The sequence below is a fragment of the Nuphar pumila genome, chromosome 11 (assembly GCF_984573655.1).
Source record: "Nuphar pumila chromosome 11, dmNupPumi1.hap1.1, whole genome shotgun sequence".
Taxonomy (NCBI): Eukaryota; Viridiplantae; Streptophyta; class Magnoliopsida; order Nymphaeales; family Nymphaeaceae; genus Nuphar; species Nuphar pumila.
In genome coordinates this window covers 32,203,222-32,275,310 of record NC_143259.1, presented here as the reverse complement: position 1 = coordinate 32,275,310, position 72,089 = coordinate 32,203,222, and the positions used below count along the sequence as shown (strand labels likewise).

Sequence of the window (72,089 nt, the reverse complement as noted above, 5' to 3'; positions counted from 1 at the left end):
AATTACAACAAAGAATTATCGATTTACAACAAAGAATTATACAATTACAACAAAGAATTATCGATTTACAACAAAGAATTATAGAACTACAACAAATAATTATAGAATGCTAAACATTACAATGATTTGTAAGATATGAAAGTTAAATGCTACAACTATTTTGTAGTTGAAGAATCCACACTCGATTCTTGTGTTGCGTTGCTCACTTTTGAATTGAACAGCGTCTGTCATGAAACAGAATAATATCAGACACTACATTAAGTTTAACAAGAAATGCAAACATCCTCCCAAAATTGTTACATACCAAAACACTTGTCAAACTCATGTCATCATTTCACTCAAACAGGTCGGGTGGATTATAGGTTCCAACATTGTACTGCATATTTGTATGGTGTTGCTGCATGTTGGAAATTACACAAGTTAGATATTGATAGGTTGCACGTAATACAATTTGCATGAGAAGCAATATACTGTATTATATATTTGTTCATGCTTAGGGGTTGGTTGCTTAGGGGTTGGTTGTTTCTTAGACATTTTCTTGTCAATCAATTTCAGTGCACTCATTGTTCTCTGACGACTATGATCAGAGGCAGGTTTTCTTTTGATACCCTTTCGCTAGGTGAATATTTTCATCATAATCTATAACGTTTACTCCTGACTTATCGAAGATGATGTTTACGCTTTGACGCAACTTTTCACAAGGGTCAGGAGAAGCATGATTTTCACTTACGTTGTTCGATCCTGTTTTCTTAGATTGGTCTTCACGAGCTGCAACAGACTTATGGTAAATTAACTGTACTTTTTCAAGTAATTCCCTTGACACTTTTCTCATACATACATAGGATTCTTCGCTTTTCGATGTCAAATCTGCAACATGCATAAGTGACCTACATAGTTATTGGTAATGGGAGGCTATCTGACACTTCTCATCAACACTAGATGGACTGACATTATTTGTATCTAGCAGTTTCATCTTTGCTTCTCGTCCATCTTTGCATTATATATGACTCATGTATTTCTTGTATCTTCTCTTGATTAAGTGTCTTTAATGCATGACAACATAAAATACTTTTGAATTCAAACATTTTGCACGTACATTCAACTATTTCATTGTCAACATTATACGTAACATGTGCTTCTTGCCTTTTTGGATGCTCTTTGCTCTCCCATACAATATGATATTTGTGCATATTCTCATATTGCATATGTCCTTCTATGTTGCAATTCATGACCTGTATAACTTCCTTCTTAGTCCATTCAAATACAGTATGTGTATACTGATCTGCAGGTCGCGTCAATATTTTCATGCCCAAAGTTACAGGGTGGGTGTTGAAGCATTGCACATCTTGTTCAAGCTCATTCTGTCTAAGACCGTCTACAAATAATTCATATTATTCCATGAAACGAAACATTGTTAAACATGAATACAAGTTTTTTTTCAGTATGGCATGTATAGATTCAGCTCTTTGTGTGCTTATCATACCTGCACAAAAGTATTGTCTTTTATATGCTAATGCCCACTTCTCTTTGTTTGCATATAAATATTGTAACCACACACAGTCTTCAAGGTCGTACATCTGGATCATTTGCTCCCAATCAGAAATAAAGGTGACCTTGTCTATGCTCTCAAGTACACACTGTCTAAACTTTTTATCAAACCTTGTCTTCTAATTTAAAATGTGTCTTATGTTTTTTGCTGCATTTTGAAAGATATGCCACAAACATAGGCGTTGATGTGCATATGACCATACATGAGACACTGCAATTGCATGATCACCATCTGTAAGTACAACTCCAGGGTGCTTCTCATTCATTGCTTATGTAAATACTCTAAACAACTACTCAAAGGTTTTCTTGGTCTGGTCATATAAAAAAGTGTCGCCTAATATGTAACTCCGTGAGTGATGGTTCACTTCTACAAACTGCGCAAATGACCATTGTTCTGTATTAATCTTCACTGTCATATAAAAAACAAGCACATCATTGAAGCATTCATAATTCACTCTTGACTTTGAATCTACCCAAAACATATTCACATCATACTCATCTTCATCCATTTGCATTGCATTAAAGAAACCAGGGTCAAAGTTTGATTTTTTCTGTAGGTAATCAACCAAAGAACATATTCTTTCATTCTTCATATTTTCTGACCACTTCCTTCTTAAGTGGTTTCTTAGATCCATAGGTGTGAATGGTACATTCTTGCGACCATCATCTACGTGTGTGCATAAATTGCATGTCTTCCTTGGTGTAATGTCGACGCTATCAGCTATTTCAGCAATTGCAGCATGCGCTTCAGTTACTTTACGATGTGACATTAACATAGGAGTCATAAATGAAGCGGCTAATTCATGGTTATGATTATTCATTAAAGTACGAACTACATATTTCTCATTCGGAAGTCTTCTTAACACAATTCTCGTTGGACAGCTGCATCTTGAATCTAGCTTGCTCCTTATTAGATTTTCACTTGACTTCTTTCAACCTTTCTTAGAACAAACATATGCCTTTCTTACCATGACACCCTGCGCATTTTTTGACCTTCTAACACTGAAGCCAAGTTTTAAGGCATAATCATTGTAAAATTTGTATGCAGCTTCCTCATTATTAAATTGCATTCCCTATACGGAAACATAGTCAAGTGTACTATCATGTAGACTTGAGGTGCCTGCACCTTTGTCAAGTACATTGTCATGATCGTCTACCTCATTATCGAATTGCATTTCATCTGCTGGAATATTCAAGTCAAGAGTGAATCCAATGCCTGCACCCTTCTTATCATGTGCATCATTAGTGCACATATTCAATTCTTCAGGTGCGTCGATAGTACGGATGCTCGTTGCTCCATGACTTCTCAATGATTGAGATACATCATCTTCACTGCAACTAGTTGATATGCTCAACACTGTCATGAGCAAAATATTAATTTGTGTTAGCCAGCGCATACGTTTACTACGATTTATTCAAGCTGCATATAACAACGGCTACCGATTAGTTAAGAATAATAACTTACAAATCGATATTAACAAACAAAACCATATCTCACAAATCGATGATTGAAAATACATAATATCTTATAAATTGATATACGATAATTCAACATAATATATTACAAATCGGTATACGACAATTCAGCATAATATCCTATAAATCAATATATGGCAATTCAGCAAAATATATTATAAATCGATAGTAATAAACAAAACAATATCTCCCAAATCGATAATAGAAAACACAAAATATTTTACAAATCGATATACGACAATTCAACATAATATATTATAAATCGATATTAACAAACAAAACAATATCTCACAAATTGACAATAGAAAACACATAATATCTTACAAATCGATATACGACAATTCTGCAAAATATATTACAAATTGATAGTAACAAACAAAACAATATCTCATAAATCGACAGTAAAAAATATATAATATCTTACAAATTAATATACGATAATTCAGCATAATATATTACAAATCGATATTAACAAACAAAACAATATCTCACAAATCAACAATAGAAAACACATATCTTACAAATCGATATACGGCAATTCAACATAATATATTACAAATCGATATTAACAAACAAAACAATATCTCACAAATCGTCACTTGAAAACACATAATAGCTTACAAATCGATATACAACAATTCAGCATAATATATTATAAATCGATATCAACAAACAAAACAATATCTCACAAATCGACACTAAAAAACACATAATATCTTACAAATCGATATACGGCAATTCAGCATAATATATTACAAATCGATATTAACAAACAAAACAATATCTCATAAATCGATATACATATTACTACAACTGCGATTTGATTATATTGCATATACTGAGTGAATGGACGATACCGGATGGGGTAGAGGCTCTTGCTGGCATCTGTAACCAAGCATTCTTGTCAAGAGATCTCACCGCCTTATAAATATCTTCAAGTTTCTAAGCGTTGAAATGATATAATCTATCTGCAATAACAAAACAACGCCTTAATGACACTCATGATGAAATATGTTCTTCAACAATAACATGATGACATGAAAAGGTACTCGCAATGCTTTAATGGCACTTATTGAAATGTTTTTACGTCATTGCTTTTTTCCATACTGCCAAACAAAAACGAAGAAGAAGAGAAGACTGTAAAAAGAGATGGCCGACAAATCCCCCTTTGACGCCCACCAATGATCATACCAGTCGTTCGATTTATAGTTATCTCCACGAGGTAGGAATGAACCAGGAAAATTTTTCTATCTAGCACAAGCTAAAAACAAAGGCAGAACGTGCAAATCTATATACAGGGAGTGGGAGGACATTTTTGTCCAACGCATATTTATCTTACGAAAGGACATTTTCGTCAAAAGCATATCTACCTTTTTTATATGTTATTTTATTATAAAGTCATCGTGGGCAATATTGGCATATGAATTATCGCGGGTCCCAAGATATTCCTTCGTACACACCGGAGCGCACGAATTTGTGTTCCGGGGAGAACACACAACACCCTCCCGTCAATCAGGTACCCTGCTCAAGTTGGGTTCGGGTCCGCACTTTTAAACCTATATACCTGTTGACATGAACCTTGTTGGCAGCATCTATCGATGTAAAACCCAGGTCCTCTTTGCCCATCAAGCAGTGCACTCAGCTTTAGCCTTCCGGCAAGGTAAACAAGTTGAACATGAAAAGGGAATGCGTGGCTCAGTTAAGTTACGGTAGGTTCGCCTAATCCCGAAAAAAATGTGACTACTCCAAATGCAAGTCATTTTGATGTGTTTAACATCATGGTCGATATAGTGTGAAAGGACCCTTGGAGGGTCAATCTATTTAATACACTTGATTGTATCAACAATCTAATTGGAATCTCACGATGCATGTCATATTGACTCTTGGATTATGTTTTTTTATGAAAAACTCTTTTTAATTAAAAAAAACAGTGTATTTACAACCATCAATATTTCCATCATTAGAAAAACTATTACACAGGTCAGATTCCAGCTATCCAAAATCCAGTTCCTACTAAAAAACATGTTGATCTCATCTACAAGATAATATTTAACAAAAAGAAAATGGTTTTTTTCTAGGTTGATTTTTTAAGTATAATTGTTTGTAGCAAACTTTAATGACTTGTTCACCGGCCCAGCCAGCCATGGGCCGGGCTTGGGCCTTTAAATTTGGCTCTGGCTCACCCTAACCAGGCCAACATGGGCTGGGCTACAAGCCAAAGGCCAACCTGAATATATATATATATATATATATATATATATATATATATATATATATATATATATATATATATATATATATATATATATATATATATATATATATATATATATATATATATATATATATATATATATGAGAATTGAACATATTAAACCCATTTCTCGTTCTGATCTATAGGTTTTAAGTGTTTTATGATAGATCTGAACCGTTAGATGTGTTTAGCATGATCAATTTAGTGAGAATTGACTCTCGTATTATGTTTTTTTGACAAAAAAACATATTTATATGAGACGATAAAAACTGGTACCTTCATAGCCATTGATTTTGGATCACCAAAATAACCTATACACAGGTCAGATTCAGGCGATCCAAAAGCTGGTTCCCACTAAACTAAACCTATAAATCACATCTACAGTGTTAGACATGAGAAAAATACTTAAAACTACAATTTTTAAAGGGGCCTAACAAGAATGCATTACTATATATATATATATATATATATATATATATATATATATATATATATATATATATGTATATATATATATATATATGTATATATACACACAAAAATTGGTAGCTACTCACTCGTTAGGTGCTCAAATGAAGGTTACTCACATTGAGTGTCCATCGTGCAGCGTGATGGATGCTCAGTGTGAGTTTTGTGCAAAAAGACTTTTACTGGCACTAAAATAAAGCCAGTAAAAGTCTAAATAGACACTTTTAGACTTTTATTGATGCTATTTTAGCACCAGTAAAAGTTTTTTGGCGCAAAACTCATGCTGATTGTCCATCATGCCCTGAGATGGATGCTTAGCATGACCTTCAATTTGAGCACCTAATGAGTGAGCAACTCTCTCTCTCTCTCTCTCTCTCTCTCTCTCTCTATATATATATATATATATATATATATATATATATATATATATATATATATATATATATATATATATATATATATATAATCACTAGAACATGAGAACTAATGTGTGAACCGTAATGTTTTATTCTTTTCTCTTAAATCTGACCGTACATATGTGATGTGATCAGCATGCTTGGTTTTATAAGAACCCACTCTTGAATCATCCTCGAGATTTTTTTAAGGCTTTAAAATCAATGGCTCATAATCTTCATAAATATTCAATCATTCAAAAATCACATTTTTTATTGAGAATACACAATCCAATGGTTGATTCCAAGGAAATTCACCATGCTCATCTCATCCACATGGTTGAATTTGCAAAAGAAGTAATGAAAATGCCCACTTTTTTAGTTCTCATATTTCAGTTCTCATATTATAGTGACCATATATGTGTGTGTATGGTCCAGCCTAGCCCGTGAGTATAACAGGCGGGCTGTAAGCCAAAGATTTTTCAATGGGCTGGCCGGTCAATTGACGGGGCTGGGCATTGACCCGGCTAGCCTGATACCCACCACCCCTCCTTTTATCAGCTTTATCGTTGTTTAGCACAACAAAAGATTGTGCAAGTCTATCTCAAAATACAAACACATACTATTTTCCAATGATCCAGTTCGGCTAAGCCGGTGCTTATAGCTAATCGGTTCAGACTTTGTGTGCTTGGGGTCATATTAAGCAAACAAGGCAAGTTTGACCAGTGCACAACTCAACTCTTTCCAGCGTGTTGAGCTGAACCATAATCGCAAATTAGGATATGTTTGGGAGCCCTGCGTTGGGATGAAATCAGTGTTGCCAAAATATGGGTTTGCCAATGTATGAAGTTGAGGGATGGAGTTGTCAAAAACATGGGTATGCCAACACCAGTACTTGTTTCAGCAACACCATCTCTCCCAAACAGCCACAGTATGAGAGCAGAGGAATCTACAACACAACCTCCCCTTCAAGGCTGCCAAACATAGCATTAATTTTCTTCTCAAGAAAAGTTTGGCAAGGAAAAACTTCACCATTGCTAGTTTCAAACAGCCAGAGAGCATGAGAGCTCGAATTTTTTGTCTTTTCAAGGTAGGATCTCATTGACTTGCATGCGTGTATAGCACCAAGGGTGCATATGCATGTCGGATTAATTTTTTATATTTGTATATTAGATTATATTAGTTCTAAACACGAGTTTAGACTAATATCCCATGATTTCGGAATGCTATGGGCTTCTAGATGGATTTTTACCAAAAATGATTTTTGGAAAACCTTGATTCTTGATCGTATTTCATAAAAGACATTATTTATATTTTCAGATTTTGTTGGATGTGTAATTATTGTGCATGTAAAATTATATTGAAATTGATATTTCAAGTGTTTAATCAAATAAAATCTGAAAAAAAAATAAAACCTTAAATATCGAATATCAATTTTGGGGATTTTGGGTTTCTTGTTGGAAAATTAGGTTTAAATATTATTTATTGTTATGATTCATGTTGATATGCATGTATCGAAACTATATTCATGTGTGATTCATGATTTTATGGTGGCTAAAATTAAATATTATAAATAAAATTATAAAAGTCATACCAATTAGGGTTTATGAGTCTTTTTCAAAAAAATACGAGTTATGTGATTTTATTGATGATATGTATTTGGTTATATATGATGCTTATGTTTTGTCCATTATATTAGATGTGATATACATATACATGATTCATATTTGATTCACAATTTATTTCTATTTTTCTTATATTTATTTCAGTGTACAAAAGCTTGTTTTAGAAATAAACGGTTTCTTGTGTGTTTTGGATTTGATTTCATGCATTAGATTAATTTGTTTACAATATAAAATTATGATAATACATGTGTAAGTTGTTATTGATGGTATTATGATGAATCAAATTATAGAAATCATGTTTATATAGTTTATTTTATGAAAAATATGAAATATACATGATTTTTTATGAAAATGCACACTATCTTGATTTTCATGAACTCGGACACTTTTTAAGAACTTTATCGTACGGTCAAACGGCTTAGGCAAAAAAACTTAAATTTTATAGAAATGTTTTAAACTCATAGAGAAAGTCCCAGAAGAAATTTTGGCTCTGTTTGAGTTTTGGATGAGAAGTTATGGTCTCCAGAAATCGAAACAGAATTTTTGTCTTGATAGACATCCTGTATCTTTATTGTATTGTGTTGCCTATTTTATTTCTCTTAATCTGTACCAGAATTAGGGTTAAAAAATTTGTGAATGTTAGTGTACATATTGAAGAATCTCAAATAAAAATTTGATGCACAAATTCATTATGGTTTATGAGTTAAAAATCACAAAATTTGGCTTAGGAATCTAAAAATTTCTAAAGCATAACTTGTCCAAGAACCTGAATAGGATCCGAATTGTGAATTTTAATTCACAGCTGTCATGAAGTTTTGACCTGATATCTATTGAAGATTGTTTTAAACATATTTTTCTATCTACAATAATTTTTACAGAATTTTTCTTATTCTGTAAGTTTACTTATTAGAGGTTTCTTTAGAGGGACTGAACTGACATTTCAGGAGAAGAAAAACCAGTTTCAAAAAAATAATTATTTATCTTTGCTCCAAACTCCAACTAAAACAAGGTTTGTATCTATGTTTAGCTAACACATTCATTATTATTAATTTCTTAGATTTTTCTTCATTATAATGTGATCGATACAGAATTTATACCGATTGATAAAATTTAGTCCCTGTAGTTTCGAACTAAAACACTTATAGTACTTCTATCCGAGTTTCAAAAAGGACCTGTTGGAAAAGTACTAGTTTCAGAGTTTAACCAGATGGACACACTCATGCATAGAAATTTGTATATTTTAAATTATGTTTATGTTATGATTATGCATATGCTGAATGATATTTGCGTAGTTACATGAATGCATGATCTGTTTATGTGCTTACATGAGTATGATATGTAACATATGTTATGATATGGTTTATGTGCATGCATCATAATTATTAATTGGTATTATGACATGAATTAGATGATATATGATTGGTTGCTCTAGTGTGAGTATGGTTCAAAGAACTGATCAATGCTTAAGAGTTTGAATTGATGTGTTGTATATGCTCATGTGGATGTGTCTTGTTTGTTTATTGTTGTGGAGATGTTGGCAAATGATATTCTTATGTTGTAAGGCATGTGTATGTGACATGCAAACCCATGGGACCACTCAATTGTGAGTGAATGGGTTGTGTGAACCCATGGGGTGTTGATTGTTCACCAATTTATGAGAACATGTCATTGATGTATAACCTTAATAAAGATAATCTCACACTAGACGATTTCTAGTACTTTGACAGCATTACTATTTTTTTTTTTTTGGCAGGTCTCACTTGGTCTCCCAGTCACAGGAGTTAGGGGACTGACTACCTATTTATCCTAGGTGGTAGTTTCTTTGACCTGTAGAGTTTTTTTTATCGAATTAATCATTTTGTTGTTGCCTTCAGAAGATTTTTCTCTCGGTTGTTGAAAGTTTTCCTCTTGGATCTATTCAGTTAGTCATTCGGGTTATAATAAAAAATATAGCATAAAAATATTGCAGTTATGTTTATTTATTGTAAGCATGCTTATGTTGATATAATATTTAATGATGACATTTTATGATAATTTATTTTCTGAAATTAACCGTCGTTGAGATTCAGTTGAATGCCTTTTATCTTGTGTGATGCTATGAATACATGCTCATGTATGTTTAGTGTTTTGTATGCATGCAACGTTAATGTGTGTCATATTCAAACCTAGTTGGGTGTCTAACCTCTTACTTTTATAATTTTTAGATAAAGAATAAGTTGAAGAGCGATTGCGGGATGCTACGAGTTTGCCATGTCAACCAGTTGTTTTATTTTATTTAGATTTTGTAGATTACACTTGACTATGAAAATTGTTTACTTAATTGAACCTTATTATGAACCATTTGATTATTAAATGTGTAACGCCCCAAAATCTTAACCCAAATTTTGAGGATTTTTTTTTTCAATACAACGGAAACCACTCATACCATAGGGCTAAGCATTCCAGAACATTACAGGTAGAGTAAGACCAAAACATTCTTTTCATTTCAATATCAATGAAAATTAAGATCAGAGTCCTCACACTATTCTTGGAACAGTAAATCCAAAATCCCGATCGAAGCCTCATCCCGCAACCGCTCCTAACTCCAATTCCTCACCTGAAAATTTATAGGAATTAGACTACAACTGACTAAGTAGGAAATCTGTAACTTTTAATGTGGTATATCATGAATCCAGTATGTGATATGGGTGTCATGTATGATTTTTCAGCACATACAAGGATAAGTAAAGATATATGCTACGACCGTCAATAATTTATCAGAAGTTAACTGGTAGGTAACATTAATAGCAACATTTATATATCCCACAACCACAATATGAATCCACACAATTATTCAGAGAAATGCAATTATGACAATTCATAATTTAGGTACGCATTCATACTACAAGGTACATCCATTATGCATAAAGAAACATTAAATCATACCATGATGCACAATTTTAGTACAACAAGACATTTAGCATATATTGAAAGTTAAACATCACGCATCCACCAAACCTATAACAATTAAGGAAACAGATAACATATGTGTGTTTTAATGCATAACAGAAAAATGTATGACTTATGTGTAATGCATGAATCCTTTTGTTATCTTTCATTTAAGTTTTCCTTTCCATATGCATGCCCTATTAAATGCATACAATTTAAGTTCCTCTTTTTAATTATTGTTGCCCACGGATACACCAAACGGGTACAAACCCCGAGGTCAAGTAGGTTATCAGGGTAGCTTAACACACAATTTGTATTTTATTACTGGGTTTCAACATAGCCCTCGACTGAACCACCTTCGGAATATTAGACCTCCACATCTAATTTTGGGGACACAAGGGACACCCCACGCCCACCAGTACCACTTCCTTGGTACCAAACAAACTCACAGTTGTGACCAACACACCACCCCCAGGTAAAGTGGCGGACTCTCCTTAAAACCGTGGCAAGGAGAAGGAACCTCAATATCGGGTTCAGGGGATAAAATTACAGCACACAAAGTTTTTGTATCCTCACAGTCTCCCCAAGACCGAAACTCTAAGATTCCTATTCTCCAGATGGGAGATCCTAGAAAGTATATTACAATGTTCTTAATTATTGTCCTTTTATTTAAAAGTCAATTCTTTATGTTTTGCAACACTATATGCAAAAGTAAGGGTAAAGGCTCGCATCCACCCTTGCGAGAACCATCAAGGGACTCCCGCCCGTGGAAACACATACAACAGTGCAATAAAGATAAAATATGATTTTTGCAATGCATTTAAACAATTGAAGAAAGAGCAACCCAAAGCCCAAGGCTCTTCAGGCCCAGCGATGATTCATTTAGATCATCGATGCATCATATGCAAAAATCATAACAATATACAATTTATGCATTGATACCAACATGATTCCAAATGCACATTCATTGATACCAATTTAACAATGTGCATGCCACAATCATATGCATGTGTTCACCATCCATGTGCAAGTGCTTTCATGTAATCACTTAACACACATGCATTCATCCAAAATTCATAAGTATATGACAACATTTATGCATGATTGTACATGCTAAACACACATTGATTTCATGTACGCACATGCACTTGAAAACAATCCATAAATGCACGATAAATAATCATGTCCCATAAATATAGGCACATGAAACTTTTCATTCATAACATGTGTTAACATCCACACACATGAACATAACCCGGATCTAGAAATTGAGTTTTCAGGGTTGCACACATTCATATCATGTATGCACTTCCCAAAACAAACTTTGCAATAACATGATAACAGGCATGCATTCATATCCAACTTGCTAAAATCAAACTAAAACATGAGAAGAACTCCATTCATGAGATTAAGTCCACCGTTCTTATGTCACACGAAAGTTTACATCCATGGTTTTCCTTAAACATATGCCCCCTTGTGCAACTGCAACATGTCCCAACATTTCATATCGGTACATATTCACAAAATACCCATGTAGTTAACATTGCCTTTGAATATCGATCACGCAAAATGTGTTAATTATAAGAAAGTAAGAATCTGGAATCTACAACGGGCAGCACACAATGCAAATGATATATGCATATTTTTTTTCCTAAAGAAACTTGTACCCAAGTTAACAGCCCCAAGAATCTGTATCAGTTAATCAACTCATATTGCCCATTGGGCAAGATGTCCCAACCCGTGTTGTAGCAACTATATATATATATATATATATATATATATATATATATATATATATATATATATATATATATCCAATCGTGTGTGTGTGTTGGGCTTTTGTCAGAACCCTTAACAAACTTCCTATGACACAACAACTTATCTCAATCATAACACAACAGCTAGAGAAGGCATGATACAAGTGAAAAACATAACTCATTTAATACCAATGACTGCATGATCCAACCTTATACTCAAACATCAAACAAAAAGGAAAGGAAACCAGAATCATGTCATTTAACAAGAGCATACATCCCCCCATCCCCTGTGTCATACTTGTGAATTATACTTAGTGGTCCTTAAGTTATCACCAACAATACCCCAACCATTTTCATTTGTCATTAGAATCAAAATCAGTTAATAGTTGATGTTGGCAGATGATTTCTAGGTAATGTTTATGAACATGGCTTCCAGATATAAGCAATTTACACATACACCCATCATTCTATCAATAAGGCCTAAAACCCAATGTTTCCCAAATGTGTAGCATCACATATTTCCCACTACAAATAGAATGCCTAAACAATATCAAACTGCAAAGGTGTTGAGGTTGAACAACTTGTGTTTGGTTAGTTACGCTCATTTACCAGCCCTAATCCAATAATCATGTGCATACTCATGGGAAAGTATATCCGCACTACAGCAAACATGCAATGCCAATGTGCAAAAGCATTGACATGGATGCAAGTGTCCATAGTATACAAGCATCCTTGTCTTGCCTGAACAATAAAATAGCATTAGAGCACCACACAACAACCAGGCAATTAAAAACCAATATAACAGCATGGTACACGAAAAATGCATGGCACCTTATTTAAACATGAGAGGTGTTTCTCTTATCAGAAACATTAACTAATCAATTAATTAAAAATAAAAAAAAGTTGGATGAAACACGTGTAGATTGGCTAGATGGGCTAACCGTTGGGTAAGCATACAAAGCATGAAATGAACCTTAGCATCTTGAACTATGATCAGCATCTCAAACCTTTAATTAACATAGGAATTATACGAAGGCAACCTTTCTTTTTCTTTTCTTTTCTTTTCATGGCAGTCGAAACCATAGCAAAAATCGAAACCCTTCCCCTTTTCCAGAAATCCAACAAAAACAAAAACACCCCTCATAAGGAAAATCTGAAACCCCCAAATCGTGGATTTCTTTTGGTTTCCCACATGCACACACCTGGCACACTCGATACCCCAAAAAAAATTTACAAAATCCTACCTCTTCCGGTGTGATGGTGGCTGTCGCCGCGAGAGGAGAGGTGCTTGGGCTTCGGTAGCTCCATTGTCAAGTTCCCCTGTCGTCGAGCATTCTTCCTCAAGCCATGCGACAGAGAGAGAAGGAAGGTAACGAGTGAGAGCGAAATAGAGAGGGTGGAGGTCTGTCGGTGTCGGTGCCGGTGTCGCCACTGCCGAGCTCGGGCTGAGAGGGAAATAGGGAGAGACCGAGCGTGAGGAAGAGAGGAGAGTGGGAGGAAGAGAGAAACGGGAGGGCCTTTGTAGAAGGTTGCCCGAAAAGGGAGGGTTGTTACCCTCACCTAGGGCGGTTGTGCATCCCCCCTCCTTTGCCCCTTTGCGATTTCCTCCTTACGAGGGTTAGGGTTCACTCTGAACCCTAACCACCTTCGTTTTATCGGGCAACCCGTATCGAGTTGCCTTATATTATGTTATATTTTTTTTCCTTACGTATGTGGGGCAAGGCTTGGGTCCGGGTCCAAGACCCGAGATCCAACCATGAGTTGGATCCACGACTCATCTATGGTGCGGATCCACAACTTGCCGGATATATGGATCTGCATGTTGGATCCAGATGGATCCAACTGTGGATCCATTTATTAACTTGGGTATATATATAAGTTATGTTTATTATTATTTTATTTTATTTTATTTTTATGGTATTATACATAAATATGGACCCTTTATGGATCTTGAATCTGAAACTTTTCTCTTTATTACACGATTGAAACTATGGATCCAAATGATATAATTTGGATCCAAACCTTCAGTAGATGAATATGGCTCCAAAATAAACTATTATGGATCTTATATAAAGTTTTCTCCTTTAAGATCTGATTATAAATTTGCAGATCCACATAATAAGTTTTGGATCCATTATCAAATCTAACCATGATATTGAGATTCCAATATCAAGGATCTGAACCAAAAATTAAAATCTACTATTAGGTATTTGTTTGGATCTAATTATCGAAGATCCAAATAGTATTTTAAGGATCCGACATTGAAGATCCGAGCAGGACATCCAAGATCCAATTAGATATAAAAAATAAAACAATGAAAGTATCCGTGTAGCAGCTTCTGAATATGAAATTCAAGTTTATTTATCTGATAAAATTCACGGTTATTACATCCTTTCCCTCTAAAAAGAATTTCGTCCTCGAAATTTCATTGCAGGATTCTCATAGATATCGTAGTCTGAGGGAGTTGGTATCGACAAGGATGCACGTATGTGTGCAAGCTCCCAACATATATCCCAACATATAAGGAGCAGGACAACGCACAATGAGTTTCTAAGAGACGTTTGGATCTAAAAGTCGGTCTTGACAAAATTCCTACATCATTTCTTTGATAGCAAAATCCGTACTAAATCACGAAAAATCTTAACCTAAGACAGTTAGAGTGTATGTTCACTATTTCCTACTTGTTTAAATAGACACGACCTGCTATTCCTTTATCTTGTTCTTGATTATTGGATGGAGTTTCCTTTATTTTATCATAATCACGTCGTTGTTTGTTGTCTTCGTTATTTCTAACAGACTCTTTGTCCTGAATAACCTCCACTTATTCTTATTTCTTAAAATGACCCCATCTTTTCACAGAAGACCCAAACATAACCTCAAATCAAGGTCTAGAATCTCTCATAGAGTGACCCTTCTATCCACAAAAGACGCAAACATGTCATTATATCGAGATTTAGAATCAATAACGATCAGTTTCTAGTACAACTATAGGCCAAATCTATTGATTCCTGACAAGCTATCTCCATCAATCTTGGCAAATCCTCACAATTTACCATAACTCTTTATTAATTAAAGATTAACAAGATCTGTGTCGGATCACCTGATCTAGAAAATGTAGAACCTCATACGGAATTACCGCTCTAGAGGGTATACCTGGTCTTGGACAATACACCTCCTCACAGGAATTCACCATCTTTGCGGCTACCCGGTCTTGGACAGTGCACTTCCTCACAGAGATCCACCCCTTTAGCCAGATCACCTGATCTTGGTCATACACACCTTCAAAAATAATCCTTTGCAGAAAAAATCCAGAATAGGTGCCAAAATAGTGATACATACAAATGACCATTTTCAAGGTCGATAGCCACCAATATTGGCATGAACATATATATCACCAATAGGCATCATCACTTCAAATGGCACATAAGTCATAAAATTACACATTTCGCCAATAAGGTTCCATGAATCATAGTTCACTATTGAACTTAAGCATATATCATATGCTTTCAAAATTTAATTCACGTGGCATTTCAATCCTATCATACAGAAGTATATTATCCTATGCATCATACCATTGCCACCAGAAACATTATATTTCCAAATTTAACCTCGAAGCATGTGTAACCAAAACATGAGTTCTACATAATGTGATCTTGAATATATCAAAAATCAACTAAACCTCAAGGTACGTAACTTCTATGTAGTTCGAGTTATGCACATCGGATTCAAATCATATATGCATCTAAGGCATTTAGATCATTTCATCATTTCATGTGCTTTGATAATTCCGACATCATATCACATTCGATGATTTCGACGTGAAACACACGCACATGTCTACTAAGAGATTTAGTTGAATATTCATGATACACACATCAATCATACTATGCCATTATAATAGATTCCTTCTGATAATCATCTATAATGCAATCATCTACAATATGAAACTATGTAGGCGTGAATTCACCTATATGCTAATATGAGCATTATAATAAAAAGTACCAGTAACACGACCAATAACAAAACAAAATAAATTATACTTACAGAGCGCTTGCAGGGTATGGCACAACTGTGATTTTTGATTTAGTGTTCCAATGCTCTGATACCATAATTGTAACGCCCCAAAATCTTAACCCAAATTTTGAGGATTTTTTTTTTCAATATAGCGGAAACCAATCATACCATAGGGCTAACCATTCCTGAACATTACAGGTGGAGTAAGACCAAAACATTCTTTTTATTTTAATATCAATGAAAATTAAGATCAGAGTCCTCACACTATTCTTGGAACAGTAAATCCAAAATTCCGATCGAAGCCTCATCCCGCAGCCGCTCCTAACTCCAATTTCTCACCTGAAAATTTATAGGAATTAGACTACAACTGACTAAGTAGGAAATCTGTAACTTTTAATGTGGTATATCATGAATCCAGTATGTGATATGGGTGTCATGTATGATTTTTCAGCACATACAAGGATAAGTAAAGATCTATGCTACGACAGTCAATAATTTATCTGAAGTTAACTGACAGGTAACATTAATAGCAGTATTTATATATCCCACAACCACAATTAGAATCCACACAATTATTCAGATAAATGCAATTATGACAATTCATAATTTAGGTACGCATTCATACCACAAGGTACATCCATTATGCATAAAGAAACATTAAATCATACCATGATGCACAATTTTAGTGCAACAAGACATTTAAAATACATTGAAAGTTAAACATCATGCATCCACCAAACCTATAACAATTAAGGAAACATATAACATATGTGTGTTTTAATGCATGACTTATGTGTAATGCATGAATTCTTTTGTTATCTTTCATTTAAGTTTCCCTTTTCATATGCATGCCCTATTAAATGCATACAATTTAAGTTCCTCTTTTTAATTATTGTTGCCCGTGGATACACCAAACGGGTACAAACCCCGAGGTCAAGTAGGTTCTCAGGGTAGCTTAACACATAATTTGTATTTTATTACTGGGTTTCAACTTAGCCCTCGACCGAATCACCTTCGGAATATTAGACCTCCATATCTAATGTCGGAGACACAAGGGACACCCCACGCCAACAAGTGTCACTTCCTTGGTACCAAACAAACTCACAGTTGTGACCAACACACCACCCCCAGGTAAAGTGGCGGACTCTCCCTAAAATCGTGGTCAGGAGAAGGAACCTCAATATCGGGTTCAGGGGACAAAATTACAGCACACGGAGTTTTTGTATCCTCACAGTCTCCCCAAGACCGGAACTCTAAGATCCCCATTCTCCAGATGGGAGATCTCAGAAAGTATATTACACTGTTCTTAATTATTATCGTTTTATTTAAAAGTCAATTCTTTAAGTTTTGTAACACCATATGCAAAAGTAAGGGTAAAGGCTCGCATCCACCCCTGCGAGAACTATCACGGGACTCCCGCCCGTAGAAACACATAGAACAGTGCAATAAAGTTAAAATGTGGTTTTTGCAATGCATTTAAACAATTGAAGAAAGCGCAACCCAAAGCCCAAGGCTTTCCAAGCCCAACGATGATTCATTTAGATCATCGTTGCATCATATGCAAAAATCATAATAATATGCAATTTATGCAATGATACCAACATGATTCCAAATGCACATTCATTCATACCAATTTAACAATGTGTATGAGCTACCACAATCATATGCATGTGTTCACCATCCATGTGCAAGTGCTTTCATGTAATCACTTAACACACATGCATTCATTCAAAATTCATAAGTACATGACAACATTTATGCATGATTGTATATGCTAAACACACATTGATTTCATGTATGCACATGCACTTGAAAACAATCCATAAATGCACGATAAATAATCGTGTCCCATAAATGTAGGCACATGAAACTTTTCATTCATAACATGTGTTAACATCCACACACATGAACATAACCCGGATCTAGAAATTGAGTTTTCAGGGTTGCACACATTCATATCATGTATGCACTTCCCAAAACAAACTTTGCAATAACATGATAACAGGCATGCATTCATATCCAACATGCTAAAATCAAACTAAAACATGAGAAGAACTCCATTCATGAGATTAAGTCCATCGTTCTTATGTCACACGAAAGTTTACATCCATGGTTTTCCTTAAACATATGCCCCCTTGTGCAACTGCAACAGGTCCCAACATTTCATATTGGTACATATTCACAAAATACCCATGTAGTTAACATTGCCTTTGAATATCGATCACGCAAACCATGTTAATCATAAGCAAGTAAGAATCTGGAATCTACAACGGGCAGCACACAATGCAAATGATATATGCATATTTTTTTTCCTAAAGAAACTTGTACCCAAGTTAATAGCCCCAAGAATCTGTATCAGTTAATCAACTCATATTGCTCGTTGGCAAGATGTCCCAACCCGTGTTGTAGCAACTATATATATATATATATATATATATATATATATATATATATATATATATATATATATATATATATATATATATATATATATCCAATCGTGTGTGTGTGTTGGGCTTTTGTCAGAACCCTTAACAAACTTCCTATGACACAACAACTTATCTCAATCATAACACAACAGCTAGAGTAGGCATGATACAAGTGAAAAACATAACTCATTTATTGCCAATGACTGCATGATCCAACCTTATACTCAAACATCAAACAAAAAGGAAAGGAAACCATAATCATGTCATTTAACAAGAGCATACAGCCCCCACCCCCTGTGTCATACTTGTGAATTATACTTAGTGGTCCTTAAGTTATCACCAACAATACCCCAACCATTTTCATTTGTCATTAGAATCAAAATTAGTTAATAGTTGATGTTGGCAGATGATTTCTAGGTAATGTTTATGAACATGGCTTCCAGATATAAGCAATTTATACATACACCCATCATTCTATCAATAAGGCCTAAAACCCAATGTTTCTCAAATGTGTAGCATCACATATTTCCCACTACAAATAGAATGTCTAAACAATATCAAACTGCAAAGGTCTTGAAGTTGAATAACCTGTGTTTGGTTAGTTACGCTCATTTACCAGCCCTAATCCAATAATCATTTGCATACTCATGAGAAAGTATATCCGCACTACAGCAAACATGCAATGCCAATGTGCAAAAGCATTGACATGGATCCAAGTGTCCATAGTATACAAGCATCCTTGTCTTGCCTGAACAATGAAATAGCATTCGAGCACCACACAACAACCAGGCAATTAAAAACCAATATAACAGCATGGTACACGAAAAATGTATGGCACATTATTTAAACATGAAAGGTGTTTCTCTTATCAGAAACATTAACTAATCAATTAATTAAAAATAAAAAAAACTGGATGAAACACGTGTAGATTGGCTAGATGGGCTAACCGTTGGGTAAGCATACAAAGCATGAAATGAACCTTAGCATCTTGAACTATGATCGGCATCTCAAACCTTTAATTAACATAGGAATTATACGAAGGCAACCTTTCTTTTTCTTTTTGTTTTTTTTTTTCATGGCAGTCGAAACCATAGCAAAAATCAAAACCCTTCCCCTTTTCCAGAAATCCAACAAAAACAAAAACACCCCTCATAAGGAAAATCTGAAACCCCCAAATCGTAGATTTGGAGTTTTAGGTTTAGGGTTGACAAAACCCCCAAATTGTGGATTTCTTTTGGTTTCCCACACGCACACACCTGGCACACTCGATACCCCAAAAAAAATTACAGAATCCTACCTCTTTTGGCGTGATGGTGGTTGTCGCCGCGAGAGGAGAGGTCCCTGGGCTTCGGTAGCTCCATTGTCAAGTTCCTTTGTCGTTGGGCGTTCTTCCTCAAGCCATGCAACCGAGAGAGAAGGAAGGTAACGAGTGAGAGCGAAATAGAGAGGGTGGAGGTCTTCCGGTGCCAGTGTCGCCACTGCCGAGCTCGGGCCGAGAGGAAAATAGGGAGAGACCGAGCGTGAGGAAGAGAGGAGAGTGGGAGGAAGAGAGAAACGGGAGGGCCTTTGTAGAAGGTTGCCCGAAAAGGGAGGGTCGTTACCCTCACCTGCGGCGGCTGTGCATCCCCCCTCCTTTGCCCCTTTGTGATTTCCCCCTTACGAGGGTTAGGGTTCACTCTAAACCCTAACCACCTTCGTTTTATCGGGCAACCCGTATCGAGTTGCCTTATATTACGTTATATTTTTTTCCTTATGTATGCGGGGCGGGGCTTGGGTCCAGGTCTGAGACCCGAGATCCAACCATGAGTTGGATCCGTGACTCACCTATGGTGTGGATCCACAACTTGCCCGAAAAATGGATCCGCATGTTGGATCCAGACGGATCCAACTGTGGATCCATTTATTAACTTGGGTATATATATATAAGTTATGTTTATTATTATTTTATTTTATTTTTATGATATTATACATAAATATGGACCCTTTATGGATCCTGAATCTGAAACTTTTCTCTTTATTACACGATTGAAACTATGGATCCAAATGATATAATTTGGATCCAAACCTTCAGTAGATGAATATGGCTCCAAAATAAACTATTATGGATCTTATATAAAGTTTTCTCCTTTAAGATCTGATTATAAATTCGCAGATCCACATAATAAGTTTTGGATCCATTATCAAATCTAACCATGATATCGAGATTCCAATATCACTACAAAAAAATAGTTGATTAGCGACAGAATTTAGCGATGGCGTTATATCGTCGCTACTTAGCGACGGGTTAACGAGAGAAATGAATCTGTCACTATAATTGGAGAATTTTATGAAACTAGCGACAGATTATATTCCCTCGCAAAATCCGTCGCTACTTAGCGACGGATTGTGCGAGAGAATATTTTGTCGCAAAAAATACGGCAGTTCGCGACGGAATTGTGACGGCTAAAATTCCGTCGCAAAATAGCGATGACCTAGGCGACGGAATATTTTATGTCGCCTTTTTTGTTTTTTGAATTACGATGGCTTAGCGACGGAATTAATCCGTCGCTAAGCCATCGCGAAATGTCGCATTACTCCTAATCCCAGCCCTCTTTTTCCTTTCTTCTTTCGCTGCTCCCGCCTGCCGCCCTCTCCTTCCTGCCACCCTCTTCCTTCGGCCGCCCTATCCATCCCGTCGACCTCTCTACCGGCCCCCACCGTTCACCGGAAGTCGATCTCCGTCAACCTTCCGCCGCCGCCGCCCGGAGCAATCACAGGTATTTCCGGGCCCCACCGTTAAATGGATTGGGGGTCGACCCTCTGCGTTTTCTGGCAGGGGGTCGACTCCGCCAAGCGGTCGACCCTGGTAGGGGGTCGACCCCCTGCCGTGTCTAGCCGGGGGTCGACCCTCTGCCATGTCCGGCCGGGGGTCAACCCCGGCAGAGGGTCAACCCCTTGTCATGTCCGGCAGGGGGTCGACCCCTGTCGAGGGTCGACCCCGGCAGGCGCTCGACCTTGGTAGGGGGTCGACCCCAGCAGGCGCTCGACCCCGTCAGGGGGTCGACCCCGGCAAGGAAAAGCCCTTTCCCATTTCACCCTCTCCTTCGTTGCGCTCGAGTTCAACCCTCACACCTCTCCATCTGCAGCCTCCTGAGCCTCTCCCATGTCTGTCAGAGCCTCATCGGAGTCACCTACATGTGCCTCCAATCGCCAGAGCCACCTCAACTCATCTTCCACAAAAGCTGAGCCCTGTTGAATGCTCAGCGGGGCCCCTCCACACCTCATTTTCCAAACGGCGCTGCCCATTAGGTCTGATAATAAAAATATAATTAAAAAAAGTAAAGTTCTAATGTTAAGTGCATTTTCAGCATCAAGAAAGTTTGATTTCACATTTAGAAAAACAAATTTTTCATTTTTGAGAAGTGTCATTATAAGGTTTTATAAGCATAAAAAAAGTTGTTTGAAACAAGCTTTTTACCTTCCTCATGGCAATTTCTGCCATCCCTAGTATTCATCGGTTCTTTGTAAAGGTTTTTTTCTCCATTACAATGGGGAGGTCATCCGAATGACTTATAACTGGTTCAAGTCATGAGCAGTGATGTGTTGTTAATGGATAGAACCTAGAAGTAACCAGCGTGGTGAAACTCGAGCAGTACTATAGTTAGGTGTGAGCACCAGAGGTGGATGAGATAGGAGATTTGGTTCCTATGCTAGGCTAAGTTGGCTTAGCTAGGCTAGAGGTATTAGGTCTAGTGCAGATAATTCAATAGTGTAGTTATGTCTAGATCTCATACTTCATATACTAAAATACTGGTGGGGTAGACCCCAATTTATAACTTTTCTAGCAAATTTAGTCACAATTCCTACAATTATGATATTCGTGGATCCATATCCGCCCAAGGATGAGTTGGCAGGATCCTATTGTCCTAAGTTTGAAAGGGTTTTTTTTTCATGGTGACTTCATTTTAAAACATCATTTTTTTTGTGCAGATTTCTCAACGGAACTCGCTTGTGCCCCGCCACCCGTGGTAAGTGACAAAAACAATGCAAATCGGGTAAATACCCGTGGTGAGTAAGTGATGCAAGCGCATCACATGTTATTTAATTTATTGAATGTAACACTTTATTGTTCACACACTCACTTAGTTGTTGATATCTAGGACTGCTTTGTTGGAGTTCGGAGATCATGCTGAGCATGATTTTAATGTATGAATATGGAAGTGTTCTTATTTTTTGAGTACGGAGTCCATGCTAGGCATGGTAGTAGTTAGTGGGATATTGAAGTGTGTTTGCTGCAGGTACATATTTGACATTTGTTTGATATGAATTATTTCGATGTATTGCAATGTTTGATGTGATTGTATCCATGCTTACATGTAGTTACTTTCAATTTGATTATGTCTTCCATGTGAAATTGTATACTGAAAGCATGCTTCAAATGAATGTATCGTGTCATGAATAGTTTGCACATGAAAATATTAAGTTATCAATGCATGCATCATAATTCTTGTGATTGTATGACATCATATATTGCATGATAAATTTGATATTTTCTTCATCATAGCATTCTGATGGTTCTCTTTTAACTGGTTAGGATACTATTTGTAACATCATACGACAAAATGACTGCAAACCGTGAATGGATGTACCGTAGGATAGTGGACAATAAGTTATCGCATGAATATATGGATGGTGTTGACAGTTTTATTGAATTTGCAACGGCAAGTGTCAGTACAGTAGATCCCACAGGTCGGATTAGGTGTCCCTGCAAGATTTGTAAGAATAATCGATTTGTAGAACCTCATGGCGTTAGACATCACCTATACAGGAAGGGTTTTGTGAGTGATTATCAGAAATGGACGTTTCATGGAGAAGAATTTAGAAACGATTTTGATGCACAGGTGAATGTGGTGCACGATAATCCATATACGAATTTGATATTTGATGCCGCAGGAACAGAACTGGGTTCTGCTATGAGTTCTAGTGATGTAAGAACTGTCGTAGATGAAGAATCACCAAACGATGCAGCTAGTAGATTTTATGATTTACTTAGAGATGCTGATGAGCCACTTTGGAACGGTTGTGAGAGTCACACTATCTTGTCTGCAGTTCTTCAACTAATGAATTTGAAGTCCGAGTATAATTTGAGGCAATCATGTTTTGACCGTTTGTGCATGATTGTGAAGAGTATGTTGCCCAAAGATGAGAAATTGCCACAAAATTTCTATCGTGCGAAAGTTATGGTCAACGCTCTAGGTATGGGTTATAAAAAGATTGATGCTTGTCCAAATCACTGCATGTTGTATTTCAAGGAGCAGGAAAACAACATATCATGTCCGTCATGTGGGCATCCTCGGTTCAAGCCAAAGACAATAGGCAATGGTAGCACGAGATCAAAGAAAGTTTCATATAAGTCGCTCCGCTACTTTCCTATCACTCCTAGATTGCAGCAATTGTATATGTCTTCAAGGACAGCTAAACACATGAGATGGCATGCAAATAAAGTTCGACACGATGAAAACAAGATCACGCATCCTATTGACGCTGAAGCTTGGAAGCACTTTGATCGTACTCATCAGAACTTTGCAATGGAAGTACGAAATGTTAGACTCGGTCTATGTACAGATGGATTTAATCCATTTGGGGGTAGATCAACTCCATACTCATGTTGGCCAGTATTTGTAACTCCATACAACCTTCCACCAAGCTTGTGTATGAAACATCCAAATCTTTTCTTGTCTCTGTTGATCTCTGGTCCGACCTCACCTGGCCAAAATCTTGATGTATATCTAAGGCCATTGATTGATAAACTAAAAGTACTGTGGGATGACGGTGTTACCACGCATGATGCCCACAAAAAACAAAATTTCAACATGAAGGCCGTTGTTTTATGGACAATCAGTGACTTCCCTGCATATGGTATGTTATCTGGTTGGAGCACACATGGGAGGTTGGCTTGTCTGTACTGCATGGAGGATTCCAAAGCTTTTAGATTGAGGCATGGAAGGAAGCCTTGCTGGTTTGAGTGCCATCGTCGATTTCTACCCAGCGATCATCCGTTCTGACGTCAAAAGAATGCATTTAAAGCAGGCACAACTGAAACGGAAGGTTCATCCTCAAGATTGTCCGGCATAGAGATTCTAAGAAGATTGCGATACTTTCCAGATGTATTAACAGATGCCCGCAGTCCTACACCCTTCCGTGGATTTGGGAAGGATCACAATTGGACGAAAAAATCTATTTATGATAGAATCACATATAAATTTATGATAGAATCACATATAATTTTTTTTGCTTTGCCTGCCTTAGAGCACATATGAGCATGCTATAATCACATATTCAATTTTTTGACTGCCTTAGCACACATACGAGCATGATCGAATCACATATATAGTTTTTTGCCTGCCTTAAAGCACATCTGAGCATGGTAGAATCACATATAGAGTTTTTCTAGTTGCCTTAGAACACATATGAACATGCTATAATCACATATTCAATTTTTTGACTGCCTTAGCACACATATGAGCATGATAGAATCACATATATATATATATATATATATATATATATATATATATATATATATATATATATATATATATATATATATATATATAACTTTTTGTCTGCCTTAGAGCACATATGAGCATGATAGAATCACATATAGATTTTTTTTATTGCCTTAGATCACACATGAGCACATGATAGAATCACATATAGTGTGTAATTTATTTCATTATATTTTGTTTATCAATAATGACTGTTCTTTTCTTGTGTAGGCTGCTAGCGATAATCAGCGTAGTGGAGCTGAAGGGACAGATAAAGACAATGAACAAGAAGACGCACAAAATCTTGGCGATGATTAGAGAACTGTGTTGAAGAAGTTCTATTTTTTTATATTTCCTAATTGTAATTGTTGAATTGTAAATAATTAAACTTGTTAATTTTAAGGTGGAACGATTAATTGTTGTAGATTCTTGTTATATGAAATTTTTTTTGTGGTTTGTTTTTTATTTACAGGAAATATAAATTGTACAGGAAATATAAATTGTACAGTTCTCGGTATTTAATTTTCAAATAAAATTTTTTTAATTTTTTTTTGTGTTTGCGACGGATTAGCGACGGAACCATCCGTCACTATTCATATAAATCTAGCGACGGCATAGCGACGGAAGTAAATCCGTCGCCAAGCCGTGGTCGCCGTTTAGTACCGGCGGATTGGTGACGGAATATGACGCTCGTTAGTCCGTCGCAATTAGCGACGGACCTGGCGACGGAATAATTCCGTCGCCAGTTAGCGTCAAAATATTCACGACATAAGCATACCGTCGCCTCGTTGTCGCTAATCCGTCGCTAACATGGGTAGCGACGGAATGTGGTCGTCGCTAATCTATTGCTTTGTTGTAGTGTATCAAGGATCTGAACCAAAAATTAAAATCTACTATTAGGTATTTGTCTGGATCCAATTATCAAAGATCCAAATAGTATTTTAAGGAAACGACATCAAAGATCCGAGCAGAACATCCAAGATCCAATTAGATATAAAAAATTAAACAATGAAAGTATCTATGTAGCAGCTTCTGAATATGAAATTCAAGTTTATTTATCTGATAAAATTCATGGTTATTAAAAAATGAATGATTTAGATTAGTTGTAGTTTGTTGATGCTTTTTAAAATATCTGTAACTCGCCCAGAATGTTTAACTGTTTTCAAATTATTGTTTTCGCTATGAATTTTAAAGTATATGAGATTTTGAAATAAAAGATTTTATCAGTTGAACGTATTTTCTCGGATTCAATTCTAGGGAGCTATTAAACGTTGGTGTTGGAGCAAGCTAACTCCTTAGAGCCCAATTCGATGTAGGCAATGCCATAGATGAGACCTCGTATAAAAAAAATCTATGTATTTTTTTCGGTTAAAATTTTAGAGTGTTACACAATGGGCAATGGGCTTGTGCCAAAAAGCCAAACCCACTTGTTGTGTTGATTCATAAGGCTAAGCATTAGATCCTGATGGGCACTTACTACTAGGGGATGACCCAACAACCCAACCAAATGACCCCATTTGAGAACGACAAACTTGAAATGCTTTGAAGTTGTGTCATGCTAGCTGGATTTAAGCCCTCACCTAATCCAATTGGCATTGTTGTTGGAGTGTGGACCTTGTTTCTTACCTTGATACAAATCCTAAATTTTTGCAGATCTAACTTCGTGGTAAGTTGGTTGGCGGTTGTAGGGGTGGGCTCCCTACCCATAAGGTGGGGGTTCAGAGGTGTTAGCCCTGAGGCAAATTTTTTTGAGAGTACAACAACAACAACAACAACAACTGCGCCTTCATCCCAAAACAATTGGGGTCGGCGATATGAACCAACAAAGAAAATCATTATGGGTCTTCCACAACAATCCTTCTCCTCCATTCATTTCTATCCAATGCCATGTCCTCGGTGAGGTTCAAAGCATTCATATCCTTTCTTATCACCTCCATCCATGTCTTCCTAGGCCTACCCCGACCTCTTTTAACTAATATATTTTCCCATTTCTCCATCCTTCTAACTGAAGCATCATTAGACCTTCGTCGAATATGTTCAAACCACCATAAGCGATTCTCTCCCATCTTATTTTCAATGGGTGCAACGCCTACCTTCTTACGTATCTCCTCGTTCTGAATCTTATCTTTTATTGTATTTCCACACATCCATCTCAGCATACGCATCTCAGCTACACTCATTTTTTGAATATGATGTCTCTTGGCAGCCCAACATTTCGTACTATATAGTAAAGTGGGCCTAATAGTCGTCCTATAAAACTTTCCCTTCAACCACAATGGCATTCTACGATCGCACAACACTCCAGTTGCACTCTTCCATTTCATTCACCCAACCTTTATCCTATGATTTACATCTCCATCAATTTCACCATACTTTTGAATGATAGATCCCAAATATTTGAAAGAATCATCCACCGGTATTTCGTGCTCACCAAGCTTCACTACACTCCCATCACTACTTCGTTGCTTACTAAATCGACATTCCATGTATTCTGTCTTACTCTTACTCAACTTAAAACCTCTTGCTTCCAATGTCTGTCTCCATAATTCTAACTTAGCATTAACCCCAGCTCTAGACTCATCAATCAAAACAATATCATCAGCAAACAACATACACCACGGCACATTTTATTGAATTGATCTCTTAAGCTCATCCATCACTATAGCAAATAGGAAAGGGCTTAAAGCAAATCCTTGATGTAACCCAACCGTTATAGGAAAATTGGTTGTCACCCCTCCACAAGTGCGGACATTGGTTACTACTCCTTCATACATATCTTTAATTATACTAATGTACTTGAGAGAAACACCTTTCTTCATCATTGTCCACTAGAGAACGTTCCTAGGTACTCTATCTTAAGCCTTCTCCAAATCAATAAAAACCATATGCAAATCTTTGTTCCTCTCTCTATTTATCTCAATAAGTTGTCTAAGAAGATGTATAGCTTCCATAGTTGATCTTTCAGGCATAAAACCAAATTGATTCTTCAATATCATGACAATCTTCCTCAACCTAGACTCAATCACCATCTCTCAAAGTTTCATAGTATGACTCATGAGTTTTATACCACGATAGTTTGTGCAATCTTGTATATCACCCTTATTCTTATATAGAGGCACCAAAGTACTCTTCTTCCACTCATTAGGCATCTTATTTGTCAACCATTCTAAACCTTTCTCTCCCAAGCATTTCCAAGCCTCGATAGGTATACCATCTGGGCCAACTGCCCAGAGCCGTACCTGTGTTTTATGGGGTCTGAGGCAGAGGGAAAAAATGGGCCCCCTATTAATAGTAGGAGTTCGGGGGCAGCGCCTCCCAATTTTTTGTAAAGAATCAAAATAACAATAAAATTTGCATTGACATTAAACAAATATAATATTCCAAATATTTATATTATATTAAATAAAATTATATAAAATATTTATATAAACTACCTAAACAATACTCGTCTAGCAGTTTTAGATGCAAAAATATTTATCAAATCAGTATAATCAAGTTGTTCAATTATTTCTTTCTCAATTGACAACATAGCCAATCCATTCAATCTGTCCTGAGACATAGTTGATCTAAGATAATTCTTGATTAACTTCAATTTTGAGAAACTTCTTTCTGCTGCTGCAACGGTAACTGGTATTGCTAGCAAAATCTTATAAGCAATATAAGCATTTGGGAATAAACCATCCAGTTTCGCCAAATGACGTAGTACATCAATTGTCGTTCTTTCAGTGGTTAAATAACACTTTAGGGTCATCAATTCTATAGATAAATCATAACCATCAATATCTGAACGTCCATCATGACTTAAAAATTTCTCAAGCTTCTCACAATGCTTCTCTAAGCTATTTAAGGGATCGGCTTCAGTCTTCAACTTCTCTAAGTTTAACAAAAATCCAAAAGTCTCTTCATATTGTTTAAATTGTTCAAACCGGAGTTGAAGGGAAGATCGAGCTTGATCAATTATAAACAGAAAATATTCTACTCTAAAAGATTCTTCACTTGATAGTGTTACATCGTCACTGCCACTTTCATCAAACTGTTTCTTTCTTCGGGTTATGCATTTTTTTTGAAATTTAGGTTCAAACCCCATGTCATTTGCTAGTTTCTTAGCTTCATCCATGGCACTGGAAAATCCACATTCTCTATACTCATCAAGAAATACAATAAGTCCTTGTAAGAGGTTGAATGCAATGCCAATATCCATACTTTCAGATTGAAGAAACTTACTGACATTATTAATTGCATATAACAATTTGTACCAAATAACCATTTCAAGTAAGAACTCAAAATTCTCCAAATCAAAAATCGCTAAGGTCTCAGCCTCACTCTTTGTTTTGGAATCTTCACTTTTTTCAGCCAATTCAAGCAAAGCATCTCTTATTTGTGTAGTTTGATCTTTTATAGCTTTTACACTCTCAACATGACTTTCCCACCGTGTTTGTGATAATGGCTTCAGAGTCAGACCGGGTACCATATCTTTAAAAAAAATCATCTCTTTGGAGAAGAAGAAAACAATGTGTAGATGCGTTGCACTACTCCAAAGAATGATTTAGCTTTAGGACAACATTCTACCATATCCACAATCGTCAAATTAAGACTATGACAACCACATGGAGTGTAGAAAGCTCTAGGATTCATTTCAAGTATTCTTTTTTGTACACCTTTGTGTCTTCCACTCATGTTAGCACCGTTGTCATACCCTTGCCCTCTTATATCATCAATATCAAGCCCAAGTATAGTTAGCACATTTTTCAATTCAGTTGACAATCCAAGTCCTGATGTATCATCCACCTTCAAAAATTCAATCCAATATTCTTCTATTTTTGGTGTGTCTATCGAATCATCAACACATCGTAGTACTAGAGACATTTGTTCTTCATGACTCGCGTCAGGAGTACAATTAAGAATTACTGAAAAATATTTTGCATGTTTAACTTTCGCAATGATTGCACTTCTCACTTCGTTGGCTAATGTCAAAATTAACTCATTTTGAATTTTGGGTCCAAGGTATGTATACTGAATTTCTTGTGCTTGAGCACGTCGAACGTGCTCCTCCATTACTGGATCAAATTCAACAACCATTTCTATCATTTGCAAAAATAGGCCATTGTTCTCACCATAGAGTTTCTCATTATCTCCTCGAAATGCTAAAGTGTTTTTGGCAAGTCTTTTCACAATGGAAATTATTCTTGTCAAAACATGCCTTCAATGCTGCCTCTCTTTGTTGATTTGAACTTGCACACTCCGATCAATTGTTTGGTTTGTTTTGAGTCTCTTTTCTAAATCAACCCAAGAAAACATGCATTCCATATGATCTCTACTAGCTTCATGATTTCTAAGACTTCTATGCATATTATGCCAATCGTTGTATCCATGATTGCCCAATTGCCCCATTCTGCTCATCATTTGTGGTGTTTTGAACAACTTGCAACAGAAGCAAAATATTTTATCTAAAGAGATAGAATATATTAGCCATCTTCTATCAGATGTCTGCCCATTTGTCAGTACACGTGTATAATGTGATTAATCAAAATGCTTATTGTTTCTATCTTTAGGAAACAAGATGTCATCCACTCTCTTTGGACCCATTTCTACTAAAAAATCTTGGAGTTTCATATCGATGTTATTCCAATTTGCACAATCCTCTAAATTCGTAGTTGAATCTTCAGTTTCTTTAATCTCTTCAGTTCGAGTTCCATCTTCAGTTTCTTGAAACAAGATGTCATTCACTTCCTCATTTTCATTCAAGTCCATAATTTCATTCACTTCCTCATTTTCATTCAAATGCATAGTTTCATAGCTTTCCTCATTTTCATTCAGATCCATGAATTCATGGGCTTCCTCATTTTCATTCACATCCACGGTTTCATGGGCTTCCTCATTTGGTTCCACAGTTCTATTAAAATATTTGTTGATAGCTCCGGTTTGACTTTGAATTAATATTGCTTCCCTTTCTCTCCTTTTTCTCTTTTGAGCACCAGATTTATGCTTAAGAGGCATTATTTGTTGCTTATAATTAACAAATCACAAATCACAAATACCTATAATTAACAAATCACAAATTAGAAATCAGAATTTAACAAAATACCTATAATTAACTAAAGTACCTGAGACACCCTTAAAATCTGATGATTTTGACTGTCGCTGAACATATACACAACCGAGGCATTTACTGCACATCATAAACAAGTGAAAATTTTTATTACCATTAAGATGCTGAAGCATTTCACAGATATGTAGCAATAATACAAGTACAAGCTGCTGATAAAGACTCTTTAAAGCATTTTCAAGAAAGATTTTTTTAAATACTTATGAAATGGTGCAGAAGAACAACATGTTTGACCTGAAAACATAGAAAAGTATGTAAAAGGTACATAAAATCGTCCAAGCAGGAAACACTGTGAAAAAAAAATAGCAGGTTTTTGGCTTGAGTTGCACATATTTTATGACACTATATATAATATATTGCACATATTTCTTCACACTTTTGAGCTTTCCGATTTGAAAACTTCTGGATATTTTGCTATCTTGTGTGAGCTATTTGTATATAGTGATGGTTTGCACTGTTAATATTTGTCCTGAATTGTGCTGCAAAAGTAGTTTCTTTTTTCTTTTCTTTTTTTGTTCTGTTTACCAAGACTGGTTCTGGAAACAACAGGATTTCAAGTCATGATTGTTTATACTTTATACTCTTAACATAACTGCTACACTTACCCTGCACAAATTTCAATGATATATTTCTTACATATGCCAAACATAATAATGTATATTTGAAGATTATTATGAATGTAACTCATTTTCTGGAGCTCCAGAGCAGCTAAAATGAGGGAAAAGTATTTCCCTAATTTTGTAATTAAACTTTCTGCCTGTTACATGAAATTCAAAAGGAAACACTAAGAGAAAAAACTGGCAGGAAACTTTAGAAAATAAAAAAACAAAGATCAAGAAGTGGCTGCACAAGACACCACTAACATGTGAAATGTGCATATTCAGGACAAATTGTCATCATGCTGCAGTTGAACAGAAGACAACCCTGAGAAAAAACATCTAGGTCCCCTGGCATCTTCCTCTTCATTCACAAGAGGGCAGCTTTGCTGATACCAGCAAATAGGCCAAACAACCAACAACTTATGTCACACACACTTCATTTAGTATGTTGATCTTGTGTTGATACGATATGACACTCGGGCAAGCCAGGACACTTCATGGACCCTGTCAAACCTCTTGAGGAAGCTATGCAGCATAAAAAATGTATTTGTATGCCAGAAATACCTTATCATGGTGAAGACAGACCTGTAACTTGTATTAGTAAGTTCTACTATAATCAGTAGATGACCATAAATTTTGACTGCACAAGATACATAGGAAAAGAGGGCATTCATAGTGCAAAAAATATGTTCAACAGTAGCAGACTACATTAGGAGACCCACCCATCTGTATAGAAGGTTGTTTTCTAAACAAACTCACATCTGAGTAGTAGGGGACCTAGGGGTGATCTACAATTCAATAGAATGAGTGTTGAATTAAATGGCATGTAACTTGTATTAGTAAGTTCTACTATAATCAGCGATGACCATAAATTTTGACTGATAATGCTGCACAAGATACATAGGAAAAGAGGGCATTCATAGTGCAAAAAATTTATTCAGGTTGATGTTAAAGAAAAAAGCAGATACAGATCATACAGTGGTGATATGAATTGAACTAACCTTATAAGTTATAAGACCAACCAGAGGAAGTCTGGCCAATGACGAGAGGGCACAACCGCACATATTGAAGAAGACGAAGGAATGACGAGAGGGCACAGATGGAATGACGAGAGGGCACAGATCCATTGTATGAGACTCTCCACTAGCACCAGGCACCACACCAGATGGAATGACGAGAGGGCACAGGCACAACCGCACAGATTGAAGAAGATGAGGGGGCACTGGGCACAGATTGAAGAAGACGAGGGGGAAGAAAACGAGGGGGCACAGATTGAAGAAGATGAGGGGGCGCATGTTTTTTCAATGTTTAATCGAATCCGGGTCGGGTAAAAGATCCGAGTTTGATTTTTTACCCGAACCTTTTCTAAACAAATGGGGAGCTCAGGCCTTAAAAATGGGCCCCTAAAATTTTTTTGTGCCCAGGGGCCCTGAGGCCAAAGCCTCATTGGCCTCTTTACAGGTCCGGCTCTGCAACTGCCCTTCTTGATTTCATTTTCTTCAAAGCCTCTGCAATTTCTTTCTTTTGAATCTTGTGCATGAAGTCACGATTCATCTCATGAAAAGGAATTGAAAAGTCTCCAAGATCCTGAGCATGACTTTCATTAAATAGCTTATCAAAATAATATTTCCATCTCTCCTTAATCTCCTCATCTTTCACTAAAACCATTTGCGTTTCATCTTTGATACATCTAACCATACCCAGATCCCTCGATTTCCTATCTCTCATCTTTGCAAGCCTATAAATATCCTTCTCACCCTCTTTGGTATCCAACTTGTCATAAACCTCCTTATATGCCTTATCCCTCGCGTTCCGAACTACTTTTTTAGCTTCCTTCTTTGCTATCATATACTTCTCCAAATTCTCATTATCACGATTTTTACTTAGATTTCTATAACACTCTCTTTTAACCTTAATAGCTAATTTGACATCCTCGTTCCACCATGATGTATCCTTACCTTGCGGTGCACCACCTTTAGACTCACCCAATACCTCCTTAGCCACCTTTCTCATGCCACCCGCTATCTTATTCCACATAGATTCTGAATCCTCCTCGAGACACCAATCAACTTCCTTAACTACCCGCTCTACAGACATTCATTGTTTAGCTTCTTTCAGTGCCCACCACTTAATTCTAGGATTTATCATATGTCTATCCTTTTTGCGGTATTGTCTAATTCTAAGATCTAAAATTAAGACTCTATGTTGTGTAGCTACACTTTCTCCCGGTATAACCTTACAATCGATGCAACAACCCCTATCTCTCTTTCTAAGTAGGAAAAAATCTATCTGACTCGTATTAACCCCACTTTTAAATGTTACTAGGTGAGACTCCCTCTTCCTAAACCAAGTGTTTGCTAAGATCATATCATAGGATAAACCAAAATCTAAAATCCTTTCTCCACTTTCGTTTCTTTCTCTTATACCATAGCCTCCATGGATACTCTCAAATCCATCTCTACTAATGCCTACATGCCCATTAAGGTCACCGCCGATGAAAAGCCTTTCTCCATAAGATATCCCTTGTACTACTCCATCTAAATCTTCTCAAAATTGACGCTTAATGGAATGATCTAAACCTACTTGAGGTGCATAAACACTAATAATATTAATAATATTTGTACCTAATACTAATTTAATAAGTAAAATCCTATCACCCTTCCTACGGACCTCAACTACATTATCTATAAACTCACGACTCATAACAATCTCTACTCCATTCTTATTCCTATTTATTCCTGTATACCAAATCTTATATCCCCAATGTTCTATCACTTTTGCTTTCTCACCTACCTATTTGGTCTCTTGTAGGCATAAAATATCAATCTTTCTCCTACACATAACATCTACTAACTCTACCAACTTACCAGTTAAAGATCCTATGTTCCAAGTGGCTAACCTAATTTTATGGTCTTGGACTAACTTCTTTACCCCCACCCGTCCAACAAAGTGAGAGAACCCTTGCCTATTTGACACCACACCCGGGCGCCGGTGTGACGCGTCGCTTTCGGGCGACGACCTAGCAACCCTTGCCCATTTATCACTGTCTCCGAGCCTATAGAGTACAGTGTGTCGCTCAGTAGGGAACGCCCCAACGAAATTCTCATATTGGTTCATATTCATAGGGTATGACTAAGTTTTTATGCTGGCTGTCACAGGCCTACCGCAACCCTCCTCCTTTATCCGAGCTTGGGACCGGCAGTGTATAACTAAACAGCAATTTTTTTTTAGAGTAGTTTTGTAATTTTACTGTAGACTTCTTGTTTTTAGCAATACTAGCAGACTTCATCTTCGTTTGTATTGTGTATCTTAATCAATAAAAGAAAAAGGCTCAGTGTGATCATGGACGTAGGCAATTTTTGTCAAACCACGTAAAATTCTTGTTTTCGTGTGTAGTTGTTTTCTCCTTTTGCATTTTTTGTGCTTGTTTCTTCGATCCATTGATAGGTCGAAGGTTTCTTCCTTAACAATTGTTTCATGTCTATGAGGATACCATTGGCATGGAGCTGCTTAAAAGAGGTCGCTCGCATCATTGAATCTGTGTTTGTGATAAAAATACACTTCTGTTGTACCCATGAGAAATTAGGCTTGTTTTCAAGCCCTAATGGTGGGCCTCAAGGCCTGCTTTGCCGCACCAGCTTCTTTATGATTTTTGGTTTTTTCAATTTTTTTTAAATTTTCAGAGTTTGGGATTTGCAGAATTTTCATTTTTTTATTTCTGTCTTTTCAAGAAAAGGTGGAGTAAAAATACTTCTTTGAAACCAGATATTTTTGGGATTTGGACTTTCAAGTTTTTATGTTTTCTGAATGAATATGTACAAAGTTCGGGTTATAGATGGTCTTTAAAGTTTGGGTAGCATCTACCACACACACACACACAATCCGGGTCACCCAAAATGGTCTGGTACAGGTGGGCTATTCTTTATTGGAAACCAATGAACCAGATAGCAGTATTTACCATAGTTTCTAAAACCCACTCGACTAGTACTTGATTGACTCGTGACTCGGCAGGCTCAACCCGGTGACTAGGCCAGATCATGTTAACTTTATATTTTATATAAAATTTATAAATATATGTATATGCCATATATATTTTATAGTATATTATCAATATGTTGTATATAATATGCATTATATGATATTTTTAATAATATATTTAATGTATAATTTTATTAACATATATATATAACCATATTTTTGTATATTATATAAATAACATTTGTTTTATATTTTATATATACATAATTATATACAAAATATAATATATATGCATATACATGTATGACTCAGCCAAGTCATGGGCAGACTTGGTCTAGTCATGTTAAAACTCGACTGAGTTTTGTTCATTTTTGGGTAATTCACTGGGTTGACCCAGTAAATGACCGAGTCACCGGGTTGACTAGGCGAGTTTTTAGACCATGGGATTTACAGACAAATCAGGTCTAACTAAAGCCCACATAGAACCGGCTTGTGTATTCCTATAATTTTAAGAACCCTTCAGCTTGATATTTCAATATATATATATATATATATATATATATATATATATATATATATATATATATATATATATATATATATATATATATATATATATATATATATATATATATAATGATCTCTCAATTAACCATCGGCCCGACTTGATCTTCATGGTCTCCTTATCATCTCACACAGCTTTGAATACAGAAGGCTTTCATTGGTGCAACATGAGACCAAACTCTGTTCTCAGCCCACAGGCTTCAAACAACCTACGTAACGCAATATTTTCAAAAGCCAATGTAATCCTTAGTATGTCACAATATTTTAAAAAATATTGCCTGTTTTGAAAATATCATGGCAGCAGAACCAAAAAATACCCTTTTAATTTCTAAATATATTTTTAAAATCTTTCCCTTTTCTTTATATTTTTACATATATTTTGTGCTATTGTTTTTATATTTGCTGACATTTTCTGAGACTTCTGAAACATTTAATTATTCGCGATATTTTCCCTCACCAAAAGATCTCGATACCGAGATTTGAGAAGTTGCCAACAACATGAAATTAATTAAGCTCACATCTTTGATGCTTTTCTACATTAGTGCCGCTTTATAGCAAAAGCACTTGTATCAAAATCACGCCAATTGACTTGTCTTTCCCACCTATGCTTGTGCAAATCCAAGTGCCAAACTTCCAGGGGGCAATACCCAGTTCAAGTTCTACCAGAGAGCCAATGAACAGGTAAGCAACCATCAGCTTCCAAATCTAATACTCTGACCATAGAGCAGTAATTGGTAATGCTCATCATCACCCCATAAAATTCACAACTTTAGAACCTTGTTTCTTCTTGGCATTTACATGATTATCAACATTGGAGGAAGATGGAACTCCCTTAACATTAGGTTGCTTCTCTTTGGGTTCATCAACTGTGAAATCATCTTCCAGATCATCTCCACTGCCGAAAACAATCCTTCGTGCTTGTGTGCCATTTGCATCTCCATTTGCTGTCAACACATGGCAAGTTAAAATAACTACAGCATCTTTACCAGGAAAAGCAATTAAATTCAGAACAATGTAAGAACACAAGCATAGTACTGGCTCCTGCACAGTCAGTCAGGTCCGTCATCATTCACATACCTACACAAACCATGAGGCCAAAACAATCTGTTTACATTTTCGATCAAAGATTGCGTGGAAATTTATTTGTTCAAAAGATTTTAAAATCACCAAAAGTCGTAACATTGAGATTGAACAAATATCCAGATTTTTACAAGCATTGCTTCTTTGCGGATTTCAATAAACATAAATGATGAGAAAAAAAACTCTCTCAGTTTACCACTTTAAGGGCCCGTTTGTTGCATTCCCATTTAACAGAAGAGCCCTTCACGGGAAAGGGCACGGATTTCTAAAAAAATCCTGCAGTGCAGCCTTCCCATGAGAATGTTTTCATATGGAGGGAGGTATGGAAGGATTTGCACATGAAATGTGATAAGTGGTGGGAAACTGGGGCCCACTTTTACCAGCATGGCACTTTCCCACAATAATGATTTGATGTCTTTCACTTATGGTGGGAAAGGCAGCTCAGCAATTTCCCATCAAAATTGCATGAAACAAATTGGGCCTAACAGTTTAACCTTCTAGTCACCCTTTTTTCCTCCTGCCAGCAAGAACCAGGAAGACCTGGTAGCAGTGCAAAAGGTTGATCCTACAACAAAAGACTATTTCCAGCCATTACCAATATCACATTTCTTTAGTAGTTCCTCCTGACAGCCAGAAAGAAGGGCAACAGGAAATGAGAAAAAGAAAAGGAGACTGATCTTTTTATTCTCATCTCCTTAGCAAGAAGGTAGCATAGGAATCAGCACATGGGCAGAAATAAGCAATGAGAACACACGGTATATGGAGGAAAGGATAATCCTATTCATAAATAAGAAAAGCAATGACAAATTCCAAATTGAACAAATGTAGAACTCACATGTCTGATCTGTTTTTATCCACATATTGTCATTTTTGTTGTGCTTGTTTGGACAATCTTTAGCTAGATGAGTAAGGCCACCACACACTTTACAGCAACCACCCTACACAAAAGAAAAACAAGAAATCTGCATGTGTTTCAATGCACCCTGGTTGGCATATGCATAGAAACCATAAGAACATGGAAAAATAATCTCAGGTTTACACAATCAGACTTTCATCTGTTACTAAGACCCTGGCCAGCTTTGGAGAAAGAATAGATTTATTTAGATCACATTTCCAATGCCTGCCCAACAGATAGTGTGAAGAAATGTTCAAGCACAAAGGCAAACCACATTACCCTACAACTTCAAATTCAGCCAGTAATAAAAACTCATACTTCATATGCAATAAGCAACCAAGGGACCATCACATTGGAAAAGACATACCAACAAAGAAAAGTCTCGTTAGAGGATTAAAACCAGGGTTACCGGAAGCGCCATAGGACATGGGGGAAGCGCGAAACGTGGCACTTCTGAAACATGCTGGGAAGCACGCTTCCCATTTAGGGGAAGCTCACTTCCCCATTTTTTTCATTTTTTTTTTGTTTTTCATTTTTGTTTTTCTTTCTTTTTTCTCTTTTTTCGCTTCCCCCTCGCTTCCAAGACAATTCCTTGTTCGCTTCTAAGTTGTCCCGCACGCTTTCTAAAATTTTGGAAGTGCCTCGCTTCCTGCTTCCACTTCCCGAATCGCTTCCCCGACTGGCAACTCTGATTAAAACCTTAAGACCCAGCCATCAGCTTTCATGGATCAGACTATTTTTCCTAAGAAACATAGACTTCCCAAGTAGCAGTTACCATGATGCATCTTGGTTGCTGATTGTCGCATTAATAAGTGTACATCTCTCATCCAGCTTTAAGTAATTTTCGTATTGAGTTCCTCAAGCATCTTTATGACATCTCCTCAATCCCAGTACTTTGCATGGCTTTGCTGGTGTAGATAGTGAGATGTTTCACCAGCCAGTGTCCCATTAGGCATGTGATACTAGTTTACTTTGAAATACTGGATTTGATTCTAAAACTTGATGGAACTTTGACTCAGCATATGTGCAATGAAACTGATGTTGAAAAATATAAAGGATATGTTCCACATCTACATTTTTAGACAAGGAATTGACTAAATGGCAACTCAACATTTGAATGAAAATGCAAGGAATGGGAGAAATTATACCTTTGGGTAAATTCCATGCTTATTATCTGGACAGTTCTTACTCAAGTGACCTTGTGTTTTACAGATAAAGCACTCAGCAAATTTAGTTCCTCCTACATTCATAAAGCAGTGGTCATTTCATACTGAATAAATATCAAAGGAAAATGCAATCACAGAAAACACAATATACATATGTTTTTGTGTATGAAATAAGCAAAAGACAAGGATACAATGAAATGCAATAATATCTTGATTCTTTATCCCAACGTTTACATGGCAGGGAGTGAAAGACACATTTGATAAGGGAAGGAGGTGGGAAATTCGATTAATACTTTGGGGTAGCCCAGTTCTCTCTCCTCGAGCTTTCATTCAAGCCAAAATTGTACAAATGTTGCAACAACTAACTGCTACTTAAAAAGTGAACACCAAATCTTTCATAATTGCCCCACAAGTTTTAATGTGAGTTATTAGCACTTGAAAATATCATACTACTTGATCAACCTTTGTACCGTTCATGTAGTTAAATTAACAATATTAAGGCATTGACACATCATATAAATAGCTCATCAATTTTAATTCCCAATTCCCAACTGAGAAAGAAAAGCCTACCAACTCATGATAAACAGTATTCATATTCAACCTCCATCACAACATACCACAATGAATCTGTGCATTAATACATCATATGAATACTTCCTATAGTGACTAATTCCCAAATTCCAACTCAGGAAAAAAGGAACACTCATGATGAATATAATTCAAATCTGGAGCATGCTATGATGAATCTGATGTACAGATTTTAAGCCCAACTTTGCCAAATCAGAAACATCCAATCACATGATCTAAAATGACTTTATAAGCAACTTGTGCTTGAATCATGGGATTAACATCTATATATGTAAGGCCGACTAAAATCTTTCAATAAATAAACTAGCATATAGCTTAATCCTAGGGAGAGTGAAACATCTAAGGTTTATAAAGTCCTCCTGAACAGACACAAGCTTCTTTAAATATTGATGCGTCCTATAAAATGTGTAAACCATGAGTTTTAATCTTCTAGCATGCATTAATAGGTCATAGACATGTGAGCCGATCTCTTTTCTGTTTCCTTATCATTTAAGCAGCTTTCCTCTCTGTTCAGAGGCATTTTTGTGCATAGAATTGCATCATCGTGATATTAATATCAATACTAGTGTCACTCTTAGGGTGGCATGTTTATACATTTCACACAAAAGGGATTCGTGATGTACTGTAACATGCTAATAGGGCCTTTTGTTAATCTAGATAATAGAATCAAGGTGCTGCACCTTATCTTTGATGGAAGTTAAGGGTTATCGCCAGTAGGCCCAGTACTATTATTCTCGTCCTCTTTTCTCTCTTTGCAAGGGTTGATACCAGATTTACAAGGAGCATCTACTCTAAAAGGCTTTAAGACGAAAAAGTGAGGCCAAAGGTATTAAGTTTCGTATGAAGGGTTCAGCTTATGCACAGGAAAGTAGAGAGAGAGAGAGAGAGAGAGAGAGAGATGCACAATCGGCTGGGGCGGCACACACTATTGGGCTCGACCTCCAAACCCTAGGATATATAAAATAAGCAGGTATACAATGATCCTTGTAATATCAGTGATATTACAACGATGCCATTAATGAAGCCAATTTGACATGTGTTTCATTTAACATGTCATGTGTATGGATCTGGATCCAGATCCATACGCAGTGTATATTTTAACACCCTCCCTCAAGTTGTACGTGATTTTGGAGCATGTACAACTTGCTCTTCAATAGCCAAAATTGACGTCCTGTTAACCCCTTGGTAAACAGGTCTGCCACTTGATCTTCTGTTCGAACATGACGTAGTTCTATCTCCTTCATCTCGACTTTTTGCCGTATAAAATGTTGATCAATCTCAATGTGCTTCGTTCTGCTATGCTGAATAGGATTACATGCAATGTTGATTGCGCTTTGATTGTCACATAGAAGAAATGATCGAATAATTGTCTCCCCAAGATCACTCAATAAGTGTCTAAGCCATGTGACTTCTGCCGTCCCTGCAGCCATCGATCTGTATTCAGCCTCTGTACTCGATCGTGCCACTGCCTTTTGTTTTCTGCTGCTCCAGGACACTAAATTGTGTCCAATATATACACAATATCCAAAGACAGATCGTCGCTCATCTGGATCCCCTGCCCAATCTGCGTCTGTATAAGTGATGAGTTCATGTCCTCTATGCAGATTATCGTTCTTGCGATAAACAAGTCTGTCTCCTATAGTTCCTTTTAAATAGCGTAGAATGCGCTTCACAGCTTCCATATGACCCTCCGTTGGAGCATGCATAAACTGGGATACCTGATTCACAGCATAAACTATATCAGGTCTGGTAAAGGTCAAGTACTGTAACATCCCCACGAGACTTCTATACGTTGTAGGGTTGACACAAGGATGACCATCTTCAGAGCTCAGCCTTTGATGTAATACACTAGGAGTACTGACTGGTTTGCAATTCGTCATTCCGGCTCTTTCCAGAAGGTCAAGAGTGTATTTTTGTTGCATGAGTGTCAATGTGTCTTGTTGTCTGTCAACTTCCACACCAAGAAAGTACCTCAACTCCCCTAAATCTTTCATCTTGAAAATTTTCATTAAAAACTATTTCACGTCTTGCACATGATTATCTGAACTCCCAGTGATCACAATGTCATCAACATATATAAGAAGAAGTATAACAATGTCTGCCTTTTGGTAAATAAAGAGTGAGTGATCCAGAGAGCATCTTCTAAAACCATAACTCTGAATTTGCATAGAGAAACTTTCAAACCAGGAACGGGACGCCTGTTTCAACCCATACAGAGATTTCCTTAGTTTGCACACCCAGGCAGTAGGATCCTTCTCGGCATAACCAGGAGGTTGTTCCATATACACTTCTTCCTTTAAAGTTCCATGCAAAAATGCATTTTTAACATCCATCTGACTAAGGCTCCAACCTCGATCGACTGCTAGGGATATGATGACACGAATAGTACCCATTTTGACTACGGGACTAAAAGTTTCATCGTAATCTTCACCATATTGTTGTGTGAATCCTCGAGCAACAAGTCGTGCCTTATATCTGTCAATACTTCCTTCAGGCTTATACTTTGTTTTATAAACCCATTTTGAGCCAACTACATTCTTTCCTTCTGGCCGAGGGACTATTTCCCAAGTCTGACAGTCATGAAGAGCTTACATTTCTTCATTCATAGCTTCAGTCCAATGACGGGATTGAAGAGCTTGATTAAAACAAGTGGGTTCAGCCTGTTTTGTGAGCTGAGACATAAACAACTGGAAATCAAGGGAGAAGGTCTCATAACTCACCCATCGTTGAATAGGATGCTTAATGTGTGACGGCCTTTGAGCTGGATCAGTGGCGATGCTGCCCACATTCCTCGGCTCTATATTTTTGTCCCGTCTAGTGTATATCTGTCCAGAGAAACGTTCTACTGGGGGTGGCTCAACTGGAGACTCAACTGGAGATAATTCAACATGCATCTGTGGATCATGTAACTTCCTATTCAAGCCGAAGGAAGGACAATTTGTCTGACATGTTTCTCTTGTATTAGCAAAAAGATTTGCACTCATCCATGGATCATATACTTCTAATTCTCGAGATGGCAACGCTGCAGAGTCATTGACCTCAAAATTTCGTTCGTCAAAGACAACATTTCTGGAGGTCCTAATACGTTTTGTAGTAGGGTCATAGCATCAATAACCTTTGTATTCATCTGCATACCCAACAAATCTGCACTTGACAGCCTTGTCCTGAAACTTATTTCGCAGAGATGAATCAATATGTACATAACATACACAACCAAAAACACGCAGCTCATCATAAGTGGGATGTTGCCCAAATAAAGTATAATAGGGAGATTTTCGATCCAAAAGTGCCATAGGAAGACGATTTATGATATGAACGGATGTGTGAAAAACTTCTGTCCAGAAACTAACGGGCACATTGCTATCATGTAACATGCTCATCGCGCTCTCGACAATATGCTTGTGTTTTTTTTCTGTAACCCCATTTTGTTGAGGAGTATGAGGGCAAGAAACCTGTCGACTTATTTCTTTATCCCGAAGAAAGGCAATAAATCCGTTCGATGAATACTCTCCTCCACCATCACATTGTAAATGCACAATATCACAAGCAAACTTTGTTTTGACCATCGAATGGAATTCCCGAAATATTTGGAAAACTTCATGCTTGTGTTTTAAGAAATATATCCAAGTATAATGGGAATAAGAATCAATAAAGATAACATAGTAACGACTGCCAGAAAGAGAAGGAATAGGTGCGGGCCCCCAAACATCGGAACAAATAATCTCAAATGGCTTTGAAGCTCTTTTATTTATAATATGAAAAGGAAGAACATGGCTTTTGCACAGTTCGCATGAAGAACATTTATTATTATTATCAAAAAATGAACATAAACTAGACTCTGGAAGGAGACCATCAGATACAAGATTTTCAACGAAACCCCGACTACAATGTCCCAAACGACTATGCCAAATATCTGGCTTATTACAATGAGATGAATTAAAAACTTCCAATGAAGAGGAAAACAAAGACTCTGAAGGCGAAGACACTGAAGAATGCTTGGACGACTTTAACTGGAGGACTGGGACTGAAGGCGAAGGCGAAGACACTGAAGGAATCTCCTTGAAGACGTACATGTTTCCTTGTCGCTCCCCCTTAGCGAACGTCTCCTTCGTTCGTAGATCCTTAACATAAACAGAAGAGGGAGTAAATTCGACAGAAGAATTCATATCGTCAACAAGTTTAGCTACAGAAACAATGTTCTTTTTAATATTAGGAGCAAGAAGGACATTGGACAAGTGAGGACTTTGACATAGGGATATGTGCATTGCCAGTATGACTAATGGAGTGATAAGTTCCATCTCCCGTAACTATACTACCTTTTTCAAAATAAGGCAATAAGTGAGATAACTTACCTGCATTACCCGTAACATGTGTGGCGGCACCTGAATCAACATACCATTTGCCTTGTTCATTTTGCTTGATCGTCATCTGTGACAATGCTGACAACAAAAGTTGTTGCACATCTGTGGAAGAGGATGGCACTTTTGTGTCCACAGTAGTAGCTGATTTATTCTCAATTTTGTTTATTTTACCTCTATTCTGTAGATTGAACCAACAATCAGCTTTTACATGTCCTCTTTTGTTACATAAGAAACAAGTGGGCACTCTTCTCTGATTCCCTGTATTAAAACCCCCTGAAATATTAGGTGTAGGCAAGATACCACGTCATCCCTGCCCAAAACGTCCGCGACCTCTGCCGCCTTGATGCCCTCCATTCCCTCGTCCAAAACCTACAGAAGTGTCCATGGCCAAAACTGAATGAGGACGAGCTGATTCATTGCCTTCTGCCCGTTGTTTCATAATCATCTCATGCTGGAGAAGTTTCGCTTGAAGGTCGTCAAAAGTGGGCAAGTGAGGAAGGCATGATAAAGTTGTGGTAAACATGTCAAAATCAAGACCCAATCCATTGAGAAGTTGTTGAACTTTATCTTTATCTGCAATAGCACTTTCAATAACCGCCAATTGATCAGTAATACTCTTCAAGCGGCCTATGTATTCCATGACTGTCATGGAGCCTTTCTTCAAACTTTGAAATTCATTTTTTAAGTACATGACTCGGGCTTCTGATATCTGAGACAACTTACTCCACAGATCCGCCGCAGTGCAATCATCTGAAAGAGTAACCAACACTTCTTGAGAGAGTGTTGACATAATATAAGCAACCAAAGACTGATCCCGCTTCCTCCAAACTGTATACTCTGGATTCTTAATAGAAATGGTAATTGTGTCGCCCTTCTCATCCTTGGTTTCCTGCAAAATAAGCCGTGGTGGTATAGGAACTAAACCATCCAGATGTTCATCGAGATCCTGACTCCGTATAAAAGGAAGGATTTGCCTCTTCCAAGTCAAAAAATTAGAATGAGTAAGTTTTTCTGTAACGAGCTGACTCAAGAAATTTGCAGAGGGACCGGTTGACGATGAGTAATCCATATCAATGGGACAATGAATAAGCAAACAAAACGAATGGATAGAAACAAAGAGGTTGGAGATCACTTAATTAATCAGGAGAACTTCAACAAGACATGTACCTGTGCTACGAATATCTGGAAATAACTCTTTTTTTTTTTGCAGATTCAGAATCGAGATTGTAAACTGTTACAATCTGACTATAAGCGTTGCACAGGGGACACCAAAAAAATAATTTTTAGAACCAAAGAATGAATAAACACTGACAGACGTTAAGAGTGGAAATCAAAGATTGATGGCTGACAGTCGTCGATGGCTGCAGTCGTTGATGGCTGCAGTCGTTGATGACTGACAGTCGTTGAACAAGAATAATAAAAAAATTGCAGACGAACCTGTTTATGAGTAGCAAACGATGGGATATCACGTTAAGGAAAAAAAATTGCAGACGAACCTGTTTATGAGTAGCAAACGATGGGATATCATGTTAAGAATCGAGAATAAGGGACGAGTTAAGAGAATAAGAGACGAGTTGCATAGAAAGATTGGATTACTCAAAGAGGAGAATAAGAGACGAGTTAAGAGACGAACATGTTACCGGAGAGGAGAATAGAAAAGGAAGGAAGAGGAGCCAAATAAACCTGTTTCTTCATATCTCGCTGAACACGGCCTCCAATAGGATTCTGCAACCCTTGTGCTCTGATACCATATTAAGTTTCGTATGAAGGGTTCAGCTTATGCACAGGAAAGTAGAGAGAGAGAGATGCACAATCGGCTGGGGCGGCACACACTATTGGGCTCGACCTCCAAACCCTAGGATATATAAAATAAGCAGGTATACAATGATCCTTGTAATATCAGTGATATTACAAGGATGTCATTAATGAAGCCAATTTGACATGTGTTTCATTTAACATGTCATGTGTATGGATCTGGATCCAGATCCATAAGCAGTGTATATTTTAACAAAAGGTTCCATAAAAGGTTAGGAGTGGGATTCGGCAATGAAAAAGACAACCTCTTGACCTGCTCCAATTGACATTCATCAAGGTATGTAGAAATGTTAGAGATAGAAGGATAGATATAGTTAGCCCAGCATGTCTGTTCAGAGGCATTTTTGCCTTTTCAACCCTCTGGCATGTATCTGCTTCCATTAAGTTGTATGGGTTTATTGTTGTCCTCAAAATGTCATACTATGTCAAAATGGCCCCTTTTCACACGGTTAAAGCAAACATAACAACTTGGTGAGAAAAAGATCAAAGAGAAACAACTTTCTCTTTGACCACATGGTTCATATGTAAGTCGGATCATAGCCTCCGCCTAGGGAAGGGCTTCCCCACATTCTTTTCTCTCAGTGGGACCCTGTTAATAAATGCAAAAGGTATCTTTTGGATATGAGACACACCATTTTCTTTTACTTTTTTTCTACCAACATAAAACAATGATTCACACTAATAAATGCATGGTTAACTTTTTGCATGTAGGTCCCACCAAATTATTGAGTTCCTCACTTGAAATGAAACAAACACAAAAGAAATGGTTTCTTATGAAAACTATTTAACTATCATATGATTTCACTGTCCACACATGTCAAGATAGTACTGAAGTAGTATTGAAGGCCATTGTAGAGAAGAACGACGGGTGAGAAGGAAGAGAATTTTGTTTTTGGTTCTTTTATGATTGTCAAAACCAAGGTTGCCAAACTAGGAAGCGGGAAACAATACGGGAAGCGGAAGCGAGAAGCGAGGCATTTTAAAATGTATAGGAAGTGGGAAGCGAAGTATCGATTTGAAAGCGAAATAGGAATAAAAAATGAAGCAATATGGTAACTGAATAGGAATTGAACAAGCAAATAAAAACTAAAATAAAATTGATTATTCTTATATTTCACGATTTTTCAATAAAAGAGTTAAATTTTTGTTAAAATCTAACATGAGTGTATATCGTATATGTATTGTGTGTATCGTACAATACAACCTTGTATTGTATTGTATCGTACGATACAGGGTGTATCATATAATACACCTTCGGCGCACTTTAAAAAGGGTTGAATCATTTTGTTTTGGGGTTTTAAAAGATCTTTTGAGAGGTGACTTCCACATTTATTTAGAGGCTATGTCACATGGGCGCGGGTGCAGGGGTGCGGCACTTTCAAAAAACTTGGGTGCGGGGGATATATATATATATATATATATATATATATATATATATATAATTTTTAAATTTTAACAGTTAACAACATTAACACTAATGAATGTTCATGTAGAATGTACTAACTGTATGCATTAAATCGCTCGGCTGTTACGTCTTTGCTCCTTTTTCCATTTTGGCTAGAGCTAGAAGCTAGAAGCTATGGCATTCAGTGGCAGCAGCAACAACCACCATCTCTCTAGAGCTAGAAGCTACGAAGGCATTCAGTGTCATCCATTTTTGAAATTTTGTGTTAATTTTGGCTTTCACTAGATGCACCTAATGGATGTAGACACCGGGACTCTTAACTTTATGAAGCACGTTGTTGGGTGAATTTAATGCATACAGTTAGTACATTCAATTAGTGTAGCCTCTAAGAAGTTTCTTCCCAAGATAAAAGTAACTAAAAACCATGTAGAATTAATTCTTCTTTCATTTTCCATGAAACCCCTTTAAGTAACTATTAGTGGTAACGTCCTTATTTTTTTCATGATGCCTAGGAACATGTATCGGCTAGTATTTACCAACCAAACACAAGTTACAAGAAGCAAACAAATACTCCATCAATCAGCCATTTTTTTGTCCAAAAATTGGACACAAATGACCCTGGGTGCATTGACTGCACCCAAGGTCCGGGTGCCGCACACGCACACACGTCGCGTTGACGTGGGTGCGGCACCCGATTGGCCGAATCCCTGTGACATAGTTTAGAGGCCATTAGAGGGGTATCCACACATTCTAGGAGTCATGAGAGCAATTTGGGGGTCGAACTGTGCGCAAGGGAAAGGGTTTTTGCAGTTTGCACATGAGTGTATTTCCACCAATTTTCCACTAAGGAAGTGGGTTAAGGTAAAAAAAATATCTATATAAGTAAAATTACAAACTATGCTCCAAAAACTTCTGACTCAGGGGCTCACGCCCCCAAACCCCAACCTTACAGTCAGTAGGTGTTGACCCCTGCAGCCTCCCGCCAATTTACCTCAAAGTTGGATCCACGAAAATTAGGGATTTATATAAAGGTAGAAATCAGGCTCCACACTCCAACAAAGATGGTATCAGATGATCCGACACAACAATGGAGCACTTAATGCATGAAAATCAAGTGCAACTATTGCAATACTATTTTTGTTTATTTAATATGAAAGTATGAGTCATGTGGCATGTTCTTAATTGCAAGATATTTAATATTTTGCATTGTTCTTGTGAGATAATTGATGTTTGATGATGCCTTATGCAACTCATAGAGACATAAATGTTTCATATGTGATTTTACAGTTGTATTTTGTGCAATTCATCGTTGTTTCATGTGTTATGATTTTTTAGAATTTTTGTTATTTTTTCTAATTTCTTCATAATTTTTAGGAATTTTTTTAAAAAAATTATTAAAAAATTTATGATTTTTTACAAAATGTATCTTATTTTGGGCCCGACCGATACGAGTAACGATACGATACTTACAACCTTGGTAGTAGCTATTAAAAATTGGCACATCTGCCAAATAGACATCAAAAATGCCTTCCTGAATGGTGAGTTGAAGGAAGAAGTCTATATGGACCCATCACCTGGATATGAGGTTCCTTAAGGAAAAGTGATTCACTTAAGGAAAGCCCTATATAGTCTTAAACATGCTTCTTAAAGCCTGGTATAATAGATTTAGTTATATTATGATTAAGCTTGATTATAAATCATGTTATACGATACTGTCTTATTTGTTAAGAAGACTAATGAAGGTATTGTCATTTTACTCCTTTATGTTGATAATATGATCATTACTAGAGGAAACAAACAGTATTAATTAAATTAAAAATGTTCTTAAACAGAATTTTGAAATTACTGATCTAGGGTTTCTTAGATTCTTTTTGGGGGTTTGAAGTAGCTTATTCCCTTCGTGGTTATTTATTGACTCAATCCAAGTTTGCTACTAAGATTATTGACAGGTTTGGAATTACTGATGAAAAGAGGGTGGACACTCTTAAAGCAATTAATGCAAAGATGAAAATACATGGCACACACCTGGATGACCCCACTCCCTATCGTCAGCTGATTGGGGCTCTTACCTATTTAACTATCACCCGATCTTAAATTTCTCATGCAATGCATACAGTAAGCCAGTTTCAGCTGTAATACCCGACAATTTTTTAGAGATTTTGTTCGGATATAAATATCTAAGGTAATGAATATTTTTGATAACCTATTTTGTAATTTTTGAATACACGGATGCAACTGCATCGAAATTTCGAGAACGCAAGTGATTTCATAAAAAACAGAGCTCGTATGCTCGCAAAACATGCCCGACAACCCCAAGGGCAAAATCATAATTTTTAAGATCAATTTTATAAGTTTCGAACACATTGCTGCATTCGTATCGAAATTTTAAGAAAGGCAATCTTGATTTTGTTGAAATTTGAGTTGTAATGCATTCAGAACATGCTCGACAAGTTCTAAGGGTAAAATGGTTATTTTATAAATACCGCAGGAATTTGTATAGTCAAAAGGTCATACCCGTCCAGCCACCTCTTCATTGAGACCATGATTTAATGTCTATATATATATATATATATATATATATATATATATATATATATATATATATATATATATATATATATATATGTATTGAGCTTAGTTACATTAACTAAGTAAACTTAGTTAATATAACTAATTGGTGACCAATCCAGTTCAGCCAACTGAACTTACAGGGCCTTAGACTTTGGGTTGGATCACCATATATCCAACCCAAGGCCCATATTATCCTAACAATGCCCACTCTTTTCATACCATAGTATTTTTATTATTACAAGTGTTGAACTAAGTTCAAACACTTGGTGTTGTCATTTGGCAACACCAAAGGGCTCAGCCCCTAATTTGAAACTCATTCTCACCTCTCCCTACTCTCTTCCCTCCTTCACTCTCTCCCTCTTCTCCTCTTCAGCCCTTCCTCTTCCTCTTAAACCACCATTTGCTGGTGGCTAACCCAGCCACCATCCTCTTTCTTCTCTCATATCACCACCACCATTCCTTTTGCAGGTGGCTGCAACCACTACACTATACTCAGACATCTCAAAATGTGAAACAAAGCACTATCCAATAGATATATACCTATGTAACATAGGTGAGGGTGCGGCGATGCAGCACTTTAAAAAAACCTAGGTACGGGAAGGGTATATATATATATATATATATATATATATATATATATATATATATATTTGAACAGTTTTAAGTTAGCTAATGAAATAAAAATAATTATGATATCATCAATTCATCATGCATAAATTCATGCAATAAATCAAATTAACAATCTACAATTGCTATTCCTCATCAATAAAAAATAACACCACAATTAAATCAACCTAAATATATTATGGCTACGGTAAGTGAATTAAGAAAACAAAAAACACAAAACAATCAAACAAGTCAAGCAGAAAAGAAGTAAATTATACTAATAAAAAAAAACAATGCATAATTGCATACCAAAAGTAAATCATAAACAATGTTATACCTAGGTTTGATTTTGGTGAACCCAAACCAGGGTTCACCAGTATACCTGGGTTTGATTCTGGTGAACCCTTGCCTGGGTTCTATCTCTGGTGAACCCAGGTCTAGGTTCACCAGAGCCAAACCAAGCAAGCATGGGTTCTGGGTTCGGCACCAAAGCTAAACCCAAGCATGAATTCGATTCTGGTGAACCCAAGCATGTGGTCACCAGAGGCTCAGAGTCGAACCCAGACCTGTTGGGTTTGGCTTTGGGCCTCTGGTGAACCTAAGCCTAAGTTCACCAGAGTCGAACCCAACACGCCTGGGTTCGGTTATGTTGAACCCAGGCTTGGGTTTAGCAACAGGCCTGGGTTCAGTTCTGGTGAACCCAAGTCTGGGTTCACCAAAGGTTTGACCCTTGCACCAACAAGGGGAGGAGGATGAAGGAAGAGAATGAAGAAGAAGAGAGGATGAGGAAGAAGAAAGAGAGGAGGCGGAAGAAGAGAGAGAAAGAGGTACTTGTGGTCATCGTCGTCGTCGCCACCGTCGGAAGAGGGGAGGAGTCAGAGATGGGGAGGAGGAGTCAGGAATAAGGAAGACGACTCAGGCATGAGGAGGAGTCGGGGAGGGGGGCGCACTCGTACCCTAATACCCCCAACCCCAAACTTTTTCTTTTTTTTGGACTAAAATGGACTCTGTCAAAATTGACCAAGTCCATTTTGGACAAACGTAATCCTAGGTGCGGGTTTACAACCAGAATTGTTTGATCTCAATTGGTGTGGCAAATTTTCATATTTGCCACACTGGATGCCACACCCACATCACATCGTGTCGATGCGAGTGCGGTGGCTTCTAATGAGAGTAAGTGTGACATAGATATATACCTATATTATGTGTACATATATATACATATAAATATGTATATATATATTTTGTTTTTACTCTTGTAATAGGCAATACCAAGGTTGCCAGACTAGGAAGCAAGAAGCGATGCATTTTAAAATACATAGGAAGCGGGGAGCGAGGAATAAAAAAAGCAATATAAAATTTGAATTGGAATCGAAATGAACGCAAATAAAAACTAAAATAAAAGTGATTGTTCTTAAATTTCATGATTTTTTAGTGTAAGAATTAAATTTTTAACAAAATCTAAAAATTATGAGTGCCAATTTAAAGAAATCACATGAAAGTGAGTGAGAAGCGTGAGAGGAAACACACAAACACATAAAAAACATGAAAAGTACAGTGAGAGAACATAGCATTACTTATGGCATAACAAATGTTCAATGAAAATTCTTCTGAATGTCAAACTGCTAACATATGCAGAGCTGATAACAACTGTTGACAAAAGAAAGTGATCAACATTCAAAGTTCAAACCCTTCCGCTTAGTTGTGGGAAAAAGAAGATAAACCTAAATAAAAACCATGCGCATATTAGACAACGCAATGCATTCATATTATGATCAGGGTGAACAATACCATCTTGAAGAGGTTGAGGACATTTGGAAAGGGAATGTCCAACTTCACCACAATTATAGCATTTCTTCTTTTCTTGATCTCCATAATTGCTTGGGCAATTCTTAAGACTGTGACCTCTCCGCCGGCAAAGCAAACAGATCTGAAACATTCGAACCACAAAGCATATCCTATGAGTGACAAATAAAGTGACATTGCAAGTCATGCAAAACATAAGCAGTGTTGAGGATCAAATTGACAGAAGGTGGTGTCATAAAATAAATGTAATAACTAACAAAATACAAAACAACAATACCAATTGTTATCAAAATGTTAAATAGGGATTATGTTCATGCTCACGCATACATGTGCGTAAAGCCTACCAAGAATTTCATTGCAAGAGCCAATAAAAAAAGTTCCACACTTCTCTGTTTTCTTCTATTGTCATTTCCCATAGTGTGATTCCCCATAGTGTGCCTCACTCAAGGATGCTAAAGACCTGATACTTGCCATGTTGATCTGGATGAGAGATAAGAAATAGGCCATAGATGTGCAGGTCATGGTTAGAGCGGGTAAATGAACTCAGTCACTTTAATCTAGACCACTTTGCTTTCTCCAAGCTCATTTAGGCATGTAAAAATAATCTGCACAAACCGAAGTGCATGCCTATTTCCGAGTTTGTTATGCTTTAACCAATGAAATCTCAAAAAAGGGGCAGCTTGGGCTCATTCACTAACTTAGCAAATCAATTGTTTATCATACTTTAATAATAACAGCAAATGCAGTGTAGCCCAGATGATTGGGGCATGTAACTTTGATAATCAGGTTAAGTTTTCAAATCTTCTCATTTCCCATTCCCTTTAAAATTAACTAATAATGTCAATATTCAAAAATCATATAATTTTTTTAATAGAAAAGGCATGGCTCAAGTTTGTGGTGACTCACACTAGGGCTTTGTCGGAAACCCAAACCCAAGCCCTAAAGGTGTGGCCTCACTATAAAGGTCAAATTTTAAGCTGAAAGTAGTGCCCTTGTTCTTTAAGAGAGAGTTTATGAACACTTTGTCCTTCACCAACCATCATGCTTGTGCTAACCATAAAATACCACATTTCTTGGTAAGAGGAAGGGGAATGACATTGCAGTTGCTAACAATAAATTGGAGGAAAAGGTGACATTGCAGACCCCAAGATTTTTAGTCATTCAAGTTATATCGAGATATATCTTTAATTGTTTCATGTATGTTGAGGACATTTTTGTACAAGTAAAAATACTTTAATATAAAAAGACATGAACCCTAATCTGATGGGATGTCCTCTCTTTCTTAGAGGCCAATCTATCTCTCTTTCTCTATTGCATTCATTGCACACATTTATGGTATCAGGGGCAAGTATAAGACCTCAAATCAACCAAGGCTGCTGAAAAACATCCTCTTCTCCAAGATAAGTTGCTATTCATCTTCATCTCCTTTTTCGTTATTCTTCATTATTCTCTTCCTTCTTTGTCTCTCTATTTTTCTTTCATCCAACATAGCTTTCATTCATCCTTGTTTCTTCCAAATCAAACCTATTTTAATCTAGTTCAAATTCTTTGAATATCGTTTATTTATCCTTTCTTAAAAAAAAAGGAAATCATCCCTATTTAAAAAAAAGTGATAAAAATATAGTAAAAAAAAGGAGGAAGGACATGATCAGATCTAGTTAAAAAAAAGTGAAACCAGATTATATTCCCAAAAAAAGGTTGAGAAGGGGATGACATCATCACTAGATTCACTACAGATATGCTCCTTTGAAGGCGAGTTTCGGATTCTTGTTTTTCATTCCCTTTTACTTTTCTATGCTTCTCTTCCTTTATCACTATTAGCTTCTATTTCCTATATTTCTTTATTTTCCTTAAACAAACTCCATATTCTGTTTTTGTTTATTCAAATTAAGAATCAGATCAGATTACTTGATTAATTTGGGTATTTGCATTGTTTTTTTCTTTGAACCCGTTTTTTTCTTTTCTTTGTGAATATGCTCTTTGAATCCCAATATGCAGCATTATTAGTATTGTATCGCATGGTATGATATGATACATTGTATCATAGTATTGGTGGGTGATTCAATACGACACAACACCCATGTCATATTTGGTACGATTATCATACCAATAGGATATGACTCGTACAATACATGGGTGTATCATACCATATTGTACGATACACCCTGTATCATACGAGTCAACCCTGTTTTTTTCTTAATATTTTCCCATGCCAAAAAAGTGACGATTGGCCACTTATGGGGGCCATTTTTTTGCCTTAAAAGGTTATTTTAACACTGTTTTTGTGCGTTCTCCTTCTCCAAACTTTATTTATAAGCCTTTTAAAAGCTACATCCAAAATAAGGAAGATGGGCTTTTCACTATGAGCCTCAATGCTTACAAGGTATAGTATTTATAGACACAATAAACCTCAATGATGGGGATATACAGTCAAATATTAAATGTTGATTATGTGGAAGCATGAAATATCAACCATATTAGGGCAAATTTAGATGGATCTTCCTGCCATATCATGAAGATTTGCCAAGATGAGTTCGATCTTTATCAAATCTTTAACCAAACCTCCATGGTCCTCAAAATCTACAACCATGAAACAATCGGCTCTCTTTTAGAGATATTACAAGTTTAGGGAACAATGTCTTTACCTCCCCAATTTGATGTAACTCTCAACTAATTCCCTCACTAGATGTTACAATATTAGGGAAGAATTAAGTTTACCTCCCCAATTTGACATACATCTCAACTAATTCTCTCATTGCCAAAATCCCAATAATGCTATAACAATGCAAACTACTTTCACCATTATATTTTCAGTTTAAGCAAGCACCATGATGGCAAACACACCTGAAAGATGCATTGGAATTTGAGGGATTGGATGTGAGATAGCTTATATCAGAAACTCCTCTCTTTTCACCCTGCCTACCATGGTAAAAACTTTTTTGATGTCAACAAGAAACCCCAGATATTCTCTATAATGTTAATGAGAAACTATTTTACCAAATTACTCCTCAATAGTGAAGAAAATGCCTATCAAACTGTAAGAAAAAAAAAATGGCCGACTTGATATCAGCTAACCCCAACATGATATCCATTTGTTTGATTGATGTAATCATTCTACACTTGAATTTGCTTAGAATTTTGATTACGTGATAAGTACTTGATAACCCACAAGCATGTAATAGGAAGAAGCAGTAGAACATTGTTTGACTTGAGCTAGAGTAGTTCTCAATATATCTTTTACGGATAAAAGAACACCTCAGTGATGAACCAGTTGTGTTACTTAACAATCTGGATGTTTGAAAATGGTTTGTGGAGGCAATTCAGCTACTTTTCCCAAGAAAAATGCTGTGAAGAACATGAACTACAATGGTTGGTTTTTCCACATTCTTAACTTCCTTCTTAGAGGAACATGTAACTCTAAAATGTAATTGGTTTGAGATGGGACTAAAGTTGTCAAAAACACGGTTTACGGGTTTTTGCTCCATTTTCTTCCTTAAGCAATGATAAATTAAACGCAAGCTAGATCTTGGCTCTAGATGACTTGAATTTGTCAATTCCAGATGGTCAACATCACTTTGTTTTTTGTTTGTGCAGAGAAACAGGGTAGTTCTTCATATTGACATTTCTAGAGAAATAGACCACCCATCAGATAAAATTCTGGAAACCTTGTTGCCAAGCCAAACATTGGACTTTCATTCTTGTATGTTTGTCATTATGGTAAGCAAATTAGAATGCCATTTAAAAACTAATAGATTGACTAATAAGCTATGTAGTCAAAAGCACTAGGTGGTGACTAGTCGGTGGACCCCTAAAAAGACTAGGCGGTACCTTAATAAAAAAATATTAAAAAATATAAAAAAATATGCAAATAGTAACAAACATGTATGCAACATAAAATCAAGCAACAATAAGCAATAGACCAAAAAAAATATGCCAAACATTACAAAACCTGCTCAAATATAAAAAACAATTGGATAAGCAAATCAAACAACTACAAATATCAACAAATGCCAAATAATTTAAAAAACAATCTAAATTCTTAAGATAAAGTGATAAAACTAATAGCAAACATGTATCCAACATAAAATTAATCAACAATAAATCCACGAAACATAAGATATTGCTATGGTCAAGCATAGTAAACATGTTATATTACAAAACCTGCCCAAATATTATTAAGACTAACAGCAGAGATGTATCCAATATAAAATTAATCAACAAATGCACAAAGTACAAAATACCACTATCATGAAGCATAATAAACCTGTTATATTACAAAACCTGCCCAAAAATTAAGAAGAATTTAATAAACAAGCAAACAATTGCCAATATCAACAAAAGCTATGCAATTTAAACATAATCTGAATTCTTAACACACACACACAAAAAAACAAAAGAATCTTTTTTGTTCTAACATTAAAAGATGGAGAAGATGAGCATGACAAAAAGGTGGCACCACATTCAATTCATAAAATGATGTCATAATTATTGCACTTCAGATAGTACCTGCGAAAATTAAAATGATGCAACAAAAGTCATCTGCAAGCAAAAAAGATATTTGATAATGTATGAACTACTAACAACAAAATTTTCCATAACAAGTATAATATGACAGAGCCACTGAAAGAATAAATTCAGTACATGGACAATCCATGTATAAAAAATTCAAAATATTAAACTGTCATTTACAGCAAAAAGGAAAACTGGTTGCAGAGATGGAGAGAGAAGAAGAAGAAGAAGAGGAGGTAGAGGAAGGGGGAGAGAAAGAAAGAGAGACAGACTGACAGAGAGAGAAGAAGAAGAAGAAGAAGAGGTGGAGAAAGGGGGAGAGAGAAAGAGAGACAGAGACAGAGATAAGAAGAACAGGCGGAGGAAGGGGGAGAGAGAAATAGAGACAAAGACAAACTTACGGAGAGAGAAGAAGAGGTGAAGGAAGGGGGAGAGAGAAGAAGAAGAGGTGAAGGGAGGGGGAGAAGAAGAGGCGAAGGAAGGGGGAGAGAAGAAGAAGAGGCGGGGGAAGGGAGAGAGAGAAAAAGAGAGAGAAGAAGAAGAAGAATAGGAAGAAGAGATGGAGGAAGGGTGAGAGAAGAAGAGGCAGAGGAAGGGGGAGAGAGAAAGAGAGATAGAGAGAGAAGAAGAAGCAGAGGAAGGGGAGAGAGAAGAAGAAGAGGCGAAGGCATACATAGAGCAACGGCAGCGAGCGAGGGCAACAACGGAGAGCGAGGGCTCAAGCCTGTGAGAGCGACAAAGAGAGAGAGGGAGAGAGAGAGAGAGAAAGGTTTATAACCCCCCCCCACCCTTTTATCGTAGAATAAAAAAATTAAATGTAACTACCCTCGCGCCTAGGCAAGGGCAATTTAAGCATCGACTAGGCACCTAGTCAGGAAAGTCAGTACCCCTATTGGGGTAAACTAGGAATCATACTGATTCCTAGTTTTTTTACGACTAGGAGCTAGGTGCCTAGTCAACGCCTTTGACTACATAGCTAATAAGCCTTTTGATTTGATTGACTTTCACACTTGGCGACCAACCTCTATTGATCCCTATTCTAGACATAGGTATTTCTTATCCGTCATTGAGGATCACCCTAATAGTCACATTCATTTTTTAATGAATTCAAAGAACGAGGCCTTTTCAAATTTCAAAGATTTTCATAAAATGGTGGAAACACAATTTGATGCAAAAATCAAAGTCCGAACAAATAATGGGATAAAATATGTAAATAAGAATTTTTAGAGAACCTAAGAAACCAGGAAGTTATTCATCACACGTGTGAAGGACACGCTATTGAATAAATCATCTTTCAAGCAAAACACTCAAAGATCAATCACCCTTGGAGATATTGAAAGGGAGAACTCGCCTTTGAATATTGGGTTCAAAATCACACTTGGTCACTTGCACGGCTACACTTGCTATATTTTTTGTTTCCCCATAAGCTCGAAAAGCTCATTAGAAAAGCTATTAAGTGTATTTTCTTGGGGTAGTCCTCTACCAAGAAGTATAAATTTTATAAATGCCACCTTTAAGGGAAGTACTATGGCCATTTGGCATTGCGAACATTGCCAAATTTAGGTCAATATGTAATATCTTCTTGATGAAACTTTTAGAAAACAAGGAGAAATATTTCACCCATGAAAATTATGGTAATAGTGTTAACAATACTGGAAACGAACAAGTAGTTGACAACCTTCCTATTGCCTCAACACCAATAGCCACAGCAGACATCATGTCATATCTCTCATCCTACCCGAAAAAATCAATATTTTGTCAACCTATGAGAACTAAGGCACTTACCATGTATAGAGGTGGCTCGTTTTGAAAAAATGATTTTTTGGTCCCAACAAAAAATATGTGCTAGACTTAAGGAAATGCCTATTTAAGTCAATTATAAACTAGATTCTAATAAGAGAGAATACTAATCATAGAAAATGGTAGATGTCAAACATTGGTTGGAAAATTAATCTACCCAATGATAACAAGGTCCCACATGACATCTCGTAAGCTTGGTAAGTCAATTCATGTTTTCCCCTCAAGAACCACATATCAATGCCAAGAACAAAATATTAAGGTACATCAAAGTTTATACTTCAAGATATTTCGATGATGATTGGCAAGGAGTTCATCATATAGATGACATATGATTGGATATTGCACCTTTACACGGGATCATCCCCTGCTTGTGAACTCGATTTTGACTTAAGTCACTCATCCATGGAATGGAGCTTCAAATCTCTACACCCATAAAGATATACAACGATAACCAAGTAGTGATCAATATAGCAGCAAATCTAATCTTTTATTGAAGAACCAGGCACATCGAAACTTCCTATCATTATCTTAGAGTAGTGGTTCTGTCTAGGGAGATCTATGCACCATATACCAACAGTGAAGACCAACTGGGAAGAATTTTCGCAAAGGCCATTATAAGTTCCATCAAGCTTTATCCAAGCTGGGTTCTGTTACATTCACAAACCAACTTGAGGAGGAGAGTTGAAGATTGTGAGTATTGTGAAGATTCAGCTATAGATTTGTTGAAGGCACAGCACCTGTGAGCAAAACCTCCTTATATTGCAAGAACAAACATCCATCTAAATTTGTCTTCATATGGGAGATTATTTTGATAAGCTATTTAATGGAAGTCATGCTCAGGATCTTGGAGACTTGTACATTCCTTTTCATGAGATGAATCGTGACTTCATGGGCAAGATTCAAAAGAAAGAAATTGCAGAGGCTTTGAAGAAAATGAAATCAAGAAGGGCAGTTGGCCCAGATGGTATACCTATCGAGGCTTGGAAATGCTTGGGAGAGAAAGATTTAGAATGGTTGACAAATCTTTTTAACAAGATTTGGCGGACAAATAAGATGCCTAATGAGTGGAGGAAGAGTACTTTGGTGCCTCTATATAAGAATAAGGGTGATATACAAGATTGCACAAACTATCGTGGTATAAAACTCATGAGTCATACTATGAAACTTTGGGAGAGGGTGATTGAGTCTAGGTTGAGGAAGGTTGTCATGATATCGGAGAATCAATTTGGTTTTATGCCTGGAAGATCAATTATGGAAGCTATACATCTTCTTAGACAACTTATTGAGAGAAATAGAGAGAGGAACAAAGATTTGCATATGGTTTTTATTGATTTGGAGAAGGCATACGATAGAGTACCTAGGAACGTTTTCTGGTGGACAATGATGAAGAAAGGTGTTTCTCTCAAGTACATTAGTATAATTAAGGATATGTATGAAGGAGTAGTAACCAATATCCACACTTGTGGAGGGGTGACAACCAATTTTCCTATAACGGTTGGGTTACATCAAGGATCTACTTTAAGCCCTTTCCTATTTGCTATAGTGATGGATGAGCTTACGAGATCAATTCAAGAAAATGTGTCGTGGTGTATGTTGTTTGCTGATGATATTGTTTTGATTGATGAGTCTAGAGTTGGGGTTAATGCTAAGTTAGAATTATGGACACAGACATTGGAAGCAAGAGGTTTTAAGTTGAGTAAGAGTAAGACAGAATATATAAAATGTCGGTTTAGTAAGCAACGAAGTAGTGATGGGAGTGTAGTGAAGCTTGGTGAGCAAGAAATACTGGTGGATGATTGTTTCAAATATTTGGGATCTATCATTCAAAAGTATGGAGAAATTGATGGAGATGTAAATCATAGGATAAAGGTTGGGTAGATGAAATAGAAAAGTGCAACTGGAGTGTTGTGCAATCGTAGAATGCCATTGCGGTTGAAGGGAAAGTTTTATACGACGACTATTAGGCCCGCTTTACTATATGGTACAGAATGTTGGGCTGCCAAGAGACATCATATTCAAAAAATGAGTGTAGCTGAGATGCGTATGCTTAGATGGATGTGTGGAAATACAATAAAAGATAAGATTCGGAACGAGGAGATACGTAAGAAGGTAGGTGTTGCACCCATTGAAAATAAGATAAGAGAGAATCGTTTACGGTGGTTTGGACATATTCGGCGAAGGCCTAATGATGCTCCAATTAGAAGGATGGAGAAATGGGAAAATATATTAGTTAAAAGAGGTCGGGGTAGGCCTAGGAAGACTTGGATGGAGATGATAGGAAAGGATATGAAGGCTTTGAACCTCACTGAGGACATGGCATTGGATAGAAATGATTGGAGGAGAAGGATTCATGTGGAAGACCCAGAATGATTTTCTTTGTTGGTTCATATCGCCGACCCCAATTGTTTTGGGATGAAGGCGTAGTCGTGTTCGGCATGTATACCTACCTAATGTCATCCTTGGGACCTATTATTGCCTATAGATACCAGGCCTTTCGCAGGAAAGGGAATCATAATGAAAACTCATCTTCCCCTTGGGAGTCAAACCATGTAAATTGCATCTCTCTCATTTTACCCTTGTCTTATTCACTTATGATGCACGCTAGCATCGCCTGCGGGTACAGTCCCTTGCGGATTGCTTCTTTCTTTCTTCATTTTTTTGATATTTCCACATCAATCAGCCACAAGATAGCAATCAACTAAATCAATGACACATGATCAAAATAATGTCCAAATAATTCGTTTTCATGGGAATCAAATTGTGATATGAGCAACAGATGATCGGAATTTCAGTATAAACAACTCAGGTTTCCAAGTGCGGAGACGATAACCACGAAAGGAGGTGCAAAGGAAAAAACAAGAATATGAAGGTTCCGATGAATGAGCTGAGAAAATAGCCGCAGTAAGACACCTTATTCTTTTCCCAAACGGCTTTAGTGGGGCAGTTCATGGCAATGTGGTCATGGCCTTTGCAGATGAAGCAGCTCTCCCCGGGCTTCATGCCGGGAACCCTGAGTGGGTGCTTCCGCAGGCCGTTGGATTGTCTCTTGAACTTCGTCAGCCGTCCATCTTTAGCTGATTCCATCTTCCTCCTCTTGTCATTCTTCTTCTTCTTCTCGTCTTTGGAAGTGGTGGAGAAAAAAGAGGATCGGGGTTTCTGCTGCGGTGTTTCTCCTCCATGCTCCTCGCTGAAGCGCTTGCGTGCCAACCTCTGCCTCTTGCTTACCATATCTCTCTCTCTCTCTCTCTCTCTCTCTCTGCGTGTGTGTGACAAAGGTAAGCAAGAGGTTTTCTTAAGTCATAACCTGGAGGCTCATTTGGCTAAGGTTTGCACAGAGACTTAACACTAGGGTAATTGACGTGCGCAGCACTGTAAGAGCTAAGGATTATATTTTATAGCGTCGCGCGGGACAAAAAGCCTAAAAATAAACGTGAAACGCGGCGGACGTGGTCTGCAGCGTCCATATTTGTATGATATTTTAGTTTCACCCACACCCTGTTAAAAAAAGAACGGGAACGAGAGGAACAGAGTTAAAAAAAATAATGCCTCGATGGGCGCATCCCTCTCTACTCGACTCTCTCTCTCTCCTGTGCAGCAGCGGCAAAAGCAGGTTATATGTTCCTCCAGCATGTTCTCGGGTCTCAATGAGCGTCAGGTATGTAAGCACAGGTGGCTCATCTCCCCGTGTGTGTCGGCATCACTTTGCAAACACTTAAGTATCATTTCCTACCATTAGTGCCATAAAACGATGTTTTGAGTAAAGGACAAAAATATCCTCTAGCTAGAAAGGGTTAAAATCAACATCATTTTCGCCCTAAGGAGTAAACTATTCTGCTTTAACTGGAGCTCCTCGCAATATGTCGCCCTAAATGTTCTGGATCACCCTTTGATGACGCACCATCTGCTGTAACAAGAGCTCCCTTTGACAATGCAGCCTTTGATGTTGTCTGCTGTCGCGGGAGCACCCTTTGCCGTCATCTGTTGTCATCGAAGCACCTCTTTATTGTTGTCTGTTGTCGTCAGAACACTCCTTTTTATCGTCTACTGCTATCGGAGCATAGTCAAAGCATTGTTACCACCATCGGCTGCATCTATCTTCAAAGTGTTTCTCCTCCACTGTCGGATTAGCAAAACTTGTATCCTTTCGGTGAGTTTTGTCTAAGGATTCATTATGTAAACAAATTGATTTATAAATCTGAATGTTAAATCTTACAACTTGTTGTACTATTCATGCTAAATAACACATATTTTCACACTGAAACAAATCAATTTGTACCTATCTATATTCTGGGTGTCGAAAAACAGTTAGCACGATTTGTTCTTATGAAGGTCAAACATTACAACGATATGTACTTATGAAGGCTAAATTTCTATAATGATTTATAAGTTTAAATTTAATATTGATTTATAAATTTAATGCAATAGCGATTTGTTCGATGCAACAACGATTTATATGTTTGAAGCAGTAGCGATTTATGATTCATGATTTATACATTTGCGATTTACAATGATATGTACTTATGAAGGGTGTGATTTATACAATTATTTGTATGTTTGAAGCAGCAATGATTTATACGTTTGATGCAGTAGCGATGTGTAATTATGAAGTTACCTCGATTTGTACTTAATTTTGCTAAATCATACTATAATGTTTACTTATGAAGCCAAATATTACGATGACTTGTAATGTTGGTGATTGTGTAACAAATGTGATAATTTGTAATAATATATACTTGGGGAGGCGGTTGTAACATATAATGATGCGATTAAATTTATGTGTTATGTAGGTTAGCAATGACTATAATTCGTAAGACAAGAAAGCCTTCGCCGTTGGAGGGGATGACTCTTAGAGAAATTATTCGTCAATCTGATATATATGAGGGTTATGTAAAGTACCAAAATATAATGAACATTGAGAATGAAAAAGACAGAAACAAATTGTTGGATATTTATTATGCGGAACCTGATCCATCAGATATTGAATACGAAAAGCAAACGAAGAAAGATGATGAAGAACTAAAGATGAAGAAGAAGAAGAAGGATGACGAAGAGAAGGAAAAACAAAGGAAGAAGGAGGAGAATGAAAACTACGCGCACTTATGAGGCAAAAGGATTTCTTCCTGTCGACCATGCAAAATTAAATCTACATGCACATCATTCTTCATGTTATCTATCATGATCGTTAGTTGCATCGCACTATACTATGCATCAAGTTGTTATTTATTGTGCCAATAAAAGAAACGACTTATCGTATATGTGTGTTGTCGATAGTGATTCACGTGACAATGATTTAATGACAACTACAATGCTGTGAAGCGATTTCAATTTTAATCGCTAAATGAACCGTGATTTGAATACGCAAATTGCCACCGCAATCGCGCAACAATGTAAATGTTGCACGCATACGTTTCAATATCATAATACAAATATCTTATAAATCAATACTTGCAAACACATAATATGTTACAAATCGATATACATATCGCATAATATATTACAAATTGATACGAAAATTCAGTATAGTAGCTTACAAAATGATATTAACAAACAAAACAATATCTCGCAAATCGATAGTATATTATTACAACCGTGATTTGCATTATACTATTCCAATATTTTCTATACAAATGCAAATCGTTGTGGCCGGCATAAATCGTCAACCGAAATCCAAGTCTCACAAGGCATATCAATTTTTGACAATGAGCGGGATGTGAAACAGTGTTTCTTTTATAAATAAATGACACATATTTTCGTAACAAAGGCAAATTGTTAAGGCGACTTATGATTTATGATTTATACATTTAAAGCAACAATGATTTATACATTTAATACAGTAGCGATTTATAAAGTTACCAAGATTTGTACTCAAGTTTGTTAAATTGTACAACGATGTTTATTGTTGAAGCTCAAACGTTACAACGATATGTACTTATGAAGGGTGGGATTTCTACATCGATTTGTACGTTTGAAGCAGCGATTTATATATTTAAAGCAGGAACGATTTATATGTTTGATGCAATAGCGATTTATACTTGTTGACAATAGTGATTCACGTGATAGCTATTTAATTATAGGTATGACGCTTTGAAGCAATTTCCATAGAAATCACTAAATGAGCAACGATTTGAACCTAAACCCTAAACTTAAATCCTAAACCTAAATTCTAAACCCTAACGCTAAACCCTAAACCCTTAATATATTACTAAACCCTAACGCTAAACCCTAAACCTTGAATATATTACTAAATCTAAACCTAAACCCTAAACCTAACCTTAACCCTAAACCCTAAACTCTAAACCCTAACCTTAACCCTAAACCCTAAACACTAAACCCCAAACCCTAAAACCTAATCCTAACCCTAACCCGAAACCCTAACCCTAAACCATAAATCTAAACCTAAACCTAAACCCTAAACCTAAACCATAACCCTAAACCCTAAACCCTAAACCTAAACCCTAAAACCCTAACCCTAAGCCCTAAACCCTAAAATCCTAAACCCTAAACCCTAAACCTCAACCGTAAACCCTAAACCTAAACCCTAACCCTAAAGCCTAAAACCTAAAACCTAAAACCTAAAACCTAAAACCTAAAACCCTAAAACCATAAACCTTAAACAGAAATTTTCATATCAATTTGTATGATAATTCTGTATATCGATTTATAAGCTCTCAATAGGAATTTCTATATCGATTTGTATGATATTTGATATTTGGCGTAAACCGCCTAAAGTATAAAAAGGTATATGCTATTTTATTATAAAATCTTTGGTAGGTCCCATAAGCATTAAACTCCTCTGCTATAAAAGGAGTTCCTCGCAATATTTCCCCCTAAACGTTCCACAAAAAATCTTTGTCATCGTCTACTTTCGCCAGAGCACCCTTTACCATCTCGGTGAGTTTCGTGTAACCATGTATTTTTATGATTTATGAAGTTACTATGATTTGTACTTAGGTTTGCTAAATCTTACAGTGATGTTTTTGTGTTGTGCAGGTTACCAATGGCTTACATTCGTAAGAGAAGAAGCACTTTGTCGTTAGAGGGGATGACTCTTGACGAAATCATCGAGCAATATGCTTTGTATGAGCAATTAAAAGCATACTACAGAATAATGATGATTGAGAATGATAAAGAAATGGAGCAATTGCTGGTAAAGTATAGAGCAGAGCCTAATTCGTTAGATATTGAAGATGATAATCCAACGAAGAATGATGAGGAAGAAGTAAAGATGAAAAAGAAGAAGAAGGATGGCGAAGAGAAGCAAAAGCAAAGGAAGGAGGAGGATAATGAAAAAAAGTAAAGAAAATCAAGGCAAACAAAGAAGGAGGAGGAGGAGAGGGAAAAGCAAAGGAAGAATAAGGAGAAGGAGGAAGAGAAGCGAAGGCAAAAGGAGAAGAAGGAGGAGAGGGAAAAGCAAAGAAAGAATAAGGAGAAGGAGGAAGAGAAATGAAGGCAAACGAAGGAGAAGGAGGAGGAGAGGGAAAAGCAAAGGAATAATAAGGAGGAGGAAGAGAAGTGAAGGCAAAAGAAGAAGGAGGAGAAGAGAAAAAAGCAAAGAAAGAACAAGGAGAAAGAGGAAGAGAAGCGAAGGCAATTGAAGAAGGAGGAGGAAGAAGAGAAACAAAGACAGTTGAAAAAGAAGGAGGAGGAGGAAGAGAAGCAAAGACAATTGAAGAAAAAGGAAGAGGAAAGGCAAATAAAGCAGATTCAGGATGAGAAAGAGAAGGAAAGGCAAAGAAAAGAGAATGAGGACGAGGAAGAGAAGGAAAGACAAAGGAAGGAGAAAGAGGATGCAAAAGAGGAGGAAAGACATAGGAAGGATAAGGAGGACAAGGAAAAAAAGGAAAGGCAAAGGAAGAAGAAGGAGGACGAGAAAGAGAATGAAAGACAAATAAATGAGAAGGAGGACGAGAAAGAGAAAGAAAGAAGCAGGAGGAGGAAGAGAAGGAAAGGAAAAGGAAGGAGAAAGAGGACAAGAAAGAGAAGGAAAGAGAAAGGAAGAAGCAGGAGGAGGAAAAGAAGAAAAGGGAAAAGAAAAAGCAGAGGATGGACGCAAAGGAGCGAAGGAAGGAAGAAGTACAAAAGCAAAGGAAGGGAGTGGATGAAGAGGAGAAAAGTGTGACCAAGGTACGTTAATCATTACCGTATATCACGATATACTATTGTAGGTATTATTATGTATAACGATTACTATGTATAGTGACTACTATGAATAACAATTACTCTGTATAGCAATTACTGTGATAGTGATTACTATGTATAGTGATCACTCTATATAGTGATTACTACGATAGCGATTACTTTGTATAACGATTATTCTGTATAGCGATTACTGTGATAATGATTACTATGATGGCAATTACTATGACAGTGATTACTATGATAGTGATTACTGTGTATAGCGATTATGAGGTTACCATGATTTGTACTTAAGTTTGCTAAATCATATAGCGATGATACGAGCAAATAAAATGACATTTATTAAAAGTATTTTGATACGCAAATTGCTCCAGTCGACCACGATTTACTGTGATAGGTGTTATTATGTATAATGATTACTATTTATAGTGATTACTATGTATAATGGGGCTAATTATGATTTGATATTTTATGTTACAGGTAGGTCAGAAGAGAAGCAGAGCAGCAGGTGAAAAGTTGAAAGGCCGATGTCAGTGGCTTGTAGTTCTGTCGTGGTACAAAAAGTTGAGCGAATATCAGAAGGATTGATTATGAAAGATGCACTTCGGCGGCCTTCTGAACAAATATTATTTTGAAAATTGCTGAAACACCATGACCCACCTAGTCAATAAGTGGAACCATAACACAAACACGTTCCAGTTTGGGGGTTTTGAGATCACCATGACCCTAGAAGATGTGGCATGGATTACGGGTCTTAAGTGTCATAGAAGTGATGTCCTAACACGGGATTCAAACTATAACCCAAGGGATAAGTGCACGACCCTTCTAGGAATGTTGATGGAGGAATGACGTGAGTGTATTTCTGGTAGAAGCAATTCATCATCGCTGAAAGTTTATTTTTTTCGTAATAAATGGAAAGGTCGGTCTGCTATATGTGCATCTGAAGCAGCTGACCAAGAGTTGCACAGCTTCCTTCTTAATTTTTTTAGACTTACTTTATTTTCTGATTGTTCTGGTTCGAGAATAAGTTACTTGTGGTTGTAGTTCCTGAAAGACTTAGATGAAGTCAACAACTAGGCCTGGGGAGCTACTATGCTCGCACACTTGTATAGTCAACTTTATTATGCGATTAAGGGTACGAAAATCGTCGGGGGGAGGGGTGGCCATTTGTTCAGGTATTTGTTTATTACATATTTAGTACTTGTAGACTAAGCTAGTTGAAGGTTGTAGTCTTATTAATATATTATTTTTGTAGGCCTGGACGTGGGATCATATTGTCGCCTTGCATCCTCAGTGTGACCCTGCGGTTTATGGTTTTCTCAAGATCGGACAGTGGGCTACAATAAATGTCAAGGAGGAAAATGCTCAGTTCATTTTAGATGGTCTGCAATTAAATGCGGTAAATGGTTTAAAATTGTTGTAATGTTTAACATTCTTAAGTAATCATCACTTTAAGATTTTGTCTTCCTTAGTATAAATCGTTATCGTATTTGCATCTAACTTTTATTACCGTAAATTATTGTAATGTTCAGTATTCTTAAGTAATCATCGCTTTAGGATTTTGTCTTCCTTAGTACAAATCGTTATCGCATTTGCATCTTACTTTCATTAGCATAAATTGTTGTAATGTTTATCATTCTTAAGTAATCATCGCTTTAAGATTTTGTCTTCCTTAGTACAAATCGTTATCGTATTTACGTATAACTTTCATTAGTGTAAATCGTTGTAATGTTTAGCATTCTTAAGTAATCATCGCTTTAGGATTTTGTTTTCCTTAGTACAAATCGTTATCGCATTCAACATTTTGCATAAATAATTATGTTTATATCTAAACCACAATCTCGATTGTACAGGTTGTGTGGAGACCGTATAGAAATGGAGAGGATGAGAATGAAGAGGTTGTTGTTGTGGCTGCAAGACTGTTTATCTGCGATATTTGACTATTTAGCAAATGTGAAGTCGAGTTGTAGCATGGTAGTCAAGTACTCCTATAAGTTGGCTTGGAACAGTCGATACCAAAAGTGTCTGTGGTATTGAGAAGGAAGATAAATAGTGGTAGGGCCAGGAACGTGAATTGGCACAAACGCTTCAGGAAATAATTGGATAGCTGAAACAAAGGAGGTGTTCGTGCCATACCATATGATTATAAAGAACGACAATATGACCCCCAACTACTTTAAACATTATTGGCAACCTATGTGTCAAAATCGACAGATTGAGAAAAAGCAACCTGAAAGTAAGGTCACTCTTGTCCTTGAGCATGTCGTCTTTCAGCATAGACGTAACGTACATCATGTCTCTTTGGCGGATACTATGATTTTCTCTATTGCAGTACACGATAAGAAGAAAACACAGTTCTTAAAGGATAAGGTATTGTCTGACAAAAGGTTAGCGATGCTAGAGAGGGAGAATAAGGAGTTATAGGAGGACGTGTAGAATTTGGGGAGACAAATTGGGTCACTGGTTGAGATGATTACCAGTGAGTTTAATAAAATCAAGAGAACAAAGAGGCCACCAAATAAAGAGACTCCACCAAGGCAAAGAAAGAGACGATTTGTATGTTCATCTGAGTCGTCAAGTGCCAGTGAATAAACGTATTATGTGATTTATGTATCCCGATAATTCTATGTTGTAATTTTATCATTCTTTGTTGTAATTATATAATTCTTTCCTTAATAAGTATAACACAAAAGCGCCACTGAAAAATCGATAAGACTACATAAACTTAGGTTTGTAATTATATAATTCTTTTACAATTTGTACTTACGTTTGCTAAATCGTATAACAATTACTGGCTTAGGGTTTATTATGTATCGTGATTCTTGTGATAGCGATTACTATGTATAGCAATTATAAAGCTACTATGATTTATACTTACGTTTGCTAATTTGTATAGCGATTACTAGTTTATGGTTTATTATTTATACTGATTCTTGTGATAGCGATTACTTAGTATAGCGATTAATAGGTATAGCGATTATAAAGTTACCATGATTTGTACTTACATTTGCTAAATCGTATAGTGATTACTAGAGTTTATTATGTATAGTGATTCCTGTAATAGCGATTACCCAATATAGCAATTACTAGGAATAGCGATTATGAAGTTACCACAATTTATACTTAGGTTTGCTCAATCGTTAAGCAATTACTGGTTTAGGGTTTATTATTTATAGGGTTTTCTTTAAGTGCAAGGAATATCACATAATATTAGTTTAGGGTTTAGGGTCTAGAGTATAGGGAAACGTTATTTGACACACTACTGATGTTATGTGATGTGTCATTCATTTACACATACTAACGTCGTTTTGATGATACTAGCAAATAAAACGACGTCTTTTAATTAATGCATAATATAATTTATTTATTTATTTATTATATTCTTTGGGCATGATTTTTGAAAACAGGTGGGACGTGAAACGACATGAAGAATAAATGAATGAAGCATCACATAACTTCAGAAGTGTGTTCTGCAAGGAACACAAGATGTTTCCTTTAAGAACATGGAACAAGTGACATTTCATTTAAAGAAGAACCAGAGCCTTTCCTATAACCTGCTTCATGAGCAACGAATAGAAAAACTGATGTTTTCTTTAACTTCCTTCGTTGCAAAAGTTGTATTGATGTCGAAGGACACTGCAATTCAGTCGAACGTCCACAAAAAAGGGTATCTTCAATTCCTTTAACCTGCTTCATCTTTTTTATGTCATTTACAGTTCGTTTACTGAATATAATGCTATAGTTCGTTTACTGAATATTCAGCTAATTTCAGTGCAACATCCACAAAACAAGGTGCCAGAAAACTCAGCAAAGTGCTCAAAGAGAACATCGACCGAATGTGAGATGAATTTGCAAAAGAAAATACTATCAGTAATTTTGTACGTATGAAACCACTATCAATTGTACATTTATGTATGTCATGGGTATGAATATTAACAAGTGCATATTTGTTGTAATCAGACTATACACGATTTCGTCATGTATATTTAAAGCAAGGGAACAATCATGTCGGTCTGCATCGTCACCCCTTATTTTATGGTATATCAGTTATCTTATATGTTTATTTTCTTTTTTGATTTACTAATATACCTTCGTGTTTTAAACTTACTATTATTACTGTTTTGTTTAACAGAGTATCATCCGCCAAATGCCATACACGACTGAATTTTTAGATAGACTACAATACTGGGGTAATGATGACCAAATGGCAGACTTTTGGTCAAGTGAAAAGGTTTGTGACCATATCAATTTGTAAGATGTTAAATCTATTTTAGATCTTGTTTTGATTCTTAATATCGATTTTTAAGCTATCAATAGGAATTTGCATATCGATTTAAGATATTGTTTTGATTCTTAATATCGATTTCTATGCTGATTCTAAATATCATTTTTTAAGATATCAATAGGAATTTCCAAATCAATTTAAGATATTATTTTGATTCTTAATATTGATTTCTATGTTGATTCTTAATATCTATTTTTAAGATATCAATAGGAATTTTCATATCGATTTAAGATATTGTTCTGATTCTTAATATCGATTTTTCTGTTGATTCCTAATATCGATTTAAGATATTGTTTTGGTTCTTAATATTGATTTATATGCCGATTCTTAATATCGATTTAAGATATTGATTTGATTCTTAATATCGACTTAAGATATTGTTTTGATCTAAATATCGATTT

The 72,089-nt window shown here is 36.5% G+C and overlaps 2 protein-coding genes across 2 annotated transcripts; both read right to left on the bottom strand.

Annotated features, from left to right (window-relative positions):
* Nucleotides 1-28,848: 28,848 nt before the first annotated feature.
* On the bottom strand, nt 28,849-29,889 carry LOC149822225 (uncharacterized). Its single transcript, XM_089980238.1, has one exon. The coding sequence runs from the start codon at nt 29,887-29,889 to the stop codon at nt 28,849-28,851; it is 1,041 nt and encodes a 346-aa protein (XP_089836364.1).
* A 7,263-nt stretch (nt 29,890-37,152) lies between these two features.
* LOC149822224 (VASCULAR-RELATED NAC-DOMAIN 6) lies at nt 37,153-62,532 on the bottom strand. The gene is made up of 5 exons (XM_089980754.1): nt 62,178-62,532; nt 52,944-53,082; nt 39,789-39,880; nt 38,581-38,683; nt 37,153-37,609 (listed from the first exon to the last, which is right to left on the bottom strand). The coding sequence occupies exons 1-5, from the start codon at nt 62,493-62,495 to the stop codon at nt 37,413-37,415; spliced, it is 849 nt and encodes a 282-aa protein (XP_089836880.1). The 5' UTR covers nt 62,496-62,532; the 3' UTR covers nt 37,153-37,412.
* Between the last annotated feature and the right edge of the window lie 9,557 nt (nt 62,533-72,089).

Coding starts and splice junctions, on each gene's coding strand:
- LOC149822225 (XM_089980238.1), bottom strand. CDS start 29,889: ATGGTACCCGGTCTGACTCTGAAGCCATTATCACAAACACGGTGGGAA.
- LOC149822224 (XM_089980754.1), bottom strand. CDS start 62,495: ATGGTAAGCAAGAGGCAGAGGTTGGCACGCAAGCGCTTCAGCGAGGAG. Junction 53,083..62,177: donor CCGTTTGGGAAAAGAATAAG/GTGTCTTACTGC, acceptor CGAATGTTTCAG/ATCTGTTTGCTTTGCCGGCG. Junction 38,684..39,788: donor AGCATGGAATTTACCCAAAG/GTATAATTTCTC, acceptor TCTTTTGTGTAG/GGTGGTTGCTGTAAAGTGTG.